The sequence below is a fragment of the Schistocerca piceifrons genome, chromosome 6, assembly GCF_021461385.2.
Source record: "Schistocerca piceifrons isolate TAMUIC-IGC-003096 chromosome 6, iqSchPice1.1, whole genome shotgun sequence".
Taxonomy (NCBI): domain Eukaryota; kingdom Metazoa; phylum Arthropoda; class Insecta; order Orthoptera; family Acrididae; genus Schistocerca; species Schistocerca piceifrons.
In genome coordinates, this window is record NC_060143.1 from 523305615 (window position 1) to 523377703 (window position 72089).

Consider the following 72089-nt stretch of genomic DNA (forward strand, 5'->3'; position numbering starts at 1 on the left):
GAATCTGCTAATGTATTCATCTCTTGGTCTCCCTCTACGATGTTTACCCTCCACGCTGCCCTGCAGTACTAACTATATGGCCCCTTGATGCTCAGAACATGTCCTCCAAACCGATCCCTTCTTCTAGTTGTACCACAAATTCCTCTTCTCCCCAATTCTACTCAGTAACTCATTAGTTACGTGATCTACCCAGCTAACCTTCTGCATTGTTCTGTAGCACCACATTTCGAAAGCTTCTATTTTCGTCTTGTCTAAACTATTTATCGTCCATGTTTCACATCTATACATGGCTACACTCCATGCAAATACATTTAGAAAAGACTTCCTGACACTTATATCTACAGTCGAAGTTAACAAATTTCTCTTCTTTACAAACGCATTTCTTGCCACAGCCAGTCTACATTTTATATCCTCCCTACTTCGACAATCATCAGTTATTTCGCTCCTCAAATAGCAAAACCCGTCTGCTTCTTTAAGTGTCTGATTTTCTAATTTGATTCCCTCAGCATCACCTGATTTAGTTAGACTACATTCCAGAATCTTCGTTTAGCTTTCGTTGATGTTTATCTTGTAGCCTCCTTTCAAGACACTGTCCATTATGTTCAACTGCTCTTCCAGGTGCTTTGTTGTCTCTGACAGAATAACGATGTCGTCGGCTAACCACAGAGTCTTCTCCATGGATTTTAATTCCTACTCCATTTTTTGCTTTTGCTTCCATTACTGCTTGCTCAGTGTATACATTCAATAACATCGGGGATAGGCTACAACTATGTCTCACTCCCTTCCCAACCACTGCTTCCCTTTCATGCCCCTGGACTCTTATAACTGCCATCTGGTTTCTGTGCAAATTGTAAATAGCTTTTCGCCCCTGTATTTGACCCATGTCACCTTCAGAATTTGAAAGAGATTATTCCAGTCTACACTGCCGAAGCTTTCTCTAAGTCTACAAATGTCAGAAACGTAGGTTTGCCCTTCCTTAAGCTACCTTCTAAGATCAGTATTGCCTGCCGTGTTCCAACATTTCTACGGAATCCAAACTGATCTTCCCCGACATCGGCTTCTACCAGTTTTTCCATTCTTCTGTGAAGAATTCGTGTCAGTATTCTGGCGCCGTGACTTATTAAACTGACACTTGGGTAATTTTCACACCTGTCAACACCTGCTTTCTTTGGGATTAGAATTATTATATTCTTCTTGAAGTGTGAGAGTATTCCACCTGTCTCATACATCTTGCTCACCAGACAGCAGAGTTTTATCAGTGCTGGCTCTCCCAAGGCTGTCAGTAGTTCTACTGGAATGTTGGTTACTCCCGTGGCCTTCTTTCGACTTAGATCTTTCAGTGCTCTGTCAAATTCTTCACGCAGTATCATATTTCCCATTTCATCTTCACCTACCTCTTCTCCCATTTCCATAACATTGCCCTCAAGTACATCGCCCTTGTATCTGACCCTCTATATACACCTTCCACCTTTCTGCTTCCCCTTCTCTGCTTGGAACTGGTTTTCCATCTGAGCTCTTGATATTCATACATGCGGTTCTCTTTTCTCCAAAGGTCTCTTTAATTTTCCTGTAGGCCGTATCTATCTTACCCCTAGTGATATATGCCTCTGCGTCCTTACATTTATCCTCTAACCATCCCTGCTTAGCCATTTGTCACTTCCTGTGGATCCCATTTTTGAGACGTCTGTATTTCTTTTCGTCTGCTTCATTTACTGCATTACTATATTTTCTCTCTTCATCAGTTAAATTCAATATATCTTCTGTTACCCAAGGATTTCTACTAGCCCTCATCTTTTTACCTACTTCATCCCCCGCTGCCTTCACTATTTCATCTCTCAAATCTACCCATTCTTCTTCTACTGTATTTCTTTCCCCCGTTCTTGTCAATCGTTCCCTTATGCTCTCTTTGAAACGCTCTACAACCACTAGTTCTTTCTGTTTATTCATGTCCCATATCCCTGAATTCCCATCTTTTTGCAGTTTCTTCAGTTTTAATCTACAGTTCATAACCAATAGATTATGGTCAGAATCCGCATATTCCCCTGGAAATGTCTTACAATTTAAAACTTGTTTCCTAAATCTCTGTCCTACCACTATATAATCTGTCTGAAACCTTCCAGTGTCTCCAGACCTCTTCCACGTATACAACCTTCTTTCATGATTCTTAAACCAAGTGTTAGCTATGATTAACTTACGCTCTGTGCAAAATTCTACTAGGCGGCTTCCTCCTTCATTCCTTACCCCCATTCCATATTCACCTACTACTCTTCCTTTTCCTGCTATCGAAATAGAATCCCCTATGACCATTAAATTTTCGTCTCCCTTCACTATCTGAATACTTTCTTTTATCTCGTCATACATTTCGTCAACTACAACACTAGAACTGTGAAATATGACAATGCGGGCCGGTCGCAGTAGCCGAGTGGCTCTAGGCACGTCTGGAACCGCGCTACCGCTACGGTCGCAGGCTCGAATCTTGCCTCGGGCACGGATCTGTGTGATGTCGTTAGGTTAGTTAGGTTTAAGTGGCGGGCCGCATCAAACCAGTCACTAGACTGATGACCAAAAAATTCCCATTGTGCTCAGAGCCATTTGAACCATTTTTTATAGCGGTGAGGACTGAGTATTTTGTCAATGAAAAGATTATTTTTAGCATTGGTTGTATGAAGTCGAGAAGTCTGGCAAGTTTATTATGGTAGACTGATCATTTAAAGTATAGATAGTCATCTAAAGTACAGAATAAGGTTGTGGTTGTTTTTGGGAAAGGAGACCAGACAGCGAGGTCATCGGTCTCATCGGATTAGGGAAGGACGGGGAAGGAAATCAGCCGTGCCCTTTCAAAGGAACAATCCCGGCATTTGCCTGGAGCGATTTAGGGAAATCGCGGAAAAGCTAAATCAAGATGGCCGGAAGCGGGATTGAACCGTCGTCCTCTCGAATGTGAGTTCAGTGTGCTAGCTACTGCGCAACCTCGCATGGTTATAGAATAAGGGAAAGTGAAGAACAAAAGCCAAATGAGAAATAAAGTTATGGTTTTATAATTTGTTGCCTAGTACAAACATAAGCAGATGAACCGTTACATAGTTAAGTTTATATTGAGGAAGAGACAGTAATATTCAGCGCAAATAGTTATATTGTGGTAAGCATTTTCTTTTTCAGTTTTAATTCCTATGGGACAAATATATGATAAACATATACACTGAATATTAGCAAGTACAGAACAATTAGTTAAACCTGGTAGTGAACTGGTCACACTTGTACTATACAGGGTGACACTAAATTGAACTGATCATTTATTGAAAGGAAAATGTACAGGCCATGCAATAAATATAATCAGACTGTAAATATTAGTATGTTAGCAGCATGAAAGATAGCATTGGTAGTTGATAAGTCAAATAAAAGCTACTAGAAGGTGCTATTGGACTGACATTATATTTTGTTTCTGAATATTTATGCGTATGCCAATCTCTTACTTATCTATTTCATTTGAGTTGATATGAATTCTATTTTGAATTAGATAATTGCTATGCAGAAGCATGCTAGCACAATTGCATCAGCATGATCCATTATATGTTGAATGAAGTGATACCGTGAGTTATATGAGTTTATGCGGAGCAGGAGTTTGGATTTTTGCCACATGCGATTTCGGAGGCATGTGTTAATTTCGTGAACACAGTTGTGTTTTTTGGATGTCGTTTGTGATTTGCCCTTTGCCGATCTATATCTAGAATAGGATTATTTCATGGGTACATGGTAACATGACGAGAACCTAGGTAATGATACTCAATCTGTGAGACATAAAAAGAAGGAAACAAAGAATTTTGTGAACATCACACCAAGAGCAATGCATCGTAACGAACACGGCTAACATACCAAAAACACACAAGGGACGCATTATTCATGTAAAGTGCCCCACTTGTAAGAAAGATAATTGTAAAAACTGTCAGTTAATTTGTACAAGAAGTAAATGCGATCCAGGGAACGAACAGACCTTTGTGGATAAGAAAAAGGACGTGCATAAAATAAATAAGTGTTATGTGAACAGTTTGTATGTCAAACTCACCACTGTGCACTGCCTGTCACCCAGTGCAGTGAGAAGTCCTGTGCACATGAATTGTCTTCAATATGTACATGCACGTTGATAAATGTTTCCACACACAAAAGTGACTTAGTGAACATATAAAAGATTATTGCACTGGCGAGGTGATGGGCAAGTAAAAAACCGCCTCGTCAATACATAAACACCGTGTGAAAGCGTGAATAATTGTCGCTGCACATAAACTTCGCAGTTATACACTGAGTAGAATTTTCTTACGCAACAAATTTAAGCGGGAATTCTGCAGAGACGATCTCGAAATGCCTGTGCTGAACACCAAAAAGCATAAACGAGTAATGTTTGTTGATGAACTCAGAGGACAAGAACTCGACTCACTTTGTTTGGACGGCCGCGGCGGCCGAGCGGTTGTAGGCGCTTCAGTCTGGAACCGCGCAACCGCTACGGTCGCAGGTTCGAATCCTGCCTCGGGCATGGATGTGTGTGATGTCCTTAGGTTAGTTAGGTTTAAGTAGTTCTAAGTTCTAGGGGACTGATGACCTCAGAAATTAAGTCCCTTAGTGCTCAGAGCCATTTGCACAATTTTTCGCTTTGAAATTACCCCATGATCTGTAGACAGTGTTGCCAACTACAAACTAGTGGCAAATAAATTTCCCTAAATGTAGACCTGGTTCGGAAGGACAATACACACGAAAGACAATAAAGAAAGTGAAGTCTATTACACTAAACAATTTTTTCCGTAGGGTAGCTCTGCGATATTGAACTAATTTTTGTAGAGCTGATACATCTTTGCTTTAATTTTCATATATCAACGGCCGGAGCTGGTCCTAACGTGTATGGAGCAAGTAGGAAAGGGCGCTTGGCCAGCCGCCACCGCTGTTCGCACCCGTTTGGGCTATGATGGACGTTCAACTGGGCAGCGGGTTTCCTGGAATCACCGCCAGAGGTCACCGCACGAGCGGACGGTCCCGCCTCCTCATAGCTACAGGCAAGCGCGTCAAGGGCCTTGTTGGAAACAAAAAAATCAGTAAAAAGATGTAACAAACTCAGAAAGAAATTACATCTGTAACATTCTATTTCTGTATATTTCCTAAAAGTTTATGAACGTTTCCTATAAAGACAAATGTATTTGAACAAACATTAAGAAACAGTTACACAAAGACAGTAAAGTGTAAAGAGTATGTGCTGGACATTTTCTCTAAATGAACTGTCAAGTGGGCAGTGTACTTTGTTAATGATTCTATTTCAGTATGATTTTTACTTGCTTCTCTGTAACACAATGTATACTAATGTTACCACAGTTGAACTCTTGTTCTCTGTTTCTAAACACAAAATAAGAAACAAGCGATAAAACGGGCAGTGAAATGTTGCTTTTTGAATAATTAATAGAATATGCCCCACCCATTTAATTAAGGCTAAAACACATTAAGAATAAATTTTCTCTGTGTAAATAAATCTGTAAAGTAAGGAGAAAAGGTCATGATTTAATGTAGGGAATGTGTTCCGATAAAGAATCTTCCAGAAAAATGTTTACATATTGAAACATTACACTCTGTAAAGCAACTTGATGGCAGTCACCGTAATTTGTTTTTGGATTAGAGCCTATATAAAAGCAGGAGCTGTGAGCACTCTCTCACTCTCTCTCTCTCTCTCTCTCTCTCCCTCGTTTTTCTTTTTTTCTTTTTTTTTCTTTTTGATGGCTGTTTCGCAACACGTGTGTGTCGCTCTCGTATTTGTAACGTTCGGTTAAATAATTACGCTAATTTAATTACAATACCCATGTTTGAATTATGAACCTACTTTTCTTTTCCGTTAATGCCTTATCTCAATTTATTATGTCACATTTTAGAACTTTTTCAGTCTGCAGCGAAAAAGAGTTACCGACGAATTGTTTGGTGGCCACAACCAAATGATACTAGTGTTCAACTGGCATTTACTTTACTACATTTTTATTTCAACGTCCCTGAAATCTCTTTTACCGATCTTTTCGATCAGTATCTTGGCAATGTAATTACGCAAAATTCGTAATTTGAGATCGTTCACTGGCCTCTAAACAATGTCATCGGTCAACATCCTCGTCGGTCTGATAGGAATCTGATGCTGGTTGACGGAACATAATTTCATTACCAATCAGTACAAATTTTCTATCGCCATTCTGTCATATCAGGAGCTTTGCCACCAGCAAAAGTGGTAAATATAATACTATTTTTTTAATATTAGTAATATTATACGCTTACTTCAGTTCCCTGTATATCAGATTATGCAGCTCTGTTAAGTTCTGAAGTTATAGATGTTTTATATGGGCGCATTTCAACAACTAGCATCAACATTCTTCTCCCACTTGAACAAATAACTGAAAGTAGTAGAATACTACACGTATAAAAGTGTGTGCAACAGTTACAGTAGCCAATTCAAACACTTTCTAAACTGAAATCCCTAAGGTAATTAATTACTTAAGCGAAAACAACAGTATCCAACTGTCAGCTGTATTTAACTTGCGATGTATACAAAATGAAAATTGTGTGTTAGTAATTTCTTTACTACAACTTTTTTTCAGATCCAACAAATAAAATTGCGTGCTTATTTCAATACTTACATCGATGGAAGTCTGCAAAGAGCATACAGAGGGGTCCATAAAAATGTATCCACTGTTTAAAAGTCCATAACTTGCAAACTAATTGACGGAGTTGTCTCATTTTTAGTGAAAGCGTAGCTTAAAGTCCAACTTAAAGATATCACTGTAGGTGTTCGAAATGGTCATTATTAACATCCACACACAAACGATGCCGCCGAACTGCAGCACGAACTACTGACTGCAACGTGTTCAGTTGGATATTTGCACATGAATGTACGATGGATTCTCGAAGTTCATCCAATGTGAGTGGCTTTTGTCGATAAACGACGTCCTTTAGAGTTTCCCACAGGAAAAGGTCCAGAGGAGATAGGTCTGGGGAACGTGGTGGATACTCCACAGCACCTCTACGGCCTATCCATCTTCCTGGTAGATTTTAGTCGAGATACGCCCTAACATGATTTTGGTAGTGGGGTGGGGTACCATCTTGTTGAAAGTAAACTCTTCCGTCTCCATACAAGTCTCGGATGCCAGGTAAAATGGATGTCTGAAGCTTCTGAAGGTACACCTTACCGGTAGCTGTGCCGTCAAAGAAGAATGGCCCAATCAAGCCCCGGTAAGAGAACCCACACCACACATTTACTCCTGGCGAATTCACAGCTTTGTCTACATGGACGTTTGGATTTTCGGTGGCCCAATAGATGAAACTGTTGCGATTTACTGTACCATTGAGTTTGAACTATTCCTCATCAGACCACACACTCATCTCCGCAAACTCTTCATCGTTGCGCACCATGTTAGTACACCACTCGAAGTACTCCATTCTACGATCTGGGTCGTCCTCGTTCATTGCTTGTAGCAGTCGTGGGATGTACCACTTCCACTTTGCTGTCTTCCAAATTCGCCAACACTTGAGTGACTCACTCCAGTTTCACGGGCACACTGTTTCACAGACTTCTGTGGTGAGAGAGTGAATTGTTGTAACACACGACGGGAGTTAGCTGGACTTGTTACTGTCACAGGTCGTACAGCTCGTTGTTTTCGTATAACTTTAACACAGCCTTCGGCTTCTAATTTGTCTCGAATGGGACGAATCGTTAAACGTGTCGGTGGCTCTGTTTGATACTCAATTCGCCATGGCCGTTGAACCTCATTAATGTTTTCGTACTTAAAATACCACTTCAAAACTGACCTACTGCATCGAATCTAAGCCTTGGGCCAGCCATGTTTACTCGAGCAACTAGGTGCAACTAAGAACAAAACACTGACTATTTGGCGACTGTCATCTGACACAAACGTCCGCCCCTGGTAGCTGAGTGGTCAGCGTGTCAGAACGTCTATCCTCAGGTCCCGGGTTCGATTCCCGGCTGGGTCGGAGATTTTCTCCGCTCTGGGCCTGGGTGTTGTGTTATCCTTATCATCATCATGTCATCCCCATCCATGCGCAGGTCGCCGAAGTGGCGTCAATTCGAAAGACCTGCACCAGGCGAACGGTCTACCCGACTGGAGGCCCTCGTCACACGACATTTCATCTGACAAAACAAAACAACGCAATACAACGCTTGTGTGGCGACTGACGGAACTACAAACTATTACACTACCAAAGATGAGTCAACTCCGTCAATTAGTTTCACAGTTATGGACTTTTAAACAGTGGATACCGTTTTTGGGACCCCTCTGTATTGTGCTGAAAGTGTTTCGATATGGCAGATTTTTAAGTCACCAGTGTTGTTGTGGCGCAGGTTAACAGCCACGCCACTCGGAAGTAGCCGAAAGGCACGCGTTAACCCACGCAGGCTAGAGATAGGTCTGAAACAGGATGCGTAATGAATGCTATAAAGAAAAGTACGTAGCTGCTGGAATACTTAACTTTAATCCATCCTTGTTGTACATCGCTATTGACGATACAAGTGAGACTCTGTAGATTCAGGCAATAAACTACTAATGGCGCCTTACTAGGTCGTAGCCATTGACTTAGCTGAAGGCTATTCTAACTATCTGCTCTGCAAATGAGCGAGGCTTCGTCAGTGTGCATCGCTAGCTACGTCGTCCGTACAACTGGGGCGAGTGCTAGTCCGTCTCTCGAGACCTGCCGTGTGGTGGCGCTCGGTCTGCGATCACTAACAGTGGCGACACGCGGGTCCGACATGTACTAATGGACCGCGGCCGATTTAAAGCTACCACCTAGCAAGTGTGGTGTCTGGCGGTGACACCACAAGTGTCTGCATAAAAGATGGACAAATCACAAAATGTAGCAGTGATTTTGTAGCAGTAGCAGAGTGGCACTTTACTTTTTATTATTTCAACGGAAAGTAGAGCATTTCAGAAATACATCTCGCAGATGCGCAGCCCCTCTGTTAAAGCGCTTTTCCCTAGGCTGACGCTACTCCTCACTGACGTCACAACGTCAGCCAATGGCGGCGCAGGACGCACATTGCTTTTCTACGTAACTTAGGAGTCTGGACCACCATTCTTTAGAATACACCGCTGCCTATTGGTGACAGCTATCTAGTGACCACAGCCATCGAGAGGGTGGACGATCGCTTCCTAAAATAGCGTTGGAACTGCCAACAGATCTTTCAGAGTTTGATGCATACCTCTTTCAGACGTCGGGCAACCCGTATCAGCCTTCAGAGCTAGCGACGTGGGAGGTACCAAGCGGAGAGCTGTTTCTTCAGAGGACGTCATCAGGAGCGGCTGCTGGTGCAGGAAAATGGGCGCCACTGTAGCAGCTTTGCATGGAGTCCATCGCAGTCCCGTTGTTGATAGAGGGTGTGTACGGGTGGGTGGTGTGCGGCGGGGCGCGGCGCAGCACGTCACACGTTGTAAATTAGGCGATTTAGGGGGCGGAGGGGGGAGGGGGATAGCGGTACGGGGTCGCCAGCGTCTGGGCGTTGTGAGTAATGGCACGGCCGCCTTATCTGGTAATTGCGCTTTTAGCTGTTGTTGGCCGCTGCTGGGGCCGGCAGTAGCGGGAGGCCTTTGTGGTGGAGCCGGCCAGAGTGGAGGCACTTCCCTCCAGCGTCCAAGACGAGCAGCCGGGGCTCAGCCATCTGGCGTCTGCTGCAGCAGCAGCTGCTCGCCTCTACAGGCCACACACCTGTACTTTGGCACACAACAGATAGTACGATCATCAGAAACTAGTGTCAGAAAATTCCGCGTCGCTTTCTGTTTACACTTCATCCAACATATAGGGTGACAATTATTGAACTACACTACTGGTCATTAAAATTGCCACACAACGAAGATGACGTGCTACAGAAGCGAAATTTAACCGACAGGAACAAGATGCTGTGATATGCAAATGATTAGCTTTTCAGAGCTCTCACACAAGGTTAGCGCCGATGGCGACACCTACAACGAGCTGACATGAGGAAAGTTTCCGACCGATTTCTCATACACAAACAGCAGTTGACCGGAGTTGCTTCGTGATACGTTGTTGTGATTCCTCGTCTAAGGAGGAAAAATGCGTATCATCACGTTTCCTACTTTGATAATGCTCAGATTGTAGCCTATCGCGATTGCGGTTTATCGTATCGCGACATTGCTGCTCGACTTGGTCGAGATCCAATGACTGTTAGCAGAATATGGAATCTGTGGGTTCAGGAGGGTAATAGGGAACGCCGTGCTGGATCCCAACGGCCTCGTATCACTATCAGTCTAGATGACAGGCATCTTATCCGCATGGCTGTAACGGATCGTGCAGCCACGTCTCGATCCCTGAGTCAACAGAGGCGGACGTTTGCAAGACAGCAACCATCTGTACCAACAGTTCGACGACGATTGCAGCAGCATGGACTATCAGGTCGGAGACCATGGCTGCGGTTACCCTTGACGCTGCATCACAGACAGGAGCGCTGCGGTGGTGTACTCAACGACGAACCTCGGTGCACGAATGGATTTTTTCGGATGAATCCAGGTTCTGTTTATAGCATCATGATAGTCGCATTCGTATTTGGCGACATCGCGGTGAATGCACATTCGAAGCGTGTATTCGTTGTCGCCATATTGGCGTATCACCCGGCGTTATGATATGGGGTGCCATTGGTTACACGTCTCGGTCACCTCTCGTTCGCATTGACGGCACTTTGAACAGTGGACGTTACATTTTAGATGTGTTACGACTCGTGGTTCTACCCTTCATTCCATCCTTGCGAAACCCTACATTTCAGCAGGATAATGCACGACCGCATGTTGCAGGTCCTGCACGGCCCTTTTAGGATACAGAAAATGTTCGATTGCTGCCCTGGCCAGCTCATTCTCCAGATCTCCCACCAATTGAAAATGTCTGGTCAACGGTGGCCGAGCAACTGTCTCGTCACAATACGCCAGTCACTACTCTTGATGAACTGGGGTATCGTGTTGAAGGTACATGGGCAGCTGTACCTGTACACGCCATCCAAGCTCTGTTTGACTCAGTGACCAGGCGTATCAAGGCCGTTATTCTGGGTACTGATTTCTCAGGATCTGTGCACCCAAATTGCGTGAAAATGTAATCACATATCAGTTCTAGTATAATATATTTGTCCAATGAATACCCGTTTATCATCTGCATTTCTTCTTGGTGTGGCATTTTTAATGGCCAGTAGTGTATATGAAAGGAAAATGTAAATTGGTTACAAACTAAAGCGGGGACACACTTTATTCAACACGTAAACGTCACTACAGGTATTCGGATTCACGTCATGACATCTTCCGTATGCCTGCTATCATTGGCGATGATGTGGTGCAGATGAGTTTCGAAATTCTGCATGAGCCGCTGAAGTGTCGGAACGTAAATGCTGTCGATGACCTCCTGAATGGTTGTTTTCAGCTGAGAAATGGTTTTCCAGTCATTGTTGTAAACCGTGTCTTTAATATAGCCCTCAAAAATAAGTCGCGTGTGTTCAGATCCGGAGAACATGGCGGTCAATCGAGGCCCATGTCATACGGCTCTGGGTACCCCAGAGTCACAATGCAGTCCCGAGAGAGCTCCTGGAGGACATCACTCTCCTGCTTCGATGGGGTCGAGCTCCGTCTGCAGGAACCACATCTCGCCGAAATCAGGGTTACTTTGGATACTGGCGACGAAATAACCTTGCAAAACCTTCACGTACCGTTCCGCAGTCACCGTGTCATCTAGGAATATCGCACCGATTATTCCGCGATTGGACATTGCACACTACACAGTCACCCATTGAGGATGAAGAGACTTTTCGATCGCGAAATGCGGATTCTCAGTCCCCCAAAAGCGCTAATTTTCCTTATTGACGTACCCATCCAAATGAATGTGGGCTTTGTCGCTAAACCATACCATGCATGCGCATACTAATTAACGTTTATGCCCTGCGGCAGTTTGAATGTGCGTTGAACATCACAATCTATGACCTCTATGACATTTGGGAATCCACCAGTTTGATATATATTGTTTTAGCTCCGTGGCATGGACACATATAGTGGCTTTGAGGAAACCAAACTGTTCCTCACACTGTTAAAAGTACTTCACGCAGTGTTACAATGTATGGTAAAGATTTGTTAAGTACCAGAGCGACAGGTACGTAGTCCATAAAGAAGTTGCAGGTGAGGAGACAAAGATGGTTCCTGTCAGATTTATGCTGCAGTAACGGCTCCATCATACCAAGCAGTGACTCAAAAGTGGAATTTGAACGTCCTAACGCAAACCGTTGAGAATTCATGACGATTTTATTTCATTCAGTTCAATAATTGTCACCTTATAAGTCGTTGTGCTCATTGCTAAATTTGTGACCCCATTAACCAAAAGTCTCAATCCAAGATGGTTACCAGCTTCTCTTAGAACCTGCTGAAGAGTTGGGCATAAGATCTTGTTGATTTGTTCAAAACCATTTAAAAACCAAGATCGCACAAATATTTCTTTTTGTTAAAGACAGGCGGTTACAACAGTTTTAGCAGTCATCTTCAGTCCCAAAGCATTTATTTCTAGTAAAAAATGTTCAGTTTTACGCTGGACGTCATCTACAGGATGTCAAGTGGGTAAAACTCAGCACATCGTAAATGTTTGTCATCGCTAAAATACTAAAAAAACACAGCACATTGTTCAAAACGCCATGTCCATATACATATTGGTCATAGATGCATATTACATGATACAATATGTATACGTACATGCCCTTTTGGACAAGGTGCTGTGTATTTTTAAATATTTTAGCTATGACAAAAGTTTACAATGTGCTTAGTTTTATTCTTTTGACATATTGTATGTGAGGTTCAGCGTGAAATGAACATGTTTTCCTAGAAAAATTAAGTCTAAGACCTGAAGATGACAGCTAAGAGTGCTGAAACCGATTCCTTGAATTACAAAAAAAGTGTATTTTGTGCAATCTTGGCTTTTAAAGATTTTTAACAATCAAAACAGATCGCTTTTCAATACATTAATAATGAGACGAATCAGTCTTCTAGATTTGGTCAATCACCTATTTGCTGCTTTTCCCTTCCATGATTATTTTTCCTGGTTTCCTCCATCTCTTCTCACAACTTCGCCAAAGAACTGGAGAATTCTTTGGTTGACACGGGAAGAAATACGCGCGGAGACATTGCGTTGCTCGATAGTGGACACATTTGTTCTTATTTCAGCTCATTTTATGACAGCATCCTGCACCAACACCAGAGCTCAAATGCACCGATGGGCTGTTCGTCTCTGGCTTTGAGGGACCACGTCTCGCAACCATAAAAGAAGAAGGAAAACACGTGTGTTCTGACAAACTGGACATCTGTGGTGTTCGTTATTGATCTATTCTTCCAGATGTTGATGAACTTCTCCATAGCCACTGGCCCTAGCGTGGACCGTGTACTTATCTCATCTTCACGGCTACACTTAGTGCGAGAGTAAGGTGCTGGTGTACGAATTTTATTTTTTCTTATTTTTCATTAGTGGAATCCGTGTCAGCGAATAAACTGTCTGATGACTTGAGAGAAGAAAAGGTAGCAGATACGGAAAATATGGAGAATCCAGTATTATGGTCAGAGTTTAAGAGAGCTTTGGAGGATTTCAAATTGATAAGGCTGAAGGCATAGGTAATATTCCTTCCAAAATTCTTAAATCGTTGAGGGAAGTTGAGGTAAAACGACTATTCAGGTAGTTGTGTGCACTGTATGAGACTGAGGACTAATCGTCAGGCATTCAGAAGTAAATCACCCACACAATGCTGAAGACATCATATGCAGATAACTGCTTCAGAGTAGCTAAGGAACACTGGAGAGGACGTCGAGGTTCCTTCGACAATTAGTTTTACTTTCGAAAAGATGCAGGTACCAGACAGGCAGCTCTGACGACAAACTTAGAATCATGAACAAAGAAGAGCGCAAGACACGCTCAAAGAATTTTTCAACCTAGAAAAAGCGTTCGACAATGTACAGTTGTGCAAAAGGTCCGAAATTCTCGGAAATGTGGGTGTAAGCTGAACAGAAAGAATGTCAGTATGTAAGGGCGATCAAAAAGTTTCTGCGCGAAGGCCGTACGGTCCAGAATCGGTATGCCAACAAGGCAAAATAGCCCGATACAAAACTGGTGACAATGGTGTAGCAAAAGTGAAGGAATTCTGGTATCTTTGAAGCTAAATAATACATGAAGGAGGGAGCAGGGAGGAAATTAAAAAAAGACCAGCAGATGCACAAAAAAAAAATGGTTCAAATGGCTCTGAGCACTATGGGACTTAACATCTATGGTCATCAGTCCCCTAGAACTTAGAACTACTTAAACCTAACTAACCGAAGGACAGCACACAACACCCAGCCATCACGAGGCAGAGAAAATCCCTGACCCCGCCGGGAATCGAACCCGCAGATGCACAGATGGCGTTCATCGCCAATAGAGGTCTGTTACTATCAAACGTCGGCCTTAATCTGAGGAAGGAATGCCTGAGAATGTGCGTTTGGAACACAATATTGTATAGAAGTAAATCATGGACTGTCAATAAACGTAAACATAAGAATAGAACCGTTTCAGATGCAGTGCTCTAGAAGGATGTAGAGAGGATGTTCCAGCGAGGATAACACTGATTACAAGAAAGGACAGGATAACAGAACACGTTTGAACCCTCCCACTACCAGGATTTTTTTCGTTTGGTCGGTACCATGGCGTCATAAAGACCACACGTAATTTAGCGATTTGTATTGGCAGTATTTTAATGAACTAACACAAAAACATATGTCATGTTCGATTGCATGTGAATGATTGTGCCCCACCGACCTGGATAAAAACATAGAAGGTGCGGTGCTTGGTTCCGGACAAATGAAGGTTTTTCTGAAAAGCAAATTTATTAAAACAAAATACAAATGAAAATCATTTTACCTACAAGTAGTGGTATCTTTGAAGTGCAAAGTTACTCGATGTAACCCCCTTCAGCCGCAATGACCGCCTCCAATCCTATCCTGAAGCGATCGCACGCACTCTTTAAAAAGCACTACGCGAATGCTGCTTCGATAGCGGTGCGAAGAGATGCGACGATAGGGTGTCTCGTCTTATTCGTAACTCTTTCGACTACGCTCACAAACACAGTAGTCGAGGGGGTTCAGATACGGGGTATTCGGGGGCCAGAACGCCAGAACACATCAACGTCATCCATGAGCCAGTTTTGGACTAAATGGATCGTATGAGGTCCTCCTCTGCCATCTGGCGCATTGCTCGCTCGTTGACATTCAATAGTGACGCCGGTTTCCTCAGCGATTGCCCCTGATCCTACGAAATCGGCCCCTGAGCTTTTTCGTTGACTGTTGCAGTTTGTGACACGCGTTTCCTAAACTGAGATTTCCTCGCCGATTTAGCAGAACCCTCCCCAGACTTATCCGAAGCGCTATACTTGGCCACAATGTCGGAAACACTTGATCTCGTGTACCTCAGGAACAGAATTATTTCAATGGGCAAAAGTCCAGAGCGAAGACTTCCGATAATCTCGGCTCTTCGGTTGTACTCAGCACTTGTCTATAACATCTCGGCCACTTTGAGGTTCTGACTGTGTACTAGATTCCTATGGCTTTCAAAAATGCCAATCGCGACCTACGGCGAAATGGTGGGAAATTCAAACTGCAATTTGTCCAGATTTAAGCGCCGCACCCTGTACATTACAACTGGTAACTGTAAACGTCGTATTCTGTGTTCAAGAATATTACTGAGCCGTGGCTGGCTCATGTTACACATAGCATTAAACCTTGGTTGCTATTCTGTGTTAGTCTCCTGCAGTTATCAGGATTACGCTGTTATCCTCTCTCTCCGTGAGTCGCAGTAGTGTGTATCGATATTCGCACCTTGTACTATCTTTGGCCTGGAGCTTATAGTTCCTGGCTGAGCTGTGTGCGACCAGTTGGTCAATTGGCGTGGAGCAGTTAGGAAGTCTCCGCAGCGCGTGGTTTGGCTGGGGCCGCTGGCGGCATCTACGCGTGGTCGGGCTGTGTGGTGCCATTCCTATTGCTACAAGGTCCATGGCTCACCGATCTTGGACACGAACGTTGAGTTTTGGCTTAATCTACCAGCCAGCCCCAACTGTTCACATTGTGTCGTTTGGATTGCGTTGTCGGCTGTTCGGACATTCCGACGAGCAACAACGTGTGTTTTCCCAGTTGGCAAATTTTAACCAGCCTCTGGTGGAGTTTAACTGTACTTTGTTATTTTGAACAGAAGTGCACCTTCGGAATCTTCTGCCTTGTGGCCGTTAACGTTCCAGTTACCTTCCTCTGGCCGTAGACGTAAATTCAGGCAGTGTATTCTCCTCATCGTGTTCTCGCTGTCCAGCACAGTGTCTAGTTTGACAGCTCAATGTATATTTGGTTGTGGGCGTCTATACTTTCTACGTTGTTCCATTGAACTCAATGTTGTGTGTTGGTCAGGTGGAACAGAAGTTATTTTGTAGGTATGTCCGCCGTCTGTCTGTCGGTTGGGTTGTCGTCAGATCGAGAATGGTTGGGCCGACTGCCTGTCTCTAAGCAAGCATTAGTGTTTGATTTCCAGGCCGATCCTTGGAAACTTCTGTGTGCCGTTGGGTGTACTGCCTTTTCTTAGTTGATCCTGTTGTTTGTATTTGTTTGTCTTCTAGCCGATTTTTAAATTAAGGTTGTTTTGCCCTTGAGGCATAAGACTGTTTGGGCCTTCAACCTAATTAAAAAACTGTTTTAAGTAAGACTTTTGGCCTTTTTTTAAAAAAAAAAAATTGTTGAGTCTTAAGCGTGGTGGCCGAGCGGTTCTAGGCGCTACAGTCTGGAACCGCGCGACCGCTACGGTCGCAGGTTCGAATCCTGCCTTGGGCATGGATGTCTGTGATGTCCTTAGTTTAGTTAGGTTTAAGTATTTCTAAGTTCTAGGGGACTGATGACCTCAGCAGTTATGTCCCGTAGTGCTCAGAGCCATTTGAACCATTTGAGTCTTAAGTGATGGGCCTTGAGCCGATTTTGAATTAGAATTGTTTTGCTCTTAATGTGTCAGATTGTTTGGGCCTTCAGCCTATTAAAGAATTGTTTTAAGATAAGGCCTTTTGCCTTTTAAAAATTTAATTTTGGTTTGAGTCTTAAGAGATGGGCCTTCAGCCGATGTTTTAATAGTTAAAGTTGTTTTGCTCTTAAGGTGTGAGATTGTTTGGGGCTTCAGCCTAATGGAAAGAACTGAAAGAACTGAAAGGCCTTCTGCCTTTCAAATTTCTGATTTTCTTTTGAGTCTTAAGTTAGTGGCTTTCAGCCGATTTTAAATTACAGTCATCTTGCCCTTAAGGCATGAGATTGTATGGTGCATTCAGCCGGTTATTAAGTGCCAGAAATTAATGCTGTTTTTTTTAATTTTCTTGGCTCTTGTAATGTTTTGTCAGATAAATAAAGTTGTATGTTCGAGTGTAACTGACAGCCGCTTATTTTGGTCCATTTCCACAACTTAAACTACCTGCCCTGTCCTGCAGGTTTAGCAAGACGTCTCAATTACATTCAAAAAATTAAAAGAAATTTGGACACGAGTCTTACTGACCCCATTGGTACCCAGTGGAAAAAAATTAATCTGTTGTAAATATAATACAAAAAAATCATTGGGCACAACTGACTCAGAGGGAAAGTCATATATTTTGAAAATAACAGTTTTAAAAACAAGGGGGATATATATTTCCTATGTGGCCCCGGTGCTACTGGAAGTGTTAAAAAAGAAAAATAGGGGAAAGGAAGACGAAGAAGTCGAAGTTAGAGTTCATATAACTCAAAGTGTGTACTGTCTGTACCGTATTGTAGCCATTTCTGTGTTTCCGACAAATCATGCTTAACTTATCAAGTGCAGTTTTCTCGAGCCCAGACGTTCCTTGCGAATATGAAGCAACATCCCATGTGCTAATTCTGCTCGGCCATCATACGAATCGTTTAGCGTCGATCACCGTCCGGTAACGCTGGAAGAGGAGACTTCTTTACCGACACGGCCAAGCTTTTAACCACCTTGTTATTTTTCTGAATAGCAATGAAGATTTTAGGTAACCATTTTCAAGACCTTGATGACGCTGTCGTGCTGTGTGTCCTCTGGCTTATTCAGTTTCTATCCATCCCCAAAAAGTGAGGACACCACGCTATATTCCCCGATGCGCGAGATTCTATTCTTCTTTTAACTCCACAATAACCTGCTGTGGGGCAGGTGAGCCCATTTGTCCAGACGTTCGGTAGGTCTAAGTAACTGGCATGTGATATAAGCGACATTATTTGATTCCGTTGCACTGTGCCTCTACGGCATTGGTACCGCTGTTCAAGTTCTAACCCTTCTGTTGGCTGGCAGTAAGAAACTCCAATCTGATAGTTTAAGATAGGTCATGTGATCGCATGGCGTGCCGTCCATACAGCTACATCTTCAGATGCCGACCTGGTCCAGACCCGGGAACGGCCCTCAGTAAGGCTAGATACATGATAGCAGCTGCTAAGCATGTTCTGCACAAGGCCGGTACACTGTCGCTTCGCCCAAGTGAACAGGTTGCAGTTACGGATACATCAGACAGAGAACCTGTGAAACTCAGTACGCCCCATGCGTCCATAAAATCCAGAACGCCCTCGCCTACTCAGTTCTCAGTATCGATTCTATGGATCCGGAGTTCATATTGCTGGTGAGTGCTGTGTTCTGGGTCAAAATAAGACGAACATAGTAAATTTAATGTAAGTCGGTTCACCACTACAGAGTGAGCATCAAGTCCGGGAACGCTCTTAATTACTTTTTGCACAAGAACTAAACATTGTACAGATGTCTTACTATTGCATTTTGAAGAGAAACTCTGAAAGTTTTTATTTTTTGTACAGATATTCGATATGCGAACTTTGAGTGACCGGGCAGACGTCAATATGGTATTCGAATTCTTGCCATACCCGTCCCAGCATGGCACCTTCGACTATGGAAGTGGCTTCCCGTATTCTCTCCCGGAGCTCTGCTACATCACGTGGTAGAGGCTGTACAACCACCAGATCTTTAATGTGTCCCCACAGAAAAACGTCACACAGAGTGAGATCTGGTGATCGGGGAGGTCATTTTATGAAAAGCTGTCCCCTTCTATAGCACGGCCGATCCATCGATGGGGCAGCAACGTGTTCAGTCATCCACAAACTTCACAATGAAAATAGAGTGGAGCCCCATCTTGCTGAAAGATGAAAGGAGAGTCCGAATGCATTTGAAGCATCTGCCATTGCTGCGACATGTCCAAGTAGGAATAAACAGTGACAGTGCTCTCGGCGAAGAAGAACGGCCCGCACAGTTTTCGACGTGACAAGGCACAACCTATGGGGAATCATACTCGAATTCAGTGCATTCGTGTAGGTACTTTGTACCCCAGATTCGACAACTATGCCTGTTCATTTCCCAATAGCGTGAAAAGTGGCTTCGCCGCTAAAAATTAAGCGATCAACAACGCCATCCACATCCTCATCCAATTGTTGCAAGTGTGAACAAAACTAAAAAAGCTTGTTTTTGTCGTCGTCATTGAGCATTTGCACAAGCTCCAATTTGAATAGTTTCATAGACAGCTTCTGTCGCAGGACTTTACACACTGTCATTGGAGCCATTTCGAGTTCACTGGATGAACGACGCACCGATTTCTTCGGACTCCTTATGAATGTCTCTCGTACGCGCTCCACATTCACTTCACTCACACTAGGGTGTCCGCTTGTCTTTGCCGGGCACAAGCAACCCGTCGCAATGAATTTGTTGTGCCAGTGGTAAATGGCCTTCCTCGTTGGTGGCTTCTTACCGTACTTGGTTGAAAACATCCGTTGAACAGCTGTAGCACACTTGTTTTTGTCGAACTCCAACACACAGAAAGCTCGCCCCGCACCTGAACTCGCCGTGTTTGCGTCTAGCGCTGACTAGCGGCAAATTACCAAACTACACTATGGCGGTATACATGAAAAAATAATTCAAGGTTTGTCTCAAAATGACACAATTATGTATGATATATGTACAATGTTTGTTTCATGTGCAATAAGTAATTTAAAGTGTTCGCGGACTTTATTAAAAAAGGATTACTATTTGGGGTAGAAAATAGCTCAGATATGTGCAGTACTCGGAAAACTCAACCTTAAAGACCTAAAATTACGGAAACATTCGCACTGTAATGTGAACGTTGCCGAATATAATCGCAATGCTACATCGATAGCTGTTTATCGTTATATTGTTGTGATGAAATAAACTATCACTTGTTCAACAGCGTAGTCTGTATTAGCATATTACAGCATGTTTTAAACGCGTTATAGTGGAACATCAATAAAAAAACATAAATTACCTTTACTACCGTTACTATACCAACCTCATGTTAGGGAAGGGCGATGTGCTCCACGAATGTGATATTGTGGTGTCACCGCCAGACACCACACTTGCTAGGTGGTAGCTTTAAATCGGCCGCGGTCCATTAGTACATGTCGGACCCGCGTGTCGCCACTGTTAGTGATCGCAGACCGAACGCCACCACACGGCAGGTCTCGAGAGACGGACTAGCACTCGCCCCAGTTGTACGGACGACGTAGCTAGCGATGCACACTGACGAAGCCTCGCTCATTTGCAGAGCAGATAGTTAGAATAGCCTTCAGCTAAGTCAATGGCTACGACCTAGCAAGGCGCCATTAGTAGTTTATTGCCTGAATCTACAGAGTCTCACTTGTATCGTCAATAGCGATGTACAACAAGGATGGATTAAAGTTAAGTATTCCAGCAGCTACGTACTTTTCTTTATAGCATTCATTACGCATCCTGTTTCAGACCTATCTCTAGCCTGCGTGGGTTAACGCGTGCCTTTCGGCTACTTCCGAGTGGCGTGGCTGTTAACCTACGCCACAACAGATATAATTTCCAAAACGGTAAATAGCGACGGTCAGTCGTCGTTCTATTATAGCTTCATTAAATCCGATCCCGACTTCGGCTGGTAGTTAGTCATTATCAGTGCAGTATTTCGGAGTTGTTACACTTGCTCTAGTACGTCTACACCTATTGTTCAGGCTATTGTCACAGTCTTTAATAAACCGTGACAAGAGCCTATACAACAGGTGTAGACGTACTAGAGCATGTATGACGACTCCAAGACACCACTTTGATAATGGCTAGGTATTAACCGAAACCTAGGTCTGCTGTAATAAAGCTAGAACGGAAACGGAAACGAAGACTGACTGCTACTATTTACCATTCCGGAAATAAATCACCTTCATTTCTCGCAGAGGGGTTGACACTGCTATAAACAGTTTTTTAGAACAGATGCTGCAACCTATTGTAAACACGCAGAAAAAAAGATGTAACCACCTGGAAGCAAGTGGTAAGTAATGCACTAGAAACACATGGTGTAAAGTATTTGCTAAAATTAGCACAGCGAGTTTAGTTCATTCTCTGGTTTACAAACTGATAACATTTGCTTGTTGCTTATACGCTACATACGCACTGAGGAGTGTAGTTAAATCCGCTCAGGTCGACGTCGTGTTCCTTGTCTTCCCAAAGCCATTCGGTATGGTTCCGCAGTGTCATTCAGTAGACAAAATACGAGCTTTGCACGGGGGCTTAATTATATAAATATGAATGCAAATTCTTTTTAAGTTTTTAGTAGCTGTATGTCCGATTACGAAGCCTCGTAACCGGTTGGCCCTGACTAGTTTAAGTACGCAATCTGACTGCATAGAATAACAACAAAGAATGAAAGAAAATTTTCGTTAACACAATTAATTAATGAAGTCCACAGAAACTATAAAACCTACGAAACCAAAACACAAGTGTAACTGTTCTGTGTGTGGGAGTGTGATTCAACGTACACATCTGGCACGGTTCTTCTTCAACAAGACAAGAAATTTTAAATACCATTTATACTGAAGTAATTAAAAAAAAATAGAAATACTATAATTGCGCAAGAAAACCAGAATTACACTCTAATACAAGAACACAAGCCAGATGCTTTGTTGACTGAACCTGTAATGACGCATTATTTAAGACACTGAAATAATGAAAAAAAAAAAAAACAGGGAATATTTTTACCTTCATATATATTGACGAAAAGCACTCTGATCATTACAAAATCTCCATTAGAACATCATCTGCTGTCTATCCCACCAAACAACTGCATAAAACATGGAACAAGCACTCTCCACTACGACTTCTCGACAAGAACTTTTCACTACGACATCTCAACAAACGCTCTTGACTACGAGTTCACGACAAGCACTGCCAGTGGAGGCGGCGGAATAATACTCTTTGGCGCAATCTCTGGCGCTGTGGCTCAGTGTAGCCACCTTTCAGCTTGTCGATTATCGGACCAGTTTTGTTGCTGTATACAGGACTTTCTAGCATACAGAACTCAATACGTAGCCCTTAACTGGGACGAAGTCACCATGTTCGAAGCTAATTTCAGGAATTCCCCAATAGAGATTAAAGTGTCATTAATGATCACAATAAAGCAAATGGTCTAGAGGATAAGGTTGGAAGCTGCAGTAGGTTGTTCACAGACGGTACTATTATGAATAGGACGGATGGAACTCTGATTTCTCTTATTTTATTATGATGATCATTTCTCCCTACGTAGGTGGGTGTCAACAAAATATTTTTGCCCTCGGAAGAAGTTTCGTAAACAGATCTCGCCACAAAGTTCAGTGACTGCCACCCCAACTCGCGTATCATATCAGTGACACTCTTACCCCTATTGCGCGATAACACGAAACGAGCTGCCATCCTTTGCACTTTTTTGATGTCCTCCGACAATCCTACCTGGTAAGGATCCCATACCGCGCAGCAATATTCCAGCAGAGGACGGATAAGTGTAATGTAGGCTGTCTCTTTAGTGGGTTTGTCGCATCTTCTAAGTGTTCTGCCAACAAAGCGCAGTCTTTGTTTCGCCTTCCCCCCAATACTATCTATGTGGTCTTTCCAATTTAAGTTGCTCGTAATTGTAATTCCTAGGTATTTAGTCGAATAGACAGTCCTTAGTTTTGTGCGATTTATCTTATACCAAAAACTTGTCGGATTTCTTTTAGTACCCATGTGGATGACCTCGCTCTTTTCTTTGTTCAGTGCCAATTTCCACCTTTCGCACCATACAGAAATTCTCTCTAGATCGTTTTGTAATTAGAATTGATCGTCTGATGATTTTACTAGACAGTAAATTACAGCGACATCTGTAAACAATCTAAGGGGGCTGCTCAGATTATCACTTATCATTTATGTAAATCAGGAAGAGCAGAGGGCCTCTGACACTACCTTTTGGTTGGTTGGTTGGGTTTGGGGAAGGAGACCAGACAGCGTGGTCATTGGTCTCATCGGATTAGGGAAGGATGGGGAAGGAAGTCGGCCGTGCCCTTTCAGAGAAACCATCCCGGCATTTGCCTGGAGTGATTTAGGGAAATCACGGAAAACCTAAATCGGGATGGCCGGACGTGGGATTGAACCGTAATCCTTCCGAATACTACCACTTGAAACGCTAGATATCACTTCTGTGCCACTCAATGTTTTGCCGTCTGTTACTACGAACTGTGACCTCTCTGAGAGGATATCACGAATCCAGTCACACAACTGTGATGATACTCCATTTGCACGCAATTTGATTAATAGTCGCTTGTGAGGAACGGTACCAAAAGCCTTCTGGAAATACAGGAATATGGAATCGATCTGAGATCCCTTGCCGACAGCGCTCGTTACTTCATGGGAATAAAGAGCTAGCTGTGTTGCACAAGAACTATATTTTCTGAATCCGTGTTGGTTATGTATCAATAAGTCATTTCCTTCAAGGTGATTCATAATGTTCGAGTACAGTATATGCTCCAACATCCTACTGCAAATTGAGGTCAGTGATATGGGTCTGTAATTCAATGGGTTACTCCTATTTCCTTTCTTGAATATTGGTGTGACCTGTGCTACTTTTCAGTCTTTACGAACAGACCTTCCGTCATGTGATGGTTCAAATGGCTCTGAGCACTATGGGACTTAACTGCTGTGGTCATCAGTCCCATAGAACTTAGAATTACTTAAACCTAACTAACCTAACTACATCACACACATCCATCCCCGAAACAGGATTCGAACCTGCGACCGTAGCGGTCACGCGGTTCCAGAGTGTAGCGCCTAGAACCGCCCGGCCACTCTGGCCGGCTTCCGTCAAGCGAGCGGTTGTGTATGATTGCTAAGAAAGGCACTACTGTGTCTGCATACTCTGAAAGGATCCTGATTGGTATACCATTTGGACGGGAAGACTTGCCTTTCTTAAGTGATTTGAGTTGTTTCGAAAGACCTAAGATATCTCTTTTATGTCACTCAGGCTAACAGCTGTTCTGGTTTCGAATTCTGGAATTGCGGAAAACTGTATTTAGTAGCTCCGCTTTAGTGACATCATCATCGGTAACATTTCCATCGCTATCACGCAGTGACGCTATTGACTGTTTTTTGCCACTGGTGTACTTTACATGCGACCAGAATCTCTGTGGGTTTCCTACATATATTTTGAGACATTGTTTCATTGTGGAAACTATTAAAAGCATCATAATGTAGCTCGTACCACAACTAGCCGACTATACGAGAAGATCCTCCGGCACACCGTTAGAAAGCATTGTTGAGTATAGATGTACGAAGGGACTTCAAAAAAAGTAAGTTACGCATGTCTTCCTCCGATACGACTTTCGTGCAAGAAGAGTGCCTCATTGTCAGGAGTAAATACACATTCTGGGTGTCCGGGAGACGTGCAGTTCTGTTGCGGTAGTATCAGGTGCAGCGCGGTGTGCAAAGTGGAACGGAGTTGCACCCGGAGAAGTACTCGGAGATGATGTACGCAGGATAGTGCCACTGTTGTAGGCCAAACGTGTAAATTGTACACAGCTCCACCGTGAAAAAAAATGGCTGAAATGGCTCTGAACACTATGGGACTTAACTACTGAGGTCATCAGTCCCCTAGAACTTAGAACTACTTATACCTAACTAACCCAAGGACATCACACACATCCATGCCCGAGGCAGGATTCGAACCTGCGACCGTAGCAGCAGCGCGGCTCCGAACTGGAGCGCTTAGAACCGCACGGCCATCCACCGTGAAATTCTAGCAGTATATGGATATAATGAAACGTTGCCTCCTTCGGTAATGAAATGGTGACAATATTTTGATTAAGGCGGCTCAGGCGTGCGTGAAGCTGATGGGGAGGAAAGGCCATCGACATCGACCGCAGATAATAACATCCAGGCAATCGAGGAACTGATTCCCAGCAATTGCAGATTTTCATATGGTGAGGAGATTCACGCAGTGCGTCTCGAATTGGTCCGTGACCAAGAAGCGGAATTCTGTCGTCAAGGAAGTGAAAGGTCCGTAGAACGTCCCCACCCTTGTTTACAAAGAATCAGAATCTAAGCATCGGGTGTCTGTATCACTCTGAAGTGCAGTGCAGTACTCAATAAACGGTAGTTGGGCCGCCATAATAATGTTGTGTCGATATATCGGTGTTTTCTTGGGCATCGACATACCCGAAGTTACGAGCTATGCAGGTCTTTGGTACATGGTTGAGGGTAGCATTCATCTTACGCTAGGTGAGGAGAACGCTACGTCATAGTGACGTAACGCTACGTCATCGTGATGTAAATACCCTAAATCGACTACATGAGCACGTGTATCGATCTTTGCAGTTGTACCACAGAGGTTGCAATGATAACGTGAAAGCTAGATGTAAACAGACGTGTACAAACGAAGTGACAGCAGTTGTGTGGTATGCTCATCCCAGTTGAATTACTTATTAAGCTGTAATCTCAACAATTTTGGACGTCATTGTGTGTTTCTTGATGTAATGAATGTCTGAACGAAGGAACCATAACAATAACGAAAGTCAAAAGTAGTGTCTAGTCATCTCTTTTTAAAAAATACGATTAATTGTGCACAAATCATGGGGATAGAAACGTGAAACAGAGAAGTTAAAGTGTTTCGTATTTTTATAAAAGCCAATGGAATGTAGATATTTCTTTTGGGCAGAAACGTTAAACTGAGAAATTAATGTGGTAGCGTTACGTCACTATGACGTAGGGTTCTCCTCACCTAGCGTGAGATGAATGCTACCCCATGGTTGAGGCCTGAGATGTTCTGCGGATAGCGAGATCGTGGAGCGGGCAGTGCCGCTGTGGCTGTTGGCGAAACATGAGCTCACGCGTGCTGGCGGCGGCTGTCCGTGTTTGCACGGCGCAGAGTGTGGCCTCTAGTCCACGACAAGAATATTCGCCGGACCGGCGTTTCTGCCGGCTGGTAGAAAACTAGACGCCCTTGTCCACGGAGACGGCGCCGGAAATACTGTAGACGAGTTGCGTGCAACGGAGCAGTAGGATGGATAACAGCGACCTTTGCACTCTCGTTATATTACAAAAAGAAACAGCGTCGTCGTAGGAAGTATTGGGTGCATCCTGTGCTGCAAGATAGATTTAAATTTGGTGCCTTCAGTACGCTACATGAAAAACTACGACAGGACGACACAAAAAACTTTAATTTTTACAGGATGTCGAAAACAACGTTAGACAAATTACTGTCAATTTTGCAAACTCATTTGCAACATGAAGACACCGATAAGCGAAACTGCGTATCACCTAATGAAATGCTTGCTGCTACACTGAGGTAAGTACACAATTGAAATTTCCTTATTAGAAACTATTAATTTGCTGTATCAAAAATTAACACCCCAATTTAAAAACGCTCTTGATAAACAAAGTAGAATGACAGTGAATGGGGTTTTCTTATTTCCATTAAGATGAAAGAAACAATGTTCGATTTTGAATTAATTTCAAAAATCAAATGTCTCGGAAATGTTGGATACGGTGGATGCAGGACTTGCATAAGTTTGCAAAAACATGTCTTCATTTGGTGGTCTTGTACAAGTTGACACTTGATAGTGTTTTGCAGAGGTGTACGCTATCTTGATTTGGCCTTGGTGTATGGTACGATGATGTACCACCAAAAGTTTGGTATTCCTGTGAGGCATAGTTCCAGGAATCTTGGGCAGATTGCTGATGCATGTTTCTGTATTGTGGCTTAGACCTAATTCTTTTTACAAGTTTCATGACTTCGTACTACAGTTGGGGCAATCCCCCTAAAAAAGAGACATACTGTGGCGTGTTCAATTGAGGCGTCAATGATAGTCATAATTTTTCTGTCCAACTCATCTGTAGCTGTTTTGTTTCTCTGCGGCTTTTCTTTAACTTGGTGACAATGTTTTTCAGACTGATTTACGTCACCAGTATTATTCGGCATATTTGATAAAGTTTCTCGTGTCTGCTATTTTTTTTAGAAAATGTAGCTGCTCATAAAATACGTATTTCCGCTTATTACTTGCTCCAGAATCGCTCTTATTTCCTTCGTTTAATTTCCTGTGGCATTTAATCCAGTTATATCTTATGTTTGCCCATTTTTTTATTACCATCTTTCCTGAAAAGAAAAGAAAGTACAATCAAACCTATATGTTTTTCTCATTTCAAGTACCTCGCAACAGGAAACACTTTCACCGGTCTCCATTATAGTTTCAGACTGGGAATAAAAACAATTACTAGAATTGTGCATGAGGCTTGTCTGAGGATGTGGTTGTTATTGCATAACACAAATACTCCCATTCTGGAGGAAAATGACTGGCTGAATATAGCGCGTCAGTTTGAAAATACTGCAAAATTTCCAAACTGCGTAGGGGCCATTGATAGTAAACATCCACAAGAAATTGGATCAATGTTTTCCAATTATAAATGCTGTTATTCGTTAGTCCTGATGGCGGTACTGGATACATATTGTAATTTTATTTATGTGGATGTCGGTGCTTATGTTAAAGATTGTGACTCAAGTATTTTGAAAGAAACGTCTTTATGGAAAAATTTGCAGACAAACACACTGAACCTACCCCCTCCTAGGGTATTCCAAAATATTCCGGGGGAATTGCCTTATGTTGTCGTTGCAGATGAAGCGTTTGCATTGCATAATAATTTACTTCGTCCCTATGGTGGGCGAGATCTTGATATCATTAAGCGTATTTTTAACTATCGCTTAAGCAAAGCAAGACAGTTTGTAGAGCGTGCTTTTGGCATAATGGCCAATAAATGGAGGATTTTTCACTGACCTTTACATGTCTCCACTGATTTTGCCACTGACATAGTGAAGGCTTGTACTGTTCTACAACATTTCATCCATAAAGAAGAGGGTCTTAATACTCTGTGTGCGGATACGACTATACAGGTGGACTCTGACCTGCGAGAACTGCCACGTACACAAGCAGTATGAGGTGGCGCGTCAGCGAACACTATCAGAAATCAGCTCGCTAATTACTTTGTTTCTGGAAATGGGAAAATTCCGTGGCAAGATAAGTTCGCCTAATGTATTCATATTTTATGTGAAACGAACAATAGTATAGAGAGAAGGAATGTGGCGTGTAATGAAAATGAAACAAAATAAATATGAGATGAAGTTAAACTACATACCTATACCATTTCTTTCCTTATCTCGAAGCGTTTTAAAGTCGTCTTTAAGTTGTGAACACACATCCTTCCACGCTTCCAAAGTCAGTCGTCTATCCTTTTATTCTTCGGTTGTCTTATCCCAGAGGACTGGTCGTTCCTCCACCAACGCAATCAAAACTTCACAATCAATATTCAGTTGAAGATTCATCTTGAAACTCAACAGGTAGCACGTATGACGGCTCCAGGCGCGACTAAACTCTCCTGGCACCCGGCGAGCTGCCGGCTCGTGGACACGCAGTCATGTTCCAACAAGTCCAACTGAGAACCCAGCGCACCGTCCGGCTGCCGGCTTTGCAGTGTGCAACCGGAGGAGCATCCGGCAGTCGGGCCGATCGTTTTGCCGTGTCGTCCCTTAGGACAAGCCCTCATAAGCAACAATGTGTCACTACAAACCCGGCGAATCTGCCGGACTGGCGGCCGGCGGATACTCTTGTCGTGGACAAGGGTCCTGTAGCCCTTTCCACCCGAACCCACACGATCGTGCGGGTGCGGTTTTTATTTTTTTTACGGCAAACTGAATCTCTTGCCTCGCTACCAACTGACCCGCAACGATCGTGCAGGTTGTGCGCTACGCGTTTCTCATGTTTATGTTGTCGTTCGGCGCCAACAGATTGCAGCACATGCTGTTTAAGTTGATCGAGAAGTGAGCATTATGCCGGCGCCTGATTAGTAGCTCATAAGTAAGTTAAATAGAATTGTTTCGGCCATTTGCTGGATCTGGTTATTTGTAATAGTGTGTACAACGTTGTGATCTTGATAATTATTAGTAACTTCATACCTTTGCACAGTAATTGTGCGTTAAATTTGTACTAGCACGATTGTGCGGGTTAGGTGTTGACTGTGTAACTTCATCCTCGAGTGGGTGTTGCTGATTGTGTCATTGGCCTCCCTATATTACTGCTTTTCATACAGTTTTGAATGGGAAAGTTTTTATGCACATTCCCGTTATTGTATGCAGGTTTATCGGACAATCAAATCCGTTCTGTATTAGAGGATTCGGATTTGAGTGGCATTTCGTCAGATGAAGACACCGAGTTTGTTCCTTCTCCATCAAATATTCAGCAGGCAGGCGACTCGTCTGATGATGATTTGAGTGCCGAAGAAGTTCCTGAAGTCTCTGAAGAGCGCAGGAGTTCACACAGTGTCACAGAACGTGTCAGACCACTGCTTTTTCGGAGATCAAATTTTGTTCAGAAGTTTCATCCACCAAACTTTAATTACAGTGCTGTTGAGGTCAGTGACAAAGATTACCTATTTCGTGTATCAATCCCATTTTCCTACTAAAATATCTTCTTTTTAATTCTAGAGTCCTTCACCAATTCGAAGTCCTGCTGAATATTTCTGTTAATATTTCAGTGAAAAGTATTTTGAAGAGGCAGTGAAATATACAAATTTGTGTAGTGTTGCAAAGACAGGGAAATCCCTAGGGACTACAGCTCATGAACTGAAGGTGTTTTTTGGGATAAATTTAATGATGGGGCGCATAAGGTATCCTAGGCTACCCATGTACCGGAAGAAATCTATTTCTTTATCAGCTATTAGTGGCACTATGTGTAGAGACCGGTTCCTTGAGCTCAGAAATAATGTGCACTTTGTTGGTACTATAAAACCACCTCAAGAGGCTAAAACTAGTAGACTGTGGAAAGTTCAGCCAGTGATCGACACAGTAAGAAGAAGATGTCACAGTTTGCCTCGTAGCTTTAACTACTACAGTATTGAGAGCTGAAGAGTTTGAAACACCGTTAGATGATACGTTAAGCACCTCCACAAAGGCAAAAGTTTACAAACCCCATCCATAACCAGGTTTGGACAGGCGATATGATGGGTATGATCACTGGCCGACAGTGGATGATATTTTGTCACCACGAACACGTCAGAATGAGCGCTGCAGCTCCAGAACAAAGACAAAGTGCATAAAATGGAATCAGTACCTATGTCTTGCAAAAGGAAAGGATTGTTTCAAATTATTTCACGAAAGGTGAAGCAGTCTGAACCACGACTTTGTGTTACAAAATAAATAAATAAAAATTATTATTAATTTTTTTGCCGCAGAATATGATTTGCAATCTATGTAATATTTTATATAATAACTAATAAATAAAAGTAATGAAAGAATAATTTTTTATTCATAACTGTTGCTCAAGTAACTTATAATATCAAACAAATAGGAGGAAGTCAGAGAATAATTTTGGTGAAATAAAACCTGACCATCACGATTGTGCTAGTTGTTTTCCCGCTACATTTTTTATGGAAGAGTTTTTTATTATTTTTCCCAGAGTCTACTATGCCCAAATATACAGAGGATTCTACTTCAGTCACCATTTTCAAGAAAAAGGTGTTCTGGGTGGAAAGGGGTAGGCTCGCATAAATCTCTAGCAAGGAGAGGCCGCGATCACAGATTTACTTCAAACTTTGTCGAGCTTTAGTAGGCCATTACACTGAAACGCCAAAGAAACTTGTATAGGCATGTGTATTGAATACAGAGATATTTACACAGGCAGAATACGGTGCTGAGGTTGGCAATGCCTATAAAAGTCGACATTTGTCTGGCGCAGTTGTTAGAGCGGTTGCTGCTGCTTCAATGGCTGGTTATCAAGATTTGAGTGAGTTTGGGACACAGCATCTCCGAGGTAGCGATAAAGTGGGGATTTTCCCGTACGATCATTTCAACAGAGTACCGCGAATATCAGTAATCTGGTAAAACATCAAATCTCCGACACCGCCGTGGCCGGAAAAAAGATCCTGCAAAAACGGGACCAACGATGACAGAAGAGCATCGTTTAACGCGACATAAGTGAAACCCTTCAGCAAACAGCTCCAGATTTCAGTGCTGGGTCATTCAACGAAACATCATCAAAATGAGCTCTCAGAGCCGAAGGCCGTCTCGTGCACCATTGATGACTGCACGGCACAAAGCTTTACGCCTCGTCTAGGCCCGTCAACACCGACATTGGACTGTTGATGACTGGGAACATAATGTCCGGTCGGACGAGTCTCGTTTCAAAATTGTATAGAGCAGATGGACGTGTACGGGTATGGCAACAACCTCATAAACCCTGCATGTCAGCAGGGTTCAAATGGTTCAAACGCCTCTAAGCACTATGGGACTTAACATCTGAGGTCATCAGTCCCCTAGACTTAGAACTAATTGAACCTAACTAACCTAAGGACATCACACACATCCATGCCCGACGCAGGATTCGAACCTGCTGCTGTAACAGCAGCGCGGTTCCGGACTGAAGCGCCTAGAACCGCTCGGTCACAACGGCCGGCTGCCAGCAGGACACTCTTCATCCTGGTGGAGACTCTGTAATGGTGTAGGAGGTGTTCAGTTAGAGTGATATGGGACCCCTGATACGTCCAGATACGATTCTGACTGGTGCCACGTACGGAAGCATCCTGTATGATCACCTGCATCTATTAACGTCCATTGCGCATTCCGATGGACTTGGGCAATTCCAGCAGAACAATGTGACTTTCCACACGTCTACAATGGCTACACAGTGCCTTTAGGAACACTCTTCTGAGTTTAAACACTTCCGCTGGCCACCAGACTCCCCACACATTAACATTATTGAGACTTTCTGGGCCGGCCGCTGTGGCCGAGCGGCTCTAGGCGTTTCAGTCCGGAACCGCGCTGCTGCTACGGTAGCAAGTTCGACTCATGCCTCGGGGATAGATGTGCCTGATGTCCATCGGTTAGTTTGGTTTAAGAAGTTCTAAGTCTAGGGGTAGGGTCTTTGATTCATATTCAAAAAGTCTTCGGCCCCGGGTTCGATCCCCGCCACTGCCTAAATTTTGATAAATAATCAGCATTGGCGGCCGAAGACTTCCGGCATAAGAAGTCAGCCTCATTCTGCCAACGGCCTTGTCAAGAGGGCGGAGGAGCGGATAGAGGTTCAGGGCATTCTCTTGTCCTAGGGGTGGGAAATTGCCCCTAAAGGCCGAAGAATCAGCAATGATCAACGACATGAGGATGCAGAAGGCAATGGAAACCACTGCATTAAAGACACGTAACGTGTATCCACAGGACATGTGGCCTGTAATTGAAGAAGTGTCATGATGATCTCTCCATTGGCAAAAGATTCCGGAATAGTCCCCTATTCGGATCTCCGAGAGGGGACTGCCAAGGGGGAGCTTACCATGAGAAAAAGATTGAATAATCAACGAAAGGATAACGTTCTACGAGTCGGGACGTGGAATGTCAGAAGCTTGAACGTGATAGGGAAACTAGAAAATCTGAAAAGGGAAATGCAAAGGCTCAATCTAGATATAGTAGGGGTAAGTGAAGCGAAGTGGAAGGAAGACAAGGACTTCTGGTCAGATGAGTATCGGGTAATATCAACAGCAGCAGAAAATGGTGTAACAGGTGTAGGATTCGTTATGAATAGGAAGGTAGGGCAGAGGGTGTGTTACTGTGAACAGTTCAGTGACCGGGTTGTTCTAATCAGAATCGACAGCAGACCAACACCGACAACGATAGTTCAGGTATACGTGCCGACGTCGCAAGCTGAAGATGAACAGATAGAGAAAGTGTATGAGGATATTGAAATGGTAATGCAGTATGTAAAGGGGGACGAAAATCTAATAGTCATGGGCTACTGGAATGCAGTTGTAGGGGAAGGAGTAGAAGAAAAAGTTACAGGAGAATATGGGCTTGGGACAAGGAAAGAAAGAGGAGAAAGACTAATTGAGTTCTGTAACAAGTTTCAGCTAGTAATAGCGAATACCCTGTTCAAGAATCACAAGAGAAGGAGATATACATGGAAAAGGCCGGGAGATACGGGAAGATTACAATTAGAATACATCATGGTCAGACTGAGATTCCGGAATCAGATACTGGATTGTAAGGCGTACCCAGGAGCAGATATAGACTCAGATCACAATATAGTAGTGATGAAGAGTAGGCTGAAGTTCAAGACATTACTCAGGAAGAATCAATACGCAAAGAAGTGGGATACGGAAGTACTAAGGAATGGCGAGATACGTTTGAAGTTCTCTAACGCTATAGATACAGCAATAAGGAATAGCGCAGTAGGCAGTACAGTTGAAGAGGAATGGACATCTCTAAAAAGGGTCATCACAGAAGTTGGGAAGGAAAACATAGGTACAAAGAAGGTAGCTGCGAAGAAACCATGGGTAACAGAAGAAATACTTCAGTTTCCAGAATGAGATATTCACTCTGCAGCGGAGTGTGCGCTGATATGAAACTTCCTGGCATATTAAAACTGTGTGCCCGACCGAGACTCGAACTCGGGACCTTTGCCTTTCGCGGGCAAGTGCTCTACCAGGAGAGCTTCTGTAAAGTTTGGAAGGTAGGAGACGAGATACTGGCAGAAGTAAAGCTGTGAGTACTGGGCGTGAGTCGTGCTTCGGTAGCTCAGATGGTAGAGCACTTACCCACGAAAGGCAAAGGTCCCGAGTTCGAGTCCCGCCCGGGCACACAGTTTTAATCTGCCAGGAAGATTCAATACTTCAGTTGACTGATGAAAGGAGGAAGTACAGAGATGTTCCGGGAAAATCAGGAATACAGAAATACAAGTCGCTGAGGAATGAAATAGGTAGGAAGTGCAGGGAAGCTAAGACGAAATGGCTGCAGGAAAAATGTGAAGACATCGAAAAAGATATGATTGTCGGAAGGACACACTCAGCATACAGGAAAGTCAAAACAGCCTTTGGTGACATTAAAAGCAACGGTGGTAACATTAAGAGTGCAACGGGAATTCCACTATTAAATGCAGAGGAGAGAGCAGATAGGTGGAAAAAATACATTGAAAGCCTCTATGAGGGTGAAGATTTGTCTGATGTGATAGAAGAAGAAACAGGAGTCGATTTAGAAGATATAGGGGATCCAGTATTAGAATCGGAATTTAAAAGAGCTTTGGAGGACTTACGGTCAAATAAGGCAGAAGGGATAGATAACATTCCTTCAGAATTTCTATAATCATTGGGGGAAGTGGCAACAAAACGAGTATTCACGTTGGCTTGCAGAATTTATGAGTCTGGCGACATGCCATCTGACATTCGGAAAAGCATCATCCACACAATTCCGAAGACGGCAAGAGCTGACAAGTGCGAGAATTATCGCACAATCAGCTTAACAGCTCATGCATCGAAGCTGCTTACAAGAATAATATACAGAAGAATGGAAAAGAAAATTGAGAATGCGCTAGGTGACGATCAGTTTGGCTTTAGGAAAAGTAAAGGGACGAGAGAGGCAATTCTGACGTTACGGCTAATAATGGAAGCAAGGCTAAAGAAAAATCAAGACACTTTCATAGGATTTGTCGACCTGGAAAAAGCGTTCGACAATATAAAATGGTGCAAGCTGTTCGAGATTCTGAAAAAAGTAGGGGTAAGCTATAGGGAGAGACGGGTCATATACAATATGTACAACAACCAAGAGGGAATAATAAGTGTGGACGATCAACAAAGAAGTGCTCGTATTAAGAAGGGTGTAAGAGAAGGCTGTAGCCTTTCGCCCCTACTCTTCAATCTGTACATCGAGGAAGCAATGATGGAAATAAAAGAAAGGTTCAGGAGTGGAATTAAAGTACAAGGTGAAAGGATATCAATGATACGATTCGCTGATGACATTGCTATCCTGAGTGAAAGTGAAGAAGATTTAAATGATCTGCTGAACGGAATGAACAGTCTAATGAGTACACAGTATGGTTTGAGAGTCAATCGGAGAAAGACGAAGGTAGTGAGATGTAGTGGAAATGAGAACAGTGAAAAACTTAACATCAGGATTGATGGTCACGAAGTCAACGAAGTTAAGGAATTCTGCTACCTAGGCAGTAAAATAACCAATGACGGACAGAGCAAGGAGGACATCAAAAGCAGACTCGCTAAGGCAAAAAAGGCATTTCTGGCCAATAGAAGTCAACTAATATCAAATACCGGCCTTAATTTGAGGAAGAAAATTCTGAGGATGTACGTCTGGAGTACAGCATTGTATCGTAGTGAAACGTGGACTGTGGGAAAATCGGAACAGAAGAGAATCGAAGCATTTGAGATGCGGTGCTATAAATGAATGTCGAAAATTAGGTGGACTGATAAGGTAAGGAATGAGGAGTTTCTACGCAGAATCGGAGAGGAAATGAATATGTGGAAAACACTGATAAGGAGAAGGGACAGGATGATAGGATATCTGCTAAGACATGAGGGAATGACTTCCATTGTACTAGAGGGAGCTGTAGAGGGCAAAAACTGTAGAGGAAGACAGAGATTGGAATACGTGAAGCAAATAATTGAGGACGTAGGTTGCAAGTGCTACTCTGAGATGAAGAGGTTAGCACAGGAAAGGAATTCGTGGCGGGCCGCATCAAACCAGTCAGTAGACTGATGACTGACGACCTCAGACGTTAAGTCCCATAGTGCTCAGAGCCGTTTGAACCATTTGAGAATTTGTGGGATGCCTTGCAACGTGCTGCTCAGACGAGATCGCCACGCCCATCGTACTCCTGCGAATTTATGGACAGCCGTTCAGAATTCGTGGTGTCAGTTCCCTCGAACACTGCTTTATACATTAGTCGAGTCCATGCCACGTCGTATTGCGGCACTTCTGCGTGTACGCGGGGCCCTACAAGATATTAAGGAGGGGTACCAGTTTCCTTGCTTCTTCATTGTAAAATACTGTACAAGTAGTAAGTGTCACAACTCTGGCAACTCCGAGATAATCGCAAGAGATATTTTAGGCTTCTATTATGAAACTGATTTATATATGCGTAGGTGCCGGACGCTTGAGTTCGTGATGGTCAAGTGGTTAACGTTCGAGCTTCCTATGGCGAACGTGTACGAGACGATGGTTCAACTACTGCTCACACCTTCATTTTTGTAGTACACGTGTAAATTCCGTGATAATCAAAAAATTTACACCTACACCAGTCGTTCTTGCAACATTAGCAACGTCTCACCGCTACACAGATTGTCTGCCAAATGATGCCTGCCTCTGTATCTGCAGCTCGAAGCGTCGAGGTGAAAAGTAGTATCCGGTACATTACCAGACTGCATGTATAAGGGATTTCGCGAATCACGACAGGCATACATTTTCAGGAAAACTCTATGCGTTTCTTCATTTACTTGTCTATGGTTATAAATATATTTGTTCTAATAATAAAATTGGTTTAAAAATAGTAAGTGGCCAAATAACACGAAGTTGCCTAAAACTTCACGCAAATACAAGTGGTTTTTTAAAAATTATGTTATCTCTAAAATGTTACATAAATTAAATAATAAGACCGTGATAAAATTAGATTAAAAATTAAGTCTGAGCAGGAGTCGAACGGTCCGAGCTTCTCACCACTGCCCTTGTGGAACAGTATGTCTTACGCACAGCTCCCGTTTGGAAATACTTGAGTGTCAAGCCCGATAGTTCCGATCAGCTTCCCGTTGACTACCTGTGTCATAGTAGTGAGGATTGCTTAGTGTCAGCGCTTCTCAATTGTGATTTCTGTACCTTTATTGCTTGAATGACTATGTTAAAATATTTTGAGACACGATTGTGTGAAAGTAGTGCTCATTAAGAACGATGAATGAAATCTTACATCGTGCATAGTACCAATCTAAATAAGTTCGATAAGTGGGATTGAATGTTGACCTTGGAGGCGTTTCTTGATTACGACTATGTGTTAAAATATTTTGTGTCCGCGTCTAACCGTCGTTATAAGTTTCAGGAGACGTTTGTTTCCTTTGATGCGAAATCGCACGTGTCACTAACATGTATTAGATTTATGGACCTGTCGTTCTCTCGGTGTCTGTTAACGTTCAGACGCACTTGCAGTTAGTTTACTAGCGCTGAGCAATGTCCACTGAATCAGTACTTGGTGCTGATGTGATTGTATTCTGTCCTTTGTATTTTAGTTAAGTACTGCAATTAGCTAGTGTTCCCGTTTACGTCCGAAGGCACAGTTTTAAGTTAACAACAGTCAAATGAACATAGACGACGTTTGGTCGTCAGTTCAGTTCAAATTTGTGCCGGCCAGAGTGGCCGAACGGTTCTAGGCGCTACAGTCTGGAACCGCGCGACCGCAACGGTCGCAGGTTCGAATCCTGCCTCAGGTATGGATGTGTGTGATGTCCTTAGGTTAGTTAGGTTTAAGTAGTTCTAAGTGCTAGGGGACTGATGGCCTCAGAAGTTAAGTCTCATAGTGATCAGAGCCATTTGAACCAGTTGAACTTTGTTTATCGTCCACGCCATTCTGCGTTGCAGTGCGACGTGTTGTCTCGTCACTGGAATTAAGAACTGTAATTAAAGTGCTTGTGTATAGACTTGTTGAGGCTCTGGTCCAGCTGACGCGCTGAGTAGTTCCTTGAACAGCATTATCACGAGGATTTAATATCTTGTTTTAAGGCTACCCAATGTTATTTCATCAATAGGCGTTGTACCACCTCAGTTAAGACTAATGGTTTACTCAAAATTTGTTCTGGTATTTGATTACGCCACTGAATTAATTCTTATTAAGCCTTTATTGCTAAGACTCTCGTCTGGAATACTGATTGTTGCAAAATGTAGACAGTGAGATTTAATATTTTCCCTGTATTTGACGTTTGGCGTTGCCTTTCTCACGGGTAGCCTTGGTTGTTAAGGATTCCTTGTTCTGTCCTACTGGGGTGCGGCTGACATTGTCGTGGCTTGTGTAGACACTGTTTATACAAGAATAAGTAGGAAGACTTACTCCCTTTAAGGGCATTGCCCCTCACTACCAGTCACTGTGTAATTTGAAATCATTTTAACTAAAGGTGCTGTGTTTCTTTAAACTCTCGGGTGGTGTACGTGACATCTAAGCTACATTATAGTTTTTAATGCTGTTTAAGTAAATTTCAGTTTTCTTAAAGGTGAAATGCGCCAGGGTTAGCCATGTTTTCTTTATTCCTGTTTCTTAAGAGTTCAATATCTCATTATCTCCTGTTTGGTATCTTTGATTCAGTTAAACTAAAATCTTGTCTTTCTGTGACATGACGTATGTCATGTTCTGACAAATTGTACTTTTATGCTGTTAAAGTAAGCACATATTTTGTTTGAGGGTTTTCATATTCTTACAGTAAATGGCCATTATGTTTAAGGTACACACGTTTCAGTCTGTGCTTTAAAATATTTGTGTGTAGTAGCTTTCGATAGTCCAACGGCCTTACCGCGGTGGTAACACCGGTTCCCTTCAGGTCACTGAAGTTTTAAGTAGGCTGTTTAGGTTTTTATGTTGCTAACGCCACTTAGCGCTCTGTATGAAAATCGGTGAGTGTGCTGTGTGCAGTCTGTGGCTGGTTGGACTCATTGTTGGAATATTCGCTTGTGTAGTGTTGGGCAGTTGGATAGGAACAGCGCGTAGCGTTGCGCAGTTGGATGTGAGCCGCCAGCAGTGGTGGATGTGGGGAGAGAGATGGCAGAATTTTGAGAGCGGACGATCTGGACGTGTGTCCGTCAGAAAAAGAAAATTTGTGAGACTGGATGTCATGAACTTATATATGATGACTTTTGAATATTATTAAGGTAAATACATTGTTCGTTCTCTAGCAAAATCTTTCATTTGCTAACTGTGCCTCTCAGTAGTTAGTGCCTTCAGTAGTTAGAATCTTTTATTTAGCTGGCAGAATTGGCGCTCGCTGTATTGCAGCAGTTTGAGTAACGAAGATTTTTGTGAGGTAAGTCATTCATGGAAGGTATAGGTTATTGTTAGACAGGGCCATTCTTTTGTAGGGACTATTGAAAGTCAGATTGCGTTGCGCTTAAAAAAAGTATTATGTGTCAATTTAGTGATGATTAGAATAAGTAAAGAGAGAAACGTCTAAGTACTTTCAGTTTTGCTCAGCTGTTTGAAAATCAAATAATGTAAGAGGTTATCAGCACAGTCATTTTATAATTTTTCTAAGGGGACGTTTCAAAGTTAAGCATTTTCGTGCTTGGCTAGCACTTGGATGGGCGATCATCCGGTTTACCGAGCGCTGTTGGCAAGCGCGGTGCACTCAGCCCTTGAGAGGCAAACAGAGGTGCTAGTTGACTGATAAACAGGGGGCCCGGTCAGGAAAATTGACAACGGCTGGGAGAGCTATATGCTGACCACATGCCCCTCCACATCCGCATCCATTGACGCCGCCTATAGGCTGAAGATGACAGCTGTCGGTCAGTACTATTAGGGTCTCCCGAGACCTGTTCGGAAGGAGGATCTTTGATGGACTGAGGCTAATGATACGTGATGGTATGTACAATGTTTTGCTTAAAGAGATGTTTGAATGGTTTTATAAAAAATTATACAAAAGGAAAATGTTAAAACAAAGTTTTTGAAATTGGTTGAATAAAAGTATTGTTGATATGTTGTTAATTGTTTATTTGTACCAGCACCTTACCGCTCCCAACACCGGCTATCTTGCCATTTTAAATGTGCAACTTACTTTCTGAGATCCTCTCGTACGCGTACGGAGAACTACAGTGAAGAGGCAGTCGCTCTCTTTCTCGTGGAACGGTATTAAAACGTGGTTACCAGACTGGAGTAAGACGTATGAAGTGTTGGCGCATTAGCGAATCTGACAACGAGCTTTCTTGCCGGCTCTTCCGGCGGCTAGGCTGCGCAACTTACTTAAGCGGAAGAAAAGAGTGGCTCCGAGGCGGTGGAAACGGTGGAGGCAGTATTAAGCAGCACTCCGCGTCGCGTTATGGGCGTAAGGCTTGGTAGGGGTTGGGGTGGGGGGAGTTAGCGGAGTCGGAGAATAATAGAAAAGCGCGCAAACTCGCGCAGCCAAGTTGGACCGCAACTCGACAGGGCCGGAGAAGGGGGGGAGGGGAGGGGCGGTGCGTTATGGTGGTCGGCGCACGCTGGCAAACTCTGAAAAAATAAAGAGGCTGCCTCCGCGCCGCGCGTTGGCAACACTGACACATCTGGGGAGGTGGTGTGGGGCGGTCGGCGGGCCCGTTTCCTCGCGAGGGACCCGCACGGCGAAATCAGCGCGCGCGGAATTTTTCGAGGGCGGGAGTGCAACAGAGTAAAAGTCGCAGATAAAACAAACATATTCTTCTCCCCGGCTGGCCGCAGTCGGCGCCGCAAACTTGACGCCTGCCAGAGAGGGGGAGTCGCGACCCGGAAAGTTGTGCCCCGCGGCCGGGGCTGGGCGGCGAACAGACTGCCGGGGTTCCTCCCGGCGAGCGGAACGAACTGCGACGAGGGGGCCGTAGCTCGCTGCACCAGACGGCGCCGACTATTAATGAATTTAAAACTTCCCACGCTAATTATTCATTAACTCGTTTGCGATAACTGCTTCTGAAACTGACGCCTTTTTTTTCTTTTTTCCACCAGAGTCCGGGAATAAAGCTACTGGTCTCGAATTAGCGAGGCTATGAGGGTGAAAAAAAATTAGAACTGGGAAGAGGGCGAATTAATTCTCGAAATACCACTGTACTCTACAATGCCAAAATGAGGCACCTGAATAAATGAAGTTCGCCGTTTTGGTCGAAAGAACACGTGAGCTCTAGCAGTGTGAAGGAATTAGTTGTCGTTACGTATTAGTTGCCAGCGATAGCAAAGGACTTGGAAGAGCAGTTGAACAGAATGGTCAGTTTCTTGAAAGGAGGATATAAGATAAACATCAACAAAAGCAAAACGAGGATAATGGAATATAGTTGAATTAAGTCGTGTGATGCTGAGGGAATTAGATTAGGAAATAAGACACCTAAAGTAGTAAAGGTATTTTGCTATTTGGGGAGCAAAATAACTGATGATGGTCGAAGTAGAGAGGATTTAAAATGTAGACTGCCAATTGCAAGCAAAGCGTTTCTGGAGAAGAGAAATTTGTTAACATCGAGTATAGATTTAAGCGTCAGGAAGTCGTTTCTGAAAGTATTAGTATGGAGTGTAGCCATGTATGGAAGTGAAACATGGTCGATAAATAGTTCGGACAAGAAGAGAATAGGAGCTTTCGAAATGTGGTGCTACAGAAGAATGCTGAAGATTAGATGGGTAGATCACATAACTAATGAGGAGGTATTGAACAGAATTGAGGACAAGAGGAGTTTGTGGCACAACTTGGCTAGAAGAATGGATCGGTTGGTAGGACATGTTCGGAGGCATCAAGGGATCACCAACTTAGTATTGGAGGGCAGCGTGGAAGGTAAAAATCGTAGAGGGATACCAAGAGATGAATACACTAAGCAGATTCAGAAGGATGGGGGTTGCAGTAGGTACTTGGAGATGAAGAAGCCTGCACAGGATAGAGTAGCATGTAGAGCTGCATCAAACCAGTATCAGGACTGAGGAACACAACAACAACAACAATATATTAGTTCACGTCAGCTATTGCCTTGACTTATGCCGTTCCACTGTTCACAGCTTCATCAGAATAAAGTTAATCAGCAGTTTACTACAGACACTGTCCAACACACCGACGAAACTGCGCTTGTGCGGGCTGTAATGGAACTAGTCAGTAGCTCCTCTTTTGCAATGGACTGTACTTGTCGATACATTAGAAGAAATAGGCTATTCGATACACTCCATAAATTTATTATACGATAAAAATTCTAAGTCGTAATTTCGCGTTCCATGTAATTTTATTGAAATCAACGAAATATTTTTTACACTTATATACAAAATGTGAGTTCAAACTAGGACCTAACACAAATAACATCTTTTTCTCATTTCCTAAGTCCTAATTGTTTCTCATCTGCTGAATTTATTTCGAAGTTTACTTATTAAATTTTATTATCAATTAACGTCATATACATAAAAATTGTTGGTTATAAACTTAAAATGAATAACTTCAGTGAAAAGATTATCGATAAGTAATTCGTCTGTTATGCAAATGAACTTATGTGATACAAGTCCAATGTTTGTTGTTGGCGAGTAGTTGGGAGAAGTTGTAGTTGTACGAAGTTTGGTGGAAGTTATTCCATTGTGTGTGTGTCCTGTTATTTTTTGAGTTTCAGACATATTTGAATGCAGAAATTCTGCTGTATCATAATAAGTAGAACTAAATGCTCTATTTGAAAGATAAAGTAAACATAATAGATTATTTCAACGTACATACTTTAAGCCTGAATCACCTCCTGCAACGAGAGATTTACGATTACTTCAAGATTTTGAAGCCGAAATACATCAAATGACGACAATAAATTAAATAATGACAATTACTACGTTAGTTTGCATCTCAATCAATATTTTATGAATAATTGCACCTCTACTCGTTTATTTTGATAGTGACAGAACATATCAGGCAAACAGGGGGCAATAAATGATTTGCGAGAACTTATAAAAATCAAGTGTTGGATACAACTGTAGGTTTGGGTGTTCATCAGTACACATACTTGAAAAGAGGGAGACTTAATGTTAGGCCATCTAACACCAAGATCTCGACATCTTAATGATAATCTGGGAAACTGTACAGCTAGGGCATGTTTGCTTGAATAATCAAAACGATCCTAGGTATCTGCGATTGGCAGAAGATCTCTCCCTTACGTGCCAAAAAACACAACGATCACAACGAGAGAAAACATGAGCTGGAAATAACAGAACTGAGAAACTCTGTTGAACTACTTGATAAGTAACTACTGACACTCCTCGTACCCCATTGCTTGCTCTATTTTAATCTCTGTGGCCGAATATTGTGCGCCGGGATGGATCAGTAAGTAGTGTTTCCGAATTTTTTTATGTACAATTGAACACTGCCATGAGAATGGGGACAGAAAATGGTTACCTACACATTGGTTTTCGGTTTTGTGGAACTCGCTACTTTCTGTGATGCGTAGAGAAAGTATCTCCAACGCGACTTCAGAAAAACACTGCTGAAACATCCAGGGATACCAGTACATGAACCTCTAAAGCGCAGCTCTCTAAATTGTTGACAATCGTTACTATGTCTGGCTAAACAGCTTTTAAATGAGATTTATTAGTCAAGAAATGTATTGTGTCACATAACGAATATCCGTCACTGGATATCGACATGTCAGATTTAAAAGAAGCAATGTGTACAAAAATAAAGACATGCGGCGAAAACAAGTGCCCATGTACTCACAACAGCTGACTACGTCCTTATTACCTGCATTGGCTTTTTGAAGTTTTGATTCTGAGACCATTTGCAATTGTTATCCTTTTCTCCAGCAATGTGAAATGTATGTAGCGACAGCAGTGAAATTTCGCAATCGCAATGGAAAACAGTGTTCTGTATCAGAAACAGAAAATCTTACTTCATAATGGTTCCTTGAAATTACATTACAATAATAAAAGTAATAATAATAAGTGAAATAGGAAGAGCATACGCTCCTAACTCCTAGTACACCGACAGAAAAAAAAATCCCAGCGCCAAGATGGTGTCGTGCGAGGTAAACGAAAGTTGGTAGACGTGTTTCCATTTCCGAAAGACGTTTATTCAGCTTTCGCGTCAGTCGCATAATAGGGGGCTAGTAGCGCAAGTATGAAGATTGAAACGGAACTTGTTATACCGGTCCATATGTTTCTCATTAAATTTCCAGTACAAGACAATTAATAGCGAGAGGGTTTTTCTGTGCAGAAAATTTCTTTAGCACACAGACATTGAACACCCAGACACAATCCTCTAAAGGACACAACAGCCTGTGGACTGTGGCAGACATTTGAACACAGATAACATTTGGTACAACACACAGCACAGAGACAATCCGTTAAAGGACACAACAGTTGTTGGACTGTGGTCCAAACAGATATTTGAACACAGAAAACATTTGGCACAACATATAACACATACACAATCCGTTAAAGGACACAACAGTCCGTGGACTGTGGCCGAAACAGATATTGGAACACAGAAAACGTTTGGCACAACACATAACACAGACACAATCCGTTACAGAACCCAACAGTCTGTGTACTGTGGTCCAAACGGATATTTGAATGCAGAAAGGTACTTACCAGGTAATTGATCTTCATCTGCTTGGAGGTGCTTGCCACTGCTGCTGCTGTCGCTGTTGGTAAGCATCATTTTGATTGATGTACAATCGATAGACCTCGAAGGAACAAGCTGCGGAGCTCTGAGAAGCACAGAAACAGATTGAGTGCGAGTTCGGTTGTGGCTTGACTTATATAGCTTCTATGACGTCGAATCACGTCACTGATGCAGTAGCCAATAGGATCGCTGCATTCTAGGGGTGGGGGTGGGTGGTGCTACGTCATGGATGAATAATGACCGAGAAAGCGAACGTTATGTATTTGTGGGACACTATAGAAGTTCCAAGCGTTCGAGTTGGTTCTTCTTTTTTCATAATGATGTGAGTTGAGAACTTTGTTAGATGCGCTATGTGTCAACTACACGTCACATGTGTTATATTTGTAGAATACAATCCGTGATTGCAGTATGCGCATGCAGGCTAGACGCCGTGACGTCAGCATGCGCGCGCGTTGGCCATACACGTCAGGCGTATTCCATTAGAATCGCGAAAGAGAGAAAGCTGTCAAACAGATGTGAGGGATGACACCGCTCCCTGGTGTTAATACTGTATACTAGGTCAGTTGGACTCTGGACCTTGTGGTGAACACACTGGATGGCTGTACTGCATGAAATTGTTTAGATAAATACTGGTGCATGATTTCGAGAGTTGATGATTAGCAAGCGTGTTTGCAGTCTCATTTAGATGGATTATTACTTCGAGGATTTACGAGTTGTTTGGGTCTCTGGACATAAATGTATTTCATTATTTTACAAGTGGTTTGCCGGTCTGTAGGCTGTGCAATGCATTATTTTGGGTGTTTACAATTAGCATGTGCGTGTGCAGAGCATTATACATGAGTTATTTAGTAATAGTTTGCAGTTATGTATGCTGTTTGGCAATGACCCCCAAGCATGTCAGAGCGTCTGTTCTGTATCACTGACACAAATATACTCCATCCCTAAATAAATAATCTGAAATAAATAAAGTATAATCCTTCCTTTCTACAGCAGTCCAGCACAGGTCGAGTCCTCCACCACACCATTTCCTTGGAGGAGGGGGCAGTCGAGTGACTTAGCTTAGTGAAGGTAGAATCCTTTCTTTCCCGGCATTTTCTTAGGTTAGTAGAGCTAGCCCAAGTGACCTTTCTTTACGGCCAAAATTTAAGCTTCCCAACAATCCCTTCGAAGAGGTGGTGGTTAGATGACTTAGGTTAGTGCAGGTAGCCCAGTTGAGCTATTTTCCCGTCATTTTAATTGGGTTAGTAGAAGCTGCATTATCCTGATGGAATTTGAACTTCCCACCATATTCTGGGGGAGGGGTTAGGTTAGTGGAGGTAGCCTGGAACCGCGTGACCGCTATGGTCGCAGTTTCGAATCCTACCTCAGGCATGGATGTGTGTGATGTTCTTAGGTTAGTTAGGTTTAAGTAGTTCTAAGTTCTAGGTGACTGATGATCTCAGATGTTAAGTCCCATAGTGCTCAGAGCCATTTGAACCATTATTTTGAACAATGGACAGTGGGGTAGAATCTGCCTTGTCGCAGTACTTGCCTATGTGGGTTCTATGGATACTTTCTGTTGTGGATTCGCAAGAGGGACAACCCACTAATGTCAGAGGAAGCCGAAAGGCACGCGTTTTAGCTCACGCAGGCTGGCGTGAGGTCTGGAACAGGACAAGGAAGTTAGACTAGAAAGAAAAGGATGTAGCTGGTGGAATACTTAAGTTTAATCCCGTAATGTCGAACGTAGCTCTTGTCTGTATATTCTTTACAATATCAATAGCAACTAATAATTGCGCCTTGCTAAGTCGTAGCAAATGACGTAGCTGAAGGCTATGCTAACTATCGTCTCGGCAAAGGAGAGCGTATCTTGTCAGTGAACCATCGCTAGCAAAGTCGGATGTACAACTGGGGCGAGTGCTAGGAAATCTCTCTAGACCTGCCGTGTGGCGGCGCTCGGTCTGCAATCACTGATAGTGGCAACACGCGGGTCCGACGTATACTAACGGACCGCTGCCGATTTAAAGGCTACCACCTAGCAAGTGTGGTGTCTGGCGGTGACACCACATTCCTCCCCCGCAAATCGGCGTACGGTTGTGTTATAAGGCTTCCGTCCGCCGTGGGGAGGATCCCATGTTGACGTATCCGACGAGGTGGGGGGTCTAACAACAGGCGAGGCTGTGCCACCTGCACCCTGCCATTCGGTCCGAGGGGAGCTAGGAAACGCCTGAAAACCTGCTCCAGGGTGCACGCCAACATGCGGTGTATGCGCCCGCAGAGAGACAGGAGGGGCCGAAGGGTCGACCTCCATCGGGCCGGGGCACCTGACTGGCGAAGAAGACATATGGTCCGGCGCGGGCAAGAGTTCCATATCGGAGGACAACTGGTCACGGGAAGCAATCGGCGGCGCGTGACCCAGGGAGGCGCCCGGTGGCTGCAGCGAAACGTCCACTGTGGGCGTCTCCGGCGGGAGAACAGGCGGCGGCGGCGGCGCGTCGCCATGGGGCAAAATGGAAGGCAGCGTCGGTAACACCTGGGGATGAGGCGAGCCAGTAGATGGGTCTCCAGGGCGCTGACCGGACGGCACCATCGCTGAAAGCAGACGGGGAGCGGCAGATCCCATGCGACGACAGAGGCCCAGCTGGTTGAGATGCCGGCGCACCTTACCAGAGGCCCCCAAAACCAGATACATAGCGCGGCCGAGGCAGCGAAGAATGCGCCCTTCGAGCCAACGCCGTGAACCTCGATAGTGACGATAGTAGACAACGTCGGCTGGAGCAAAAGCAGGCGTCTGCCGCTGCACAGGAACCTGATGCGGCGGATGTAGCAAAGACATCAAGGAACGATGAGGACTACCGTGAAGCAACTCAGCCGGCGAGCGACCATCTTGGGGCTGAGAGCGATACGAGGACAAAAAGAGCAATAACGCGTCCTCCCGAGAATGCGACTCGTTTAACTTCAACATCTGTGACTTGAAAGTCCTGACCAATCGTTATGCGGCACCGTTTGACTGAGGCGAAAACGGCGCGGATGTCAGATGTTGAATATCATTGGCCTTGCAGAATGACTGAAATTCTGCGGACATGAATTGTGGGCCATTGTCGGAAACAATAGTCTGTGGCAGACCTTCAACGCAAAAGATAGCAGATAACGCTTGGACGGTGGCAGATGACGTCGTGGAAGACAGCCGGACAACAAAAGGAAAATTACTGAATGAATCTACCACAACCAAACATCGAGCATTCCAGAATGGACCAGCAAAATCGATGTGTAAGCGTTGCCAAGGGGAAGTGGCTTTTGGCCATGCAAAGAATTTCCGCGGTGGTGCGGATTGTTGTTCGGCACACGCCATGCAAGAAGAACACATATTCATAATCGCAGCATCGATTCCGAACCAAGTACAGTGTTGACGAGCAAGTTGTTTCGTTCGCACTGTACCCCAATGTCCTTGGTGGAGAAGCTGTAAGACTGAGGACTGTAACGAACGTGGGACCACGACCCTGGACTGATCATTATCAGAACGCAACAGCAAAACACCTCGTTGTACAAAAAGTCTCTCCTTGTGAGCAAAAAATCGGCGAACCAACGGGTCCCCGATCCGTGACTTTGACAAGGGCCATTGCGTAGCAACAAAACGCAGAACGGTAGCAAGAACAGGGTCAGTAGTTGTGGCTGTAGCTACACGACGAAAATCAATCGGAAACGATTCGACCACGGCATCGGTTTCCGCATCAATGAACATGCAAGCAAGTTCGGAGGAATCGAATGCTCTATCCTCAGCAACACGCAAACGGGACAACGCATCGGCGTTTCCGTGCTTAGCAGTGGACCGATACAAGATATCGTAGCGGTTCTGCGAGATGAAAATAGACCAGCGAATGAATTTCTGCGCTGTACGTGGAGGTACAGGCTTGTTCGGATGAGAAAGCGATGTCAAAGGTTTGTGGTCTGTTATGATGGTAAAGTGACGACCATACAAGAAATCATGAAACTTTGTAACACCAAATACGAGAGCCCATGCTTCTTTCTCGATCTGTGAATAATTTCTTTGCGCAGACGAGAGCAATTTGGACGCAAAGGCAATAGGGCGATCGTGCGATCCATCTTTGTGCGCAAGCACAGCGCCGATCCCGAAATCCGATGCATCCACCATCAACAAAAGGGCTTCTGGGGATCGAATGGCGTAAGGCAAGTATTGGAAAGCAACGCCGATTTCAACTGGCGAAAGGCGCGTTCGCATTCCGTTGTCCAGACGAACGGAACACCTTTACGGCTAAGCGATGAAGCGGATCTGAAATGGAAGAGGCGTGGCGCACATATTTGTTATAATAGTTAATTGTTCCCAGCACACTCTGTAGCTGCTTCAAATTCTGCGGCGAAGGCAAGTCTTGTACGGCACGGAGGTGCTCGGGACTGGGATGTATGCCTTGGGGATTGAGTACGTGTCCCAGGTAGGGTAAGTCACGAGCAAAAAACACACATTTGTCCTCCCGCAAGCGAAGACCATTTTGTCGCAAGTCCTGAAATAATGTTCTGAGATTGGCTAAATGTTCTTCTTCCGTCTGTCCGGAGATCACTATAGCGTCCAGATAGTTTGCTGCAGTAGGGACCGACGCACAAACAGTTTGCAGATATTGCTGAAACAATGCAGGGGCGGATGCACACCCGAATGGCAGTTGTTTGAATCGATACAAACCAAGATGCGTGTTAACCACCAAAACGCGCTGGGATTCTTCGTCCACCAGTATTTGCAAGTACGCATCTGTTAGGTCCAACTTTGAAAAATATTTACCCGGGCACAGTTTGTCAAAAAGATCTTCCGGGCGGGGTAAAGGAAAAGTTGCAGTCACTAGTTGTGGATTCACAGTTGCCTTGAAGTCCACACAAAGTCTCAATTTTCTATAAGGTTTTGGCAAAATTACTAACGGTGATGCCCAGAGAGAAGCCTGTATACGTTCAATCACACCTTGTGATTCCAAATCGTTTAATGTTCTTGCGACCTCATCACGCAATGCGTGGGGAACATTGTGTGCTCTGAAAAATTTCGGTTGCGCATTAACTTTCGGTTCCAAATGTGCTCTATAGTTCTTAGCGCAACCAAGGCCCGGTGCAATAATGTCTGCAAACTCTTCACATAGACGAGAAACATTGTCTGAAGGCACAGTCTGGTTCACTGATAGGACCTGATTTACTATAGGCAAGTTAAACAACTGAAATAAATCGAAACCAAACAAGTTCACTGCAGAAGAAGAACGAAGGACGTAAAATGACAAAAGTTTTGTTTGTCCCTTGTATGTTGCAAGAAGGCTGCACTGTCCTAACACAGGGAGCCCGTGACCTGAATATGTAGTTAGCTTAACATTTGCAGCATGCAACGGAGGTGTGCCCAGCTGTTTGTACGTGTCTTGATTGATCAGTGAAACTGCAGCTCCGGTATCGAGCTGGAATGGTATCACTTTGCCGTTAATGTCCAAGTCGACAAAAAGTTTATTGTCCTGCTGATGACAAGAGCGACTGTCTCATGCAACGTGAACTGACACTGGTACAAAATCAATTGTCACATGACGGGATTTCCGGCAATGTCGACGCACACTATTTGTGGGATGAACACAGTCACTGTTAGAGTGGCACTGGGCGGAGTGGAATGAACTACATGAATTTCCATGGGCGCAGTTTCACAAGCCGGAGTATCCTTGGTTCGATTCCGATTCCGGCGCGAAGCAAATGGCCTGGAATGGTTGTGAGTGTCTGATCTGAGCTTTTTCTGGCAAACACTCTGAACATGTACTTTTTTATTACAGAAAAAGCAAATAGCCTGGCGTGACGGGCAATTCTCACGCGAATGTCTAGTACCACACCGCGGGCATGATTTTAGCACTACATTTGCTTGCCTGCGCGGCACACGTGGCTGAGAGCCTGGTGGCTGCTGCGTGGACAGGCGCGAGGGCTGTTTACAGTTCCGTGCAGGGCGCCCGGCGGGCCGGTTAATCTGACACACGGCTGGTGAAGTTTCAGATGATTCCTGAGCAAAGTCAAGTGTGTCCTGCCGATCCAATATGTCCATCACTTGTTGAAGGGAGGGATTGACTAGTTTCAAAATCTGTTCCCTTATACAAACATCAGAAACGTTCTGTGCAATTGCATCACGTACCATAGTATCTGAATAAGGGAGTCCACATTGATACTCAAAAGCACAATCCCTAGTAAGGCCTTGCAAGGTTGCAACCCACTTCCGATTAGTTTGACCTGCCGTACGTTTTGTATGAAAGAATATACCGTTTGGCAACTACAGTGACTGATTCTTTGAAATATGCATCTAATGCAGACAAAATTTCGTCGTAGGACAGAGTTGTGACGTCACGTCGGGGAAATAATGTGACTATCACATGGTACGTGTGCACCCCTACGGATGAAAGAAGAAAAGGCTGCCGCTCATTACCTTGAATTCTGTAGGCGGCGAGATGGAATCCAAATTGGCGTGACCACTCTGTCCAGCTTTCCAGTGCAGCATCAAAAGGACGAAAAGTTGGTGCAACAGCGTGTTGTGGCTGCGGTAGCGGTGGAGCGGCGGCTGCCGCTTCGTTTTGCATTGCTCGTTGACCCTGGACGAGCTGTCCAAGGGCATCCAGTAAGGCCTGCGTCTGCTGATTCTGTAAGCGATAAAATTCGGACAGTACATCTGGAGATTGTGGCGAAGCCATTACACAAGTAAATCAAGGCAATATCGAGAAGAACGCTGAAAACCTCGTCGCCAAAATGCTGTGGAGTGGCAAGAGGGCCAACCAACTAATGTAAGAGGAAGCCGAAAGGCACGCGTTTTAGCTCACACAGGCTGGCATGAGGTCCGGAACAGGACAAGGTAGTTAGACTAGAAAAAAAAGGATGTAGCTGGTGGAATACTTAACTTTAATCCACTAATGTTGAACGTAGCTCTTGTCTGTACATTATTTACAATATCAATAGCAACTGATAATGATGCCTTGCTAGGTCGTAGCAAATGACGTAGCTGAAGGCTATGCTAACTATCGTCTCGGCAAAGGAGAGCGTATTTTGTCAGTGAACCATAACTAGCAAAGTTGGCTGTACAACTGGGGCGAGTGCTAGGAAATCTCTCTAGACCTGCCGTGTGGCGGCGCTCGGTCTGCAATCACTGATAGTGGCGACACGTGGGTCCGACGTATACTAATGGACCGCTGCCGATTTAAAGGCTACCACCTAGCAAGTGTGGTGACTGGCGGTGACACCACACTTTCTTTTTTATGCCATTGTAAAAATATGATTTCTAAAATGTGGTGATAAACTGGACACTTTAGTTATTTTACCACATGCAAGAGGATGAACACAAGGGAAAGATAGAGGGTGCAAGGTCATTTTGCCAGTCTTTTCGTTTTAACAGAGTAATAAGAAAAGACAAGACTTTCACAAAGAGTATGTGCTAACACATCGACACTTTTTTGGTGCTTGTCGGAATAGTAGCGGCTCCGGTCAACGAAAACCATCAAAACGACCGGGAGAGTTGTGTGCTGACCACATGCACCTCCTATCTGCATCCCCACTGAGAATGACACGGCGGTCGGATGGTCCCGATGGGCCACTTGTGGCCTGAAGACGGAATGCTTTTTTTGGTGCTTGTAATTAAAAGCTATTTGACACCAGCAAATCAGATAAGCACATCATTAAGTTTTTAATTTAATATAAAAATATAAAAAAGAAATACAGAATGAAGTGGGAAATGTTCATGGCCAGAATACCGTGTAGTCAAACTTTGGCAGACTGTGGAGTTGAATTACGTTCCTATATTTGTTTAATTAGAGCATTATGGCATTGCATTTTGATGAGCACGTAAACTTCTTTGCATTTATTAAATTGTAAAAATATGGAAATCTATTTGTACAGCAGGGATGTGCAGCATGGTTGGTTCAAATGGCTCTGAGCACTATGCGACTTAACTTCTGAGGTCATCAGTCGCCTAGAACTTAGAACTAATTAAACCTAACTAACCTAAGGACATCACACTCATCCATGCCCGAGGCAGGATTCGAACCTGCGACCGTAGCGGTCACGCGGTTCCAGACTGAAGCGCCTTTAACCGCACGGCCACACCGGCCGGCGATGTGCAGCATGACAAATATATATATATATATATATATATATATATATATATATATATATATATATATATATATATATATATATATATATTGCATTTTTGATCATATACGTTTTGCTGACAGTTTGACTAAATCAGTAATCATTATGTCTTTGGAATGTTTAAACCTTTCTTTCAGTTCAAAATATTATAACAAGGCGCAGATAACCTGTCTCTGATTTTGAGTGGGTGTAAAGGTTATGCACAGAGAACTGACAATAGTTAATGGAACAGTCCATAAGTTACAATTGGTATTGCAACTGTAATCACTGAGTACCAAGCATTGCCCAGCTATAGAGGGTGTTACAAAAAGGTATGGCCAAACTTTCAGAAAACATTCCTCACACACTAAGAAAGAAAATATGTTATGTGGACATGTGTCCCAAAGCGCTTACTTTCCATGTTAGAGCTCATTTTATTACTTCTCTTCAAATCATATTAATCATGGAATGGAAATACACAGCAACAGAACGTACCAGCGTGACTTCAAACACTTTGTTACAGGAAATGTTCAAAATGTCCTCCGTTAGCGAGGATACATGCATCCACCTTCCGTGGCAAGGAATCCCTGATGCTCTGATGCAGCCCTATAGAATGGCGTATTGTATCACAGCCGTCCACAATACGAGCACAAAGAGTCTCTACATTTAGTACCAGTTTTGCGTAGACAAGAGCTTTCAAATGCCCCGATAAATGAAAGTCAAGAGGGTTCAGGTCAGGAGAGCGTGGAGGCCATGGAATTGGTCCGCCTCTACCAATCCATCGGTCACCGAATCTGTTGTTGAGAAGCGTACGAACACTTCGACTGAAATGTGCAGGAGCTCCATCACGCATGAACCACATGTTGTGTCGTATTTGTAAAGGCACATGTTCTAGCAGCACAGGTAGAGTATCCCGCATGAAATCATGATAACGTGCTCCATTGAGCGTAGGTGGATGCAACTAAAATGAGCTCTAACATGGAAATTAAGTGTTTCCAGACACATTTCCACATAACATCTTCTCTTTATTTGTGTGTGAGGAATGTTTACTGACAGTTTGGCCGTACCTTTTTGTAACACCCTGTATATTTGTTCCATTAGCCCCCTCTCTCTTTGTTTACGTACTTCTCCCTCCTGTCTCTGTCAACCTCCTCAACCCCACACTCTCTGCCTCCTCCTGTCTCTCTCTCTCTGTCCATCTGCTACTCCCTCAACTCTCTGCCCTCTACTCTGGCTGCCTATGTCCGACTGGTTCTTCCTCCTCTGTCCATATCCATTTCTCCCATCTATTACCTACTACCCCTCTATCTGTTCCTCACTCCCTTGATGTCCTCCTTCTCTCTTTCTTTCCATTTCCTCCTCTTCCCTCTCCTCTTCCCCCTCTCTCGACCCGTCTTCTCCTCTTTTCTATCTCTGTCCATTTCCCCCTCTTCCTCACTGTGACAATCTCCTCTTCCCTGATACCTGCGTCGTTGTCCTGCTTTCCCATCTTTGTGTCCCCATGTCTTCCTCCCTCCTCCTGTCCCCACCTTATCATCCTCACCCCAGTAGGTTAGTGATTCCTACCCAAGCAGTATTTGTTGCCAGATAGTAATAGGCGTACCATGCGTTTAGGAGCAGTTTTTCTATTCACGGCTTTTCTGGAGTGCGTACATGTGACGTATACAGAGTGATTATAATAAACTTTCCCTATATAACACGTTATAATACGAACATTAACTACCATACGGTAGTATGGGGTGCATGATTTCCATGGGTCACAGTGCCACCGTCCAGTTCCAGCTGAAGCCACCAGGTGCCATGATCAGTCATCGTGGTTCACAGCCTCACACACCTGGCCAGTCGCAGTGCACTTGTTGACGTGTCAATATTAGGTTGGACAAAAGGAGCGGGGCATTATTGATGAAGCTCTGTAATCGAAACGACAGCAATGCTGCAGCTGCACTTCGAGAACATCGCTGGATGAAAGGAATACGGAAGGGTCCTCTTTCTCCACCTGCTGTGAGGAGCATGATGAAGAAGTTCGAATCAACTGGTGTACTAGGAGTCGCCCCAGGAAGAGCCCGGCGACTGGGTGCACCACAGGTGGTTGATGAAATCGCTGTTGCTACGGTAGACAACGATGAGCGCATTTCCAGATCGTCAGGCAGTGCGCGTGCTGTGTCACGACAGTTGAACATCCCGTGGTCCACTGTACGGAAGGTGCTTTGAACCATTCTCAAATGGTATCCGCACAAGATCCATATCGTCCAACAGCTGGCACCACGGGATGCACAACGACGTGTTGACTTCGCTCTCCACTCTCTAACAAGGATTCAAGTTGACGAGGAATGGCCCTGGACCATCATATGGACATACTAAGATCATTTGTGTCTGACGGGTGAGAACTGCCGAGTGTGGGGATCTTCATCTCCAGTCACTGCGCGAGAAGTTCCTCTGTGTGGTGAATGTGTCACCGTATCGTGTGGCTTTACAGATGCGTTCATCATTAGCCTTTTTTTTTTTTAACAGGTTGGAGCTCATGGACCATAGACGTGCAGTGTGACTGGCCAGCGTTACTGCGATGTGCTTCGCCGACGTGTCATACCTGCCCTACAGGAGAAAGACGTACTGAACTCCACAGATTTCATGCAAATTGGGCCCCACCGCACATCTCTCGTGAAGTTCACCTGCTTCTCCGAAACACGTTTGGAAACGATCGATTTATTGGACGATTTTTTCCAAATTCTTAGTCGGGACTGTCACCTGATCTCAATCCCTGTGGTTTCTGTTTGTGGTGGTACCTGAATGACAGGGTTTACCAGAGGACCATTCACGCATGTGCTGATCTGAAGAGCAGCGTCTCAAGAGAGCTAGCCAGAATACCTATGTACATGCTTCGTTCTGTTGTGCAGAATGTAATCCTGCTCTTTCAGACGCTTCTGGACCCTGATGGGTACCATATTGAGCCGCTTTTGTACGGTATGTAATGGTATTATGTTCTGTAACAGCACATTAGAAGTGTTTCAATTGAGCTGGCCGCTGTGTCCTAGCGGTTCTAGGCGCTTCAGTCCGGAACCGCTGCTGCTACGATCGTAGGTTCGAATCCAGAATCGGGCATGGATGTGTGTGATGTCTTTAGGTTAGTCAGGCTGAAGTAGTTTTAATTCTAGGGGACTAATGACCTGAGATGTTAAGTCCCACAGTGCTTAAGGCCATTTGAATTTGTTTCAATTGAACTGATTCTGCAATATTTCTCTTCCCCTTGTCCTTGACGTTAATGCTACCCAGTTAGGTACTGGTGCGGTAATTACTTTCCGTGTTATAACGAGTTAAATAGGGGTAGTGCATCACTAGATTTTGTCCTATGTGCACCACTGAGCATGATGCGAAAGAACGCATACGGCAAATGTAAACATATATCTCCGTTATTGTTCAACTGAAATTCAGGTAGAGGGTTATTTATCCCTTCAGTGCTGTTACAGCTCTCTAGCTGCTAGTTTCTGTCTGACGTTAGGCAACTATGTCCATCTGCACAGAAAAAAGTTTCACGACAGATATGCGTTGTCCAGATTACTAACAAGAAAAAGGTGTACCATTATTTTACAAAAGTAAGTCCAACAATCAAAGAAAGAAGCAGATCAAGTAAACAGTTACAGTGATAAGTCAAAACATTATGACCACTGCCCACCGAAAGTCTGGATGCCGCCCTATGACGTTTCGGTCACGTGACGAGCTATGAAAAGTATGTAAGTGCAGCAGAGACGGATGGGGCATGACGCTTGTGAAGACGTGGGCTGTTAATGGGAAATCCACTGAGATAAGCGATATTGTGAAAGTACTCACTATTATCACGTAAAGCCTGTGAAAGAGTGTCTATAAAATAGGGAAGCTGGTCGAATGTTCACCTGCTACTGTCGTGAGCCTCTACGGAAAGGAGGAGGACTGAGACTTCCTCGGCTCTTCAGAGAACGTGGGGTTCGGAGGCTTCTCCGCTCTGTAAAGTTGAAAAGTTGGTGATCTGTGGCATCTATCCCGAAAGAACACAAAACTGGTGCACGCAAAAGTGTTTCGGAGCACACCATTCGTCGTACATTGTTGAACATGGAGCTCCGCAGCAGACCACCCCTATGTGTTCACAGTTTGACCAAACGATATGGCCAATTACGATTGCAGTGGCACTGGACCATTGGGATTCGACCGTCGATCAACGGAAGCTTGCTTGCTCTTCGCGTGAGGTGAATGCCTGCTCGAAATGGGTAGCTCGTCACGTACGAAGGCTGGTGGGAGCATATTACGACTACGGGATACAGTCTACTGCGCTTGCGTGGGACCTGTGGTCGTAATCGAAGACGCGCTGACAGCTGCGAACAGCCTGCGTACCTTCATGCTTGATATCTTCCCCGACGGCGACGTCACTTCTCAGCATTATAATTGTCTTTTTCTCGGAGCCAGGATCGCGCCCCAGTGGTTTGTGGAGCAGTGTAGTGAAGTGACGTTAACGTCCCGGCGACCAAATTCGTCTGATGTAAATTCTATGGAACCCATTCTACGTGTCGCTATCGGGCGCCATCACCGCGTACGGACATCAGCAGCCCGTTATTTTCGCGAATTGCGTGACTTGTGCGTAGATATCTAATGCCACGTATCTCCACAAACTGTCGGATTCCTGATGTGCAGTATCAGTGATGTAGTTGGATCCAAAGACGGACAAGTAACCTATTAAGCAGGTGTTCGTAATGGTTTGGCTCATCATTATACATGGTTCAGCCACGAAAGAATGAGACATGAATCAACAACAAGAAAACTAACAAATCTAAATGAAATGAAACTATATTGTTCAAGAGACATTTTCAAGTCTCAAACATCTGTGAGGTATGTATCAGACTGAAGGGAACCAAGGTTTAAATCCCAGCCTTAGGACAAATTTTCATTCGTCACTTCACTCTGGATATGTAAATCCATATCAGTCAGACTGTAACGCAATGTTAATTGAACATGGAGAAAATATCCAGAAATCCGTACCATATCATAAACGGCGTGTATTACACAAAACCACGAGGAATCAAATTCCTAGGATCAGTTCTGAGGTTCAAGAGTCAATACACCCAACTATGATATTTTTCTTCAAAGTCAACAGTTGGTCAAATAATTTCAAAGAAGCTCAAATTAATAAATATAATTGACCCCAATGTTTTTATCATTGACAAAATTTATGTAATCGACTATACACTTCAATGTTCCAATGAGTCGTCCCTAACCTGGGGGGAGCAGTCATTTATCAAATTTATCAGACCAACACAGGTTCCATTTACGTTCCTGAAAAATACCACTAACATTCGTACGTAATTTTCCGTTACACAGACAAAGTACAATCTCTGGATAAAGGACACAAGAAAATAAGGAACTGACAATCGACACTCCACGTTATTTTGATATATAGTAGGTAGTGCAAAGGTTTCATTTTACATCTCTGACAGTATGTAGGGCAGCCTAGAGCCAACATGCCTGCCATATGACGCACGTGCTAACATTGCGGTTCAGCAGATGTCGACCTTACATGCCACAACGCCCGCGTGCCAACGACGTGGCAATGGAGCAGTCTTTAGGCAGTCCCGGTACTTTGACCGACTGCCACACTGGCCACAGCTGGACCCCGGTGACCAGCCTAAACTCCAGAAATATCCAGACTACACAGGAACACGTCATTTCGCCAACTCAGCGCTCAGACACGATGTTAAAAACCCAGGTCCAACCCGTCGACTTCGGTACAGCTGGGCTCCATTGTGACGTACTTACGACGTAGCAACGTTAGTCGCCTCTGGGCCGTGAAGCAACGACTGCCTGAATTGGAACTGACAGCATCTACCATCTTTTCAATGGTCCAAAATGATGCTGAGCCCCGGACAGCCCAGCAATGGCCGCCTTCCCTCTCTACCATCTAGCCTGCCATTCCGTTTCATCGCCCGACCTGTATTGCTAGGCTCATGTGAAATGCTCTGGCTCCCATGTGGCTCATCGCTGCTCGCTGTCTACTCACAGTCTGCTTCAAATCCACTTATCTTCGTTCATGTGAGATTTTTAATAAACTGAGGTTACAAAAGTCATGGGTTAGTTCCTAACATAGTTCATGTAAGATTGTCAATACACTGAGGTTACAAAAGTCATGGGATAACTCCTAACATCGTTCATGTAAGATTGTTAATACAGTGAGGTTACAAAAGTCATGGGATAGCTCCTAACATCGTTCATGTGAGATTGTTAATACACTGAGGTTACAAAAGTCATGGGATAGCTCCTAACATCGTTCGTGTAAGATTGTTAATACACCGAGGTTACAAAAGTCATGGGATAGCTCCTAACATCGTTCATGTAAGATTGTTAATACACTGAGGTTACAAATGTCATGGGATGGCTCCTAACATCGTTCATGTAAGATTGTTAATACAGTGAGGTTACAAAAGTCATGGGATGGCTCCTAACATCGTTCATGTAGGATTGTTAATACACTGAGGTTACAAAAGTCATGGGATAGCTCCTAACATCGTTCATGTAAGATTGTTAATACACTGAGGTTACAAAAGTCATGGGATGGATCCTAACATCGTTCATGTAACATTCTTAATACACTGAGGTGACGAAAGTCATGGGATAGCTCCTAACATCGTTCATGTAATATTGTCAATACACTGAGGTTACAAAAGTCATGGGATAGCTCCTAACATCATTCATGTAAGATTTTTGATACACTGAGGTTACAAAAGTCTTAGTATAGTTCCTAACATAGTTCATGTAAGATTGTTAATACACTGAGGTTACAAAAGTCATGGGCTAGCTCCTAACATCGTTCATGTAAGATTGTTAATACACTGAGGTTACAAAAGTCATGGGATAGCTCCTAACATCGTTTACATATGATTGTTAATGCACTGAGGTTACAATAGTCATGGGATAGCTCCTAACATCGTTCATGTAAGATTGTTAAATCACTGAGGTTACAAAAGTCATGGGATAGCTAATAACATCATTCATGTAAGATTGTTAATAATACACTGAGGTTACAAAAGTCATGGGATAGCTCCTAACATCGTTTACATATGATTGTTAATGCACTGAGGTTACAATAGTCATGGGATAGCTCCTAACATCGTTCATGTAAGATTGTTAATACACTGAGGTTACAAAAGTCATGGGGTAGCTCCTAACATCGTTCATGTAAGACTGTTAATACACTGAGGTTACAAAAGTCATGGGATAGCTCCTAACATCGTTCATGTAAGATTGTTAATACACTGAGGTTACAAAAGTCATGGGATAGCTCCTAACATCGTTCGTGTAAGATTGTTAATACACCGAGGTTACAAAAGTCATGGGATAGCTCCTAACATCGTTCATGTAAGATTGTTAATACACTGAGGTTACAAATGTCATGGGATGGCTCCTAACATCGTTCATGTAAGATTGTTAATACAGTGAGGTTACAAAAGTCATGGGATGGCTCCTAACATCGTTCATGTAGGATTGTTAATACACTGAGGTTACAAAAGTCATGGGATAGCTCCTAACATCGTTCATGTAAGATTGTTAATACACTGAGGTTACAAAAGTCATGGGATGGATCCTAACATCGTTCATGTAACATTCTTAATACACTGAGGTGACGAAAGTCATGGGATAGCTCCTAACATCGTTCATGTAATATTGTCAATACACTGAGGTTACAAAAGTCATGGGATAGCTCCTAACATCATTCATGTAAGATTTTTGATACACTGAGGTTACAAAAGTCTTTGTATAGTTCCTAACATAGTTCATGTAAGATTGTTAATACACTGAGGTTACAAAAGTCATGGGCTAGCTCCTAACATCGTTCATGTAAGATTGTTAATACACTGAGGTTACAAAAGTCATGGCATAGCTCCTAACATCGTTCATGTAAGATTGTTAATACACTGAGGTTACAAAAATCATGGGATAGCTCCTAACATCGTTCATGTAAGATTGTTAAATCACTGAGGTTACAAAAGTCATGGGATAGCTCCTAACATCATTCATGTAAGATTGTTAATACACTGAGGTTACAAAAGTCATGGGATAGCTCCTAACATCGTTTACATATGATTGTTAATGCACTGAGGTTACAATAGTCATGGGATAGCTCCTAACATCGTTCATGTAAGATTGTTAGTACACTGAGGTTACAAAAGTCATGGGATAGCTCCTAACATCGTTCATGTAAGATTTTTAATAAACTAAGGTTACAAAATTCGTGGGATAGCTCCTAACATCGTTCATGTAAGATTTTTAATACACTGAGGTTACAAAAATCATGGGATAGCTCCTAACATCGTTCATGCAAGATTGTTAATACACCGAGGTTACATAAGTCATGGGATAGCTCCTAAAATCGTTCATGTAAGATTGTTAATACACTGAGGTTACAAAAGTCATGGGATAGCTCCTAACATCGTTCATGTAAGATTGTTAATACACTGAGGTTACAAAAGTCATGGGATAGCTCCTAACATTGTTCATGTAAAATTGTTAAAACACTGAGGTTAGGAAAGTCATGCAATAGCTCCTAACGTCGTTCATGTAAGATTGTTAATACACTTAGGTTACAAAAACTATGGGATAGCTCCTAACATAGTGTCGGACCTCCTTTTGCCCGGCGTAGCGCAACAACCTGATGTGACATGGACTCCACAAGTCACTGGAAGTCACCTTCAGAAACACTGGGCCATGCTGCCTCTATAGCAGTCGGGAAATGGAGAAGTGTTGCCGGTGAAGGATTTTGTGCACGAACTGACCTCTCAATTGTGTCTCATAAATGCTCGATGAGATTTGTTTCGGGTGATTTGGGTGGCCAAATCATTCCCGCAAATGGTCCAGATTCTACTTCAAACCGATGGCGAGCAACTGTGGCACTGTGAAATGGCGCTCTGTAGTCCCTAATAATTCCATCATTGTTTGGGGACATGGAGTCCACGAATGGCTGCAAGTGTCTCCAAGTAGTTGAATGAATTTCCAGTCAATAAACGTTTTGGTTGGACCAGACGAGCAAGTCCATTCCATGTAAACACAGCCCACATCATGATGGGGCGTCCACCACCTTGCACAGAGCCATTTTGACAACTTGGTTACGTAACTTGGCGGGGTCTTCGTCACATTAGAATCTTACCATCAGCTCTTAACCAACTGAAACCGGGACACATATGACCAGGCCATGGTTTCCGGTCGTCTAGGGTCCTAGAGAGGCGCTGCAGGCGATGTCGTGCTGTTAACAAAGAGACTCACGTAAGTCATCAAATGCCGTCGCCCATTAACGCGAACATTCGCCTCTATCTCCTAACGGGTACCTTCGTCGAACGCCCCTCATTGGCTTCTGCGATTATTTCACGTGGTTTTGCATGTCGGCTAACACGGACAACTGTACACAGACGCCGCTGCTCCCGGTAGTTAAGTGAAGACTGTCGGCCACTGCATTGGCCCTGGTGAGACGTAATGCCTGAGGCTGAGTATTATCGGTACACTCTTGACGTCGTGGATCTGGGAATATAGAATTCTCTAACGATCTCCAAAATGAAATGGCCCATGCGTCTAGCACTAACTACAATTCGGCGTTCAAAGTCTGTTAATTGCTGCCGTACGGCCGTAATCACGTCAGAAAGCTTTACACATGAGACATCTGAGTTCTAATGACAGCTCCACCAATGTACTGTCTTTTTAACCACGTGTACGCGATTCTACTGCGATCTGTCTATGTGCATGCCGCTATACCGCGACTTTCGTCAGCTGAGTTCAAATGGCTCTGAGCACTATGAGACTTAACATCTGAGGTCATCAGTCCCCTAGAATTAGAACTGCTTAAACCTAACTAACTTAAGGACATCACACACATCCATGTCCGAGGCAGGATTCGAACCTTCGACCATAGCAGCCGCGTGTGTCAGCTCAGTGTAAAGAGTTTTCGCACAGATTGGCTGCCTACCTCGTCTGAACCTCAAGCCACCCCAACAGACAATCGCTCGTCCTCACTTACCCACAACAACACAACTCAATGCAGAAGTAACTGATAAACAGAGTTCAATTAAAAAGTTTTTCACTGTTGCAAACAACGTCAGTAATTACAGAAATATGCAACAGGCTAACAATATCGTTAGTAAATCGTAATATGAAATTATATAATAACTAAGTCTACATAATTTTCAAGAAGGAAATATTTTAGAAGTTATGAATCTAACGATTGAAATAATTCAGACATTTATCAGTAGTGGCAAATGCCAATATGGCAGCCTGATGTCTGTCGTACCCTACAGTTCCGAAGTCATTTAGTTCTCACTGTAGAGGGACTAATATACAGAGGTCATGAGAATCGATCTGCACATATACAGATGGAATAGTGTCGTGTACACAGGCTACAAAAAGGCAGTACGTTGGTGGATGTGTCATTTGCACTCCGGTAACTCTCATGAATTAACAGACTCCGAACGCGGAATGGTAATTTCAGCTAGCCACATCGGACATTCCATTTCGCAAATCGTTAGAGAAATTAATATACTGAATACACACTGTCATGAGTGTTCTCAGAATACCAAATATCTGTCATTAACTATCACCATGGACAACGCAGTGGCCGATAGCCTTCACTTAACGACCGAGAGCAGTGCTCACGACAAGCAACAATCCGCGAAATAACCGAATAACCGTAGAAATCAGTGTGGGACGTACTCCATTTACCAAAGGGCAAGCAATTCCAGGATGTGTTTTGGAATTTTTGTAAAAAATCTTATTTCTGTTTTTGTGTCACTGTATCGAATAAGCGTCTAGCAAGAGTTCTCTCAGAGCTTACATGCCAGCTAAAACCATGGCCTCAGCAGTGGCTGTTATTTCCGGTAGTCTGCTGACAAAGCCAGCCAAACGCGTCACCATGCCGAGTGAACAGAAAGCGACAGAAATACGTCACGTGGTGGTTTATAGCAACTCCTTGCAATGCAGAATCCAGACTGTGTAGGGTCATGCGATACCTCTCTTGTGTTTTAGGTGTTTTAACACTGCTACACAGCTGATGGTTTAGGCCATCTGTCTTTGGCTCTGCTCTTCCTGACCAGCCACCAACGAATTCAGACATAGAACCTACCTCCTTTCTTTTCCTGCTCCTCTATACACTATGCTCAGCTATGGTGCCTGGTAGTCTCACGTACCAACCCGAATGAGCCCCTATGTATGCAGAGGTATTAGAATATATCAAGTATTTAAGTCCTTCATTTCATATCCAATTCAGACCCCCATGTCCTTGTACATCCTGAGCTGGTACCCCTTCATTTCCATAAAAGTATCTTTAAACCACGCTAGTCGGATTTACTACCATAATAAGTATTGTAAACTTTTCTTCCAGCTTTAGAATTCTCAAAATAGGTCCTCAGGGTTGGGTGTACGAATCTCACAAAAGCACGTATGTCTCCAGCTCATTAGCACACTATAAGCTGCACTTCCATGTTTTGCTCATGCCGCCTGATTTTTTGTGAAGCGTATAAATCAGTCATTACTTGTCCACATCAGCTCCCCAGAACCTGGGCCAAATACAGACTAATGGTACGTAACTGTATATAAATGCCTTTAGAGGTCTGTAGAGTGATATTTCTTTTCTGAAGCGCTTACATTATTGATGTTTTTATCGTGGGTGATATATGGAGCTATACCCCGAGGCAGAATTCTATTACTTTTCTGTTAGATATGTATCGATTTCATTCTGCAACCGCTTTTGCCGAAAGGCCTGTTTTCTTTTGTGATTGCTTTTGGAATCCTTGCTACTGTCCGGTGTTTCCACTGGCTGCCGTACCTCTCCAGACACTAGCTATTCCTGAAATCTCATTAATGGTACCGTCGCTAAGTCTTACACTTTTCTAAAAGAGTTTTAATCTGAAAACTGCTCCGAATCAGTGAAAAATGCGTAAGCTAACTCACTGGTTGTAACAAATAAACCTGTTGTAACGAATGGACAGGAGGACAACATGATTGCGATCCCTGTTTTTATATGTTAATCTAGAAATGGCTTCTTCAGACGGTATAATACAGATGTATACACCTCGGTGATACTGACACAATATCTGTGTTCCTATAATTCTTTTAATAAACATCTTACCGTAGTCTGTATTTATTGTAATTCAAGTGCTGAGGTAGGTTGAGGAATCTTATATGGTGACCATTCCACAGTACCTGCAAATTACAAGTTACGGACTTGGCTACGGTTAACTCATGCCATCGGAATATACACTCCTGGAAATTGAAATAAGAACACCGTGAATTCATTGTCCCAGGAAGGGGAAACTTTATTGACACATTCCTGGGGTCAGATACATCACATGATCACACTGACAGAACCACAGGCACATAGCCACAGGCAACAGAGCATGCACAATGTCGGCAATAGTACAGTGTATATCCACCTTTAGCAGCAATGCAGGCTGCTATTCTCCCATGGAGACGATCGCAGAGATGCTGGATGTAGTCCTGTGGAACGGCTTGCCATGCCATTTCCACCTGGCGCCTCAGTTGGACCAGCGTTCGTGCTGGACGTGCAGACCGCGTGAGACGACGCTTCATCCAGTCCCAAACATGCTCAATGGGGGACAGATCCGTAGATCTTGCTGGCCAGGGTAGTTGACGTACACCTTCTAGAGCACGTTGGGTGGCACGGGATACATGCGGACGTGCATTGTCCTGTTGGAACAGCAAGTTCCCTTGCCGGTCTAGGAATGGTAGAACTATGGGTTCGATGACGGTTTGGATGTACCGTGCACTATTCAGTGTCCCCTTGACGATCACCAGTGGTGTACGACCAGTGTAGGAGATCGCTCCCCACACCATGATGCCGGGTGTTGGCCCTGTGTGCCTCGGTCGTATGCAGTCCTGATTGTGGCGCTCACCTGCACGGCGCCAAACACGCATACGACCATCATTGGCACCAAGGCAGAAGCGACTCTCATCGCTGAAGACGACACGTCTCCATTCGTCCCTCCATTCACGCCTGTCGCGACACCACTGGAGGCGGGCTGCACGATGATGGGGCGTGAGCGGAAGACGGCCTAACGGTGTGCGGGACCGTAGCCCAGCTTCATGGAGACGGTTGCGAATGGTCCTCGCCGATACCCCAGGAGCAACAGTGTCCCTAATTTGCTGGGAAGTGGCGGTGCGGTCCCCTACGGCACTGCGTAGGATCCTACGGTATTGGCGTGCATCCGTGCGTCGCTGCGGTCCGGTCCCAGGTCGACGGGCACGTGCACCTTCCGCCGACCACTGGCGACAACATCGATGTACTGTGGAGACCTCACGCCCCACGTGTTGAGCAATTCGGCGGTACGTCCACCCGGCCTCCCGCATGCCCACTATACGCCCTCGCTCAAAGTCCGTCAACTGCACATACGGTTCACGTCCATGCTGTCGCGGCATGCTACCAGTGTTAAAGACTGCGATGGAGCTCCGTATGCCACGGCAAACTGGCTGACGCTGACGGCGGCGGTGCACAAATGCTGCGCAGCTAGCGCCATTCGACGGCCAACACCGCGGTTCCTGGTGTGTCCGCTGTGCCGTGCGTGTGATCATTGCTTGTACAGCCCTCTCGCAGTGTCCGGAGCAAGTATGGTGGGTCTGACACAACGGTGTCAATGTGTTCTTTTTTCCATTTCCAGGAGTGTATTTGAAAGTTTTTTGATTGGCACTACCGACTTGGGACTGGTACTTCAAAGCGCGGCGATCGATTTTTATACAGACTGCTTTTAACGTGTAACACTACACCAAGAGGGCGGCCACGCGTGTTATTTCGGTCGACGGCACAATAGCTCCAAGGTACGGACCCACGGAATGACCATTTCCAATACTGGGCACTACACAACTGAGAAACATACATTCAGTCTATGTGCTATTCTTAAGCTATTTTGGCAGCAGTCTGAAACAGTTTTCTTGCTACTTATAATTATCTGTTAAAAAATACATCAAAGTTCACCGTGCCCTCCGAATGCCCATATAAATGGTTTTATTTTACTCATCAGCTTGTCACATGTTCAAGAAACGCAAATAAAAGACGTACCGAATTCGAACCAAGGATTCCCCTCTCCAGATACTAATTAAAGTACGCTTTCCCCTCATCAGGCACAGTAGTATATCCGCATTAAATATCATGATGTATTCCTTCTACCGGAGTAAGAAACCGAAAGCATTGCGACAGTTATAACACCGGTTCCCGTCAGTTGACCGATGTTAAGCACTGTCCGGCTTGACTAGCGCTTGGATGGGTGGCCGTACGGATCTGCCGAGCGCTGTTGACGAGATAAATACACTCACTCCTTGTGGGGCCAATCGAGGGCCTAACTGATCGAGAAGTAACGGCTCCGGCCACTAAAGCTGACAACGGCCGGAAGAGCGATGTGCTGACCTCACGCCCTCCATATCCAAAACCGACGACGCGAGTCGGCTGAGGTTGACACTGCGTTCGGTCGGTAACTCTGGGCCTTCGGACGCCTGTTCGGACGGAGTAACAGAAGTAAGAAAGTAATAGCAGATTTGGATCGAATATGACCGTTGACGATTAGTTAGTCTATACAGGGTGGTCCATTGATAGTGACCGGGCCAAATTTCTCACGAAATAAGCATCAAAAGAAAAAACTGCAAAGAACGAAACTCGTGTAGCATGAAGGGGCAAACCAGATGACGCTATGATTGGCCCGCTAGATGGCGCTACCGTAGGTCAAACTGATATCAACTGCGTTTTTTAAAAAAGGAACCCCCATTTTTATTAAATATTCGTGTAGTACGTAAAGAAATACGAATGTTTTAGTTGGACCACTTTTTTCGCTTTCTGATAGATGGCGCTGCAATAGTCACAAACGTATAAGACGTGGTATCACGTAACATTCCGCCAGTGTGGACGGTATTTGCTTCGTGATACATTACCCGTGTTAAAACGGACCGCTTACCAATTGCGGAAAAAGTCGATATCGTTTGGATGTATGGCTATTGTGATCAAAATGCTCAACGGGCGTGTGCTATGTATGCTGCTCGGTATCCTGGATGACATCATCCAAGTGTCCGCACCGTTCAGCTGATGGTTACGTTATTTAAGGAAACAAGAAGTGTTCAGCCACATGTGAAACGACAACCACGACCTGCGACAAATGATGATGCCCAAGTAGGTATTTTAGCTGTTGTCGCGGCTAATCCGCACATCAGTAGCAGACAAATTGCGTAAGAATCGGGAATCTCAAAAACGTCGTTGTCGAGAATGCTACATCAACATCGATTGCACACGTACCATGTTTCTATGTGTAGTGACGTAACAGGACTGTTACGCCACCCTGGAGTAGCCGATTGAAAGGCACGCGTACACACACGCCGACGGGCGTTAATTCTGGAACAGGATAACTATTGAATGGTAGCAAGAAAAGTACGTAGCTGCTTTATACTTAACTTTAATGATGCCTTGTGATATATCTCTCTTGACTATACAAATGCGACTCGTAAGATACATGCACTGTTACAATTGGCGCCTTGCTAGGTCGTAGCCATGGACTTAGCAGACGGCTATTCTAACTGTCTCTCGGCAAATGAGAGGAAGGCTTCGTCCGTATTGTCGCTAGCAATGTCGCCGTACAACTGGAGCGAGTGCTCGTCCGTATCACGAGACCTGCCTTGTGGTGGCGCTAGGTCTGCGATTACACAGTGGCGACACGCGGGTCCGACATGTACTATATGGACCGCGGCCGATTTAATCTACCACCTAGCAAGTGTGGTGTCTGGCGGTGACACCACACTATGCACCAGGAATTGCATGGCGACGACTTTGAAAGTCACGCTCAGTTCTGCCACTGGGCACAAGAGAAATTACGGAACGATGACAGATTTTTTGCGCGCGTTATATTTAGTGACGAAGCGTCATTCACCAACAGCGGTAACGTAAACCGGCATAATATGCACTATTTGGCAACGGAACATCCACGATCGCTGCGACAAGTGGAACATCAGCAACCTTGACGGGTTAATGTATGGTGCGGAATTGTGGGAGGAAGGATAATTATCCCAATTAAAATGGGCAATCTAAATGGTGCAATGTATGCTGATTTCCTAGGTAATGTTCTACCGATGTTACTACAAGATGTTTCACTGCATGACAGAATGGCAATTTACTTCCAACATGATGGATGTCCGGCACATAGCTCACGTGCGGTTGAAGCGGTATTGAATAGCATACTTCATGACAGGTGGATTGGACGTCGAAGCACCATACCACGGCCCGCACGTTCACCGAATCTGACGCCGCCGGATTTCTTTCTGTGGGGATAGTTGAAGGATATTTGCTATCGTGAACCAACGACAATGCCTGACAACATGCGTCAGCGCATTGTCAATGCATGTGCGAACATTACGGAAGGGTGTTGAGAGGAATGTCGTTACACGTATTGCCAAAAGCATTGAAGTTGACGGACATCATTATGAGCGATTCTTGCATTAATGTGGTATTTACAAGTAATCACACTCTAACAGCATGCGTTCTCAGAAATGATAGGTTCACAAAGGTGCATGTACCACATTGAACAACCGAAGTAAGATGTTCAAACGTACCTACGTTCTGGATTTTAATTTAAAAACCTACCTGTTACCAATTATTCGTCTAAAATTGTGAGCCATATGTTTGTGACTATTACAGCGCCATCTATCACAAAGTGAAAAAAGTGGTCCTGCTATAACATTCATATTTCTTTACGTACTACACGAATATGTAATAAAAATGGGGGTTCCTATTTTAAAAAACGCAGTTGATATCCGTTTGATCTATGACAGCACCATCTAGCGGGCCAACCATAGCGCCATTAGGTTTCCCCCTTCAAGCTATACAAGTGTCGTTCTTTGTAGATTTTTCGTTTGACGCTTATTTCGTGAGATATTTGGCCCGGTCACGATCAATGGACCACCCTGTGTACAGAAGGGACGGGTTGGTAGGACATCTGTTGAGACATCATGGAATTACTTCCATGGTACTAGAGGGAACTATAGACGGCAAAAACAATAAAGGAAGACAGAGACTGAAATACCTGAGGACGTAGATTGCAAGCGCTACCACGAGATGAAGATGTTGGCACTGGAGAGGAATTCGTGCCACGCGGAGTGGCCGCGTTGTTTGAGGCGCCACTTCACGAACTGCGCGGCCCCTCCAAGAATGGTTCAAATGGCTCTGAGCACTATGGGACTCAACTGCTGAGGTCATTAGTCCCCTAGAACTTAGAACTACTTAAACCTAACTAACCTAAGGACATCACACACATCCATGCCCGAGGCAGCATTCGAGCCTGCGACCGTAGCGGTGGCGCGGTTCCAGACTGTAGCGCCTAGAACCGCTGGGCCACACCGGCCGGCAATTTAAATTACAGCTGTCATGTGTCGCTCCTTGATACATGCCGATAAAATGCCAGTGATCTCTTTGTTTCCCACGACTTTGCTTCTGACGTTCGTTGCAGACGAGGCAGATTTCTGCTGCTTGAAATGCTACTTCGTACTCTTCTGTTGTTTCTGCAGCAAGCGATCATTTGTGCACTCATCATCAGCAGCACTTCATAGAGTCATCACCTCACACAATTTCGAATGTTCGTTATTGGAACTAGAGTGCACGTAATAAACAATAATGTATGGCTAAAGCATTGTTGACATACTTTATCTGATTGTTGATAAACAGTAATGCTATTACGTGATAGCTTCGGGAGATATTTTATTTAACAGAAATGGAAGTTTTTAAATGTTTTCGACTTGGAACAATAAAGAGCTTTGATGTGACAACCGGATTTTTTTTTTTTTTTTTTTTTTTTTTTTTTTGTATAAAGGGACGTTAATATCTTTCTTGCTGTAATCATCTACATGTGCACAGAATACCGAAAACCTTAAACGTCAAAACATACATTTTCTTTGTTTTTCTCATATGCATGTACATGTTTAAATTCAGTAGGAAAAAGGAATGTACATCTCACATTGTCATCTGACGGATAAAAAGCATCTACCCGTGCCCCCTTAAAGCTATAATTTTCGTTCTTTGGGTCAACTCCGTTAGCATCGGTATCATCTACAGCAACTGAGTCTCGTTCTTACACATGCTCTTGCTGTTCATGTACATTTCCGTCACGTACTTCCGGCACTAGGAATTCAGATAACCGTGAGATATTTATGTATATGATTGAATTCACATACTCTATTGGCGACAAGCTTACGAAAGTGTTTGGGACCATACACCAACACGATTAACTATTACGTTGCCATATACTTGACTTTTATATGCAGAATTGGCACAAACACACTCAGTAATATCAGCAGTGATTTCAAACAACTTTTTAGATGGTGTAGACATTAATAGTATTACAAAGCATTAATGATCTTATTATTACTAAGGTCGTTGTAACTCGTCCTCTTGACCGTCCAAATTTTTCTTGGAGACGTAATTCTTCTTCAACATCATCATTTTCTTCGTCCTTCTTCATATCAAGCTCAGCCCCTTTTTCCCACAGAAAATATTTCGGGGCTGAGGTCACTCTTCTTCTTATGATCCACTGAATCTCATTATTAACCTCTGATTTTGTGCTTTAGCTGTAGAATGAAATAAGATGGTACTCTTAAGGTATACGACGACTCTGGTATAACGTATGAGACTATTGGTAGTTATTAGAATCAGTTTTATTTTGGGTAAAATCTCTTGATAATGATGACACATGAACTCAGGACACGTATCAATGGCAGCATCAGCATTCAGTCGAGGTAAAAATAGTAGAACAATGACTTGCTGCTGGCTACATAACCTTTAATATCTTGAATGTTTATGATCGAAGAGGTATGTGAATGTAAAAGGTCAGTCTCTTGCAATTCACGAGAAGAGTTGGCCTGCATTCAGAATACTGAGTATTACCCAAATGAGGCCGTAGACATGTGTAATTTTCTAGTAGAGTAATTGTCTGGCTGGAAACTGGTCAGACCAGGAATTGAATCCGACTTTCCCCATTACCCTGAACAGTAGCCTTAATCGTTATTCTTCTTCTGCGGCTCTACAGTCCATTGGGAAACTTGGCCTATTCAGCGTTCAAACACACGGGTTTTCCACTCTCTACAGCCAAATTTCCGCAGGTAGACGCTATTCACTGGCATCCTGGATTTCCATCTAATTCGCTTTGCGTTACTTCGCATCATTCATGCGCATCACATGTCTTGCCCAACTCAGTGTTGCTGATTTTACTATTCTTCAAATAGAAGGATTTTTACGTACAGTGTACATCTCAATATTGTATCTCTTCATCCACCCTCGTCTTACACAGATTTAGCCAACGATTCTGTCTCTCAAAGACATCTAGCATTCCAATACCTTTGATGTTCATGAGCAAGTTTCCCAGGCATATCCAAGCACTGGTCTTTTAAGTGTTTTATATATCGTTAATTTGTTGACTGGAATATTCTCTTTCAAATTCTGAAGGTGGCAGGGGTCAAATACAGGGAGCAAAAGGCTATTTACAATTTGTACAGAA